Genomic DNA, 72,089 nt, shown 5'->3' on the forward strand with positions numbered 1-72,089 from the left:
TTTTGAGGCACTGCTGTACATTCAGAATAGAAGTGGAAAATCTTTTCCGTTTCCCTTTCATGGGAAAAAAAATCTGCTTTCTTTGAAGATTTTTAATGTTATCAAAATCTAGTTATACTTTCTCCACTTACAAGAACATGTAAGTGGGTGAAGGCTACAAAGAGTTCATTGCCGTGCCAGGAACAGCACGGGAAAGCCGTGGTTTGGTCAGGCCCGCTGAGGTTAAGTAAAGGCAGCATGTCTGCTATTGCTGACAGCAATGCTAATTATCTCTGTTTGGGTAGGGGCTCAGCAAGGATCCCAGCCAGCCCTTCTCCTGTGTAAGATAACACCGACAATAGAAGAGTGACTGCAGCTTTTGTCTGAAGAATCACTTGTGTGCTGCACAATCTCTTACTGAAGAGCCTACACCCAGCCATACAACGTATTCATCTACCAAGTGGGCAAAGCCTGCCAAATAGTTTATTGACTTGTGATATAAAGTGAGTTACCCCCTTTTCTGTGACTTTACAACCAAAATCACTTTAGTCAAAAGGTAATGGCGTTGAGCATAATGCATGATCTTTTTCCCACCATGTTTGACCTGGGTTTCCCGGTTTCAAATTGGTGTGTCCTCAAGAGTAGCTCCTTCGTTAGATGAAGCAGGTTTAAAACAATAAATACCAGTACATATGTTGCCTTATCTACATCTGACATTCTTGTTATTCCTCTACGTAAACATGATTTAACCTTGCCATCTTCTGTTTTCTTGAGGAGAAAATTACGGTCCATTTCTCCTTTGATCTGTCAGCCTGGAGCAGCTGGCAACTTGTCAGCACCCCTTCTGCAGACGGACATTTTACCACTGAGAGTAATACCCCAGCAATCTGTATGTACTCAGCCTTGACAAAATGACTGCGTAATCAGTAGCCAAGGAGTCACTTTTCTCACTGCTGTTGTGTATGAGCATTTTTGCGGATTCATACTTCACCTGCTTCCCATTATTGCAGGTTCTCTTAAGCAGTCCTCCTCATTTTAAAGGAACAAGTCCTTGAAGGTGAACAGCAATAGTCTTACAAGCAATAGAGATACTTCCCAGCTTTCAACAATGCCTGCTTAAGCATGTGCTTAAATTCAAGCAGTGTTCTCTCTGTGGCTCATGGAAGCCATGTGTGTGCTTTTGGAGGACTGAGATCAGTTGAGATGTATTGAGAAGTAGCTGTAAGTGGTGGACACGTTGGAAGCAAAGATCAGGAAAAACAAGGTGACATCCTGTCCTGCATAGCTAAGAATGTGGAAACATTCTTAACAGAACAAGAATGTATTTGCTGCATGCAAATCTTAATGAAACTGGTGATTTAAAATCACAACATTTTTTTAAATGTAGGTTTCCAAGTCTCATTAACTTCAAACAAGAGGATTCATATTCTATTTAACTAGACTTCACGTTGAGCCGCTTTTCATTTACAGTATATTCCTAAAGGTAGAAGCAGCAGGGAGATGAAATGACTTCATTTACTGGAATTACAGCTTCTTTTATATAAAACGTTAATCATTTTATATATGACAACCTTATGTGTAACGTTGCTAGAACACTCCTCATAAAACATTATTTTGTGAATGCACAGACTCTCCTACTGAGCACATAACAGCTTTCAGTGGATGTGCTAATCCAGTTTGAATATATGTAGTATTTAATCTTAATTATGATGCTGAAGTCTATACAATGTTAATTATTCATTTTGCATGTTCCTTGCACTTTATTGTAATTCATAATTTCCTTAATCAAAATGTAGCTTTTAATTATAACTGTAAAATTTGGATGAAACCTGCCCTGGTACGCATAAGCAGGCTTTTTTGTTTTGCTTAGGTTTTAGTGTAAAATGACAAGGGGAAATTTGCCAAACTGGTGAGAAAAGAGTGTTGAATGAACAACATTCAGCCAAGTGAGCAGGATCCCCCCCAGCCCTCAGCACGGCCCTCTGCGGCTGCTGGAATCAGCGCGGGCTCTGCTGCTGACATTTGCTAAATCGGAAATCTCAAGGCCTGAGAGTACAGGGTGATTTTTAATCTGGCGTTCTTGCCTCCTTTTCATCAGTACCGGAACGTGGTATGCTTCTGCGGGTAGTGTACTGCGTATTTCTTCAAAAAGCTTTCAAACAGGATAAGATGACTGCCGTAGTACACAGAAAAAATACTAAGTAGAATTAAAAGAAGCCATTACATCCTTAACAAAATGTATTAAAACAGATGAGAAAATAGAAGAAAATGGGTAGTGAGGGTTACTCTGAACAGAGATAAGGAGTAGAAAGTGTCTCTTTTTTAAAGTATGGCAGGAAACAATTAACTTAGAGTAACAATTTTAAACTACTGATGTTTTTTATATAGAATAGCCTTTAAATAACAGCTGAGTGTCAAGTTACAAATGCTGGGAATGCTGAAGGTGATAGATAGTGTCATATCTCAGCTGCAGCATTTAACTGGGTATTTATATGACACAGCAGAATAGTAAGTTCTAGCTTTTCTGGGGTTTGCTTCATTTTAAATGCATGTATTTTTAAGTGGCAAAGTACTCAAAAACGACTGAAGGGAGCACAGTATCATAAATGTGTGTACATTAGCAAGCAAGTCAGAGATGCAGGCCCTCTTTTCCTTTTCATTCTTTCTGGAGTCCTGGAGGAATAAACTCAGAAATACTTACTTAGGGTTCATATTATCATCCAGAGAAGACTAAAACATATATAGTGTCATAAAGGAAACCTCTGTGTGTTGGCAAGTATGTTCTTGCAAAAACCCTTGCCATGCCAAATTTACAACAAACTATTGATAAAAGTTACTTGTGAAATCACCAGGGAGGAAATCACATCTTTTTCGCCTGAAAGGTATATTGGCAAATATGAACTGCCAGACAAGCTTTGATATGAGCTGCAGCTGCAGCTCCTCATCTGTCTGGAATGTCATAGTTCAGTAGCTACACCTTTGGTCAGATGTGCTGTGGCAGATCCCAGATGACTCAGGGAATATATCCTTTCTCGTTAGTTATGTAGTCATGAAATGACCTTTAGAAGGGAAAATAAAAATTCTAATGGAAAAAAAATTAATCTCTGTCTTAGGATCTATTTTCCTCACTTAGGATTTGACACAGTTTTGGCTTACAGATAGAACTACTCATGTTCAAAATCCCTATATAGGCAAGATAACCTTGTTTATGAAGTTCTCTCCTCATCACCTGGGAGTTGCTGAGCCAGCCAACTCACATGTTAACATATTGCCAGTATTCAAGAATGAGCTACTTACAAAAGGGAGCAGGAGAGGCAGAGCACAGAGAGAAGTGTAGGAAATTGTTAGGCAGAAGGATTTGTTGTTTTCATGAGTAACAATTACAAGTGTCAGCCAGACAGACTGTCCTTCTTGTTGGGACTCACTTTTCTGTGAGATCTGTGCTGCAATAATCTAAAATTGGCTCGAACTTTATCACCTTAATAATGCTTTATCAGTGAGAGATCATTACCCAAGTCTCTTTGACCTGCATGTTGAGAGATATGTATTGTGTCTCCCTCCCCTATAACCATTTTACATTGCAGTTTTAGCCATTTGAAAGGTGGTACCTCACACGCAGTTGTAATGTATCATCTTGCAGAGATGATACATTAGTTCTTTGCTCAGTTGTGTCTTGTTTTTTTCCAAATGTTTCCATAAGAGACAAAAAGGTAACCCGTACTGAAGGGATATATGGCGGTTTATGGCTGGAACGTGCAATTTTAAAATCTCTTTTTCATCTTGATATTAATGGTTAATATTCTGCATTTTAAAGGCTTTTGCAAAAATATTGGTATTCCAGTGATGCTGCAGACTTTCATAAAGCTGTTGTGACACTTAAGAAATTAGCTGTGAATAAATCAAGGATCCTCTGGAATACACTGAGGAAGTGCAGAGCGACTGGACCTGTAGCTGTCATAAGCAAACAGCGATCACTGTCGTTATTTTTTTGGACAAGTTGATTTCATGCAGAGATTTTTGGTTTATGTGTTAAATCTGAAGTACCTGATCATAGAATGCTTTTTAAAGTTAATATAAAAGCTCAAAATAAGAGTTTTAATACATTTCACTCTTTTTCTGTGTTCTAGAAACCTTATTCTTTTTTTTGCCTTTAGAGTGTTTTTGGTCTAAGTATACAACCGCTCAAAATACATCCAGTGTAGAAGAGAAATTCTCTTTCCAGTTTCCAGTCACCTGTACAGGATTTATGCATGTTACAGTCCATTTTACTGACAAGATGATACAACCTAGACCAAAGAGTGTATTCCACTAATTTCCATCTTACTGGAAGTTTTGAAATCTTTTTATATGTCTTCTTTAGCACATAGTGCTACTATTCTACAATTCCCACAGCTGCTTAAGAGAGGCATTTAAAAAGCTTTTCAAAAATTTCTTTAACTAAACAGCTTCAAAGATACCTATTTAAACCATTTTGTTTCTTGTTTAAAATGTGATCTCTTTTCATTCCTTTCCCATTTTCATAAGCCATACTCTTCTAAGGTTTCACCCATAGCATAACTGAAGGTAGTAGCAAAATTCCAAGAACATTACAGCCCTTTCAAGCTTTTCCTAATGTTCTTTGAGTTCTCTTCTGTTTCCATTTTCATATTTTATTATTGTCATGGGCTATTTCCTTGCTCTCCAGTGTTTGTGTGATTCTTTGCTTCTCTTCTTTGGCTGTCTTCCATGGTCTCTAGCTCTTTGATGTTCAATGAATTCATCATCTTGTGAGTTTGTACAGAAAGGATATTGATGTGTATATATGATATCATAACAAGACTAAAGCCTGTTAAATGAGTTATAAATGAGTTACAAAATAAATATTTAGAATTTTATTTTAGAAAAGATTACTTTACATAATTTAAATATTAACACAGATTTTGCAGAAGCTGGTTGACCTGGTTTAGAAAACTATAGGGGAGTCGGCAAATCGAGAAGAATAATCAGTGGTAAATCATATTAATTTATTTTCGCAAATCATTTATGAATAGTCTTGGCTATTTTGATTTTTAGGTGTGTCAGATTATTAGCTGAAGGTTTTATGCAGATTATTGACACCTGTGGTCTGTTTGCAGATTTTACAGTATGATTATTTACTGTCATTACTTGTGACATATGATTTCACCTAAATCATATGATATTTCTCCTTTCTGTAATGGATTGTTGAAAAAAAAAGTGAAATAAAAATCATGTGGCTTTTGGTTGCTATTAATCTAAAAAATAAGATTCTTACTAACCATTTCCTAAATATTTAGGTCAAACTAAAAGTACTGGTACTAAATAATAGCTATGGCTGAATAGATCCATATTATATGGTATTGAACTGATTCTAACAGGAGATACCAGGACAATATTAGTTAACTATTTAATGTAAAACTGAAATTGTGTTTTAGAAGAAACAAATGCACCTTGTTTATCCCCTATTCAAAGAAGACTGAGATATCCAATTTTCTTTTAAAAAGAAATCCTTTTTAGGACAGCTGTCTGGCAGAACCTCACTACACTGACCTGACTGTGGTTCACTGACAAATCGCAGTGCCTTACATGAGGAAAGAATAAGTCCCAAATCCCCGAAAAGGATTATTTTAAAATCATATTCAAGTGATCTGTCATCTGAGACTAGCATTATCTAAGTTGCTATTGTTTTTTAACTTACAGTCATACTTGATAACCATATTTAAGCCTTTCAAATGCTATAAACTAAAGCTCAAGTGTTTAAAATACATTGGTAACAAATAAAATATGAGACCTACAAAAACTGGAGGGGTTTATGCCAAAATTTTTCATATGATTATCAGGGAAGTAGTATTTCCTTAATTAGTTTTTTTTAAACATTTAAAGATGTTTCTTTATTGATAAATACATATCTGTGTTCTGTTAAACAAATATGTAAAAACTATACAAAAATGATGTTGAGATAAACAACTGAAAGCAAAGATTGTATGACAAGGCTTCTATGGTCCATGCTGCGTTTTGTTTCAACAACTACAGGTTTTAGTCCTATGACTTTAAAAATACACAAAGTATTTGAGAAAAGATTGTGATGTATTTCAGTTGCTTTTTGTTAACTTTCATATTTCTACTTGTATTTAATCTTTAATGCTGAATGATTGACTGATACTGGAATTCTACATTAAAATCCTACATTCCTCGGAGATGTTGGCTCAGTTCTTGTTTGGAGCTGCCCCAGGAGATGCAGTTCAATATTACTATCTGCTGGAACCCTGAAATAACCTGATAACTTCTACTTTGTGGCTTCGTTTGTGCAGTGCAGCATCATGTTGCTACACAGAGACTTGAGTTTTTTCTGTACGGATTTGGAATCTGAGGCACCACCCAGTTTGAGAAAAGATGCATTGTAGAAGTGATATGCTCATTATCTTAGAAGGGCATTGGCAGTGCTGCAGAGGGGCATGGGCAACTGCTCGGCCAAGAAATCATAGAAATGGCAAGTATGAAAGCAAAATTGCTTTCTGCTTTTTCAAAAAAAAATTATAAAGATGATGCAGAGGGAAGAGGAATTGAAATACCCTCTCACTCCTCATGATGATAAGAGACTCTTGCAAATAGGCCAGGAGAAATACAGTGGCTATCATTGCAAACGATGTAAAAATGCCAGTCATGTTCAACACTATAGACTACTATCCAGCAGGTGGGACAAAGCCAGTTAGAAATTTGCTTAAAAGCCTTTTTCATAGGGATGTTTGACTTCCCGTTAAAGACTTCTTTGTCAGCTGAAGGGAATGATGAGATAATTCATGCTGTTTTACTGGTTCATAGTTGTCTCACTTTAAAGTATATTCACCATTAGAATAACATATATCCTTACAGTCGTATAATTCATATGTCTCTCCTCTACTACATATATAAATATACGTATATAACCATGTGTATAATTTGAGGTTAGGTGTCCCTGAGATGTATTCAACCAAATGCACACCTAAATTATGAATACCAGATCACTGATCTTGGTCAGACCAGTGCATCACACGTATGTACAAGGACAATCTCAGCATAGGTTATATGTATGCCTAATTATTTTGCTTATCCAGGTCTAAATTTTTTATCATGAAACATTTGATATGCTGAAAATATTTCTTATGACATAGCAATATAAATATTGAAATATACAATGTTCCCTAATTTACAAATATTGATTTTCTAAATAATTGTCATTTTTTAAGGCAATGGGTTTAAAAAAACCTAATGATTTTTTTGGTATTTGTACTTTCTTTGACTTTAAAGCAGGATATCCAGAGCAGTCGTGTGGAGGAATTTCATTTATCAGTGATTTAGTTTGCTTTCAGAACTGACTTTCCATTGTATTCAAATCTTTGATATTTCCATATCAAAACTATAGAACTACTCTGACAGAATATTTGTGTCAGAAGCCTAGCCCATCATTATTCCAATTGATTTTGTAAAATATTCCCTCTTTTATAATCGTTCCTACCTGTTCTTGAATTCAATACTACCTGGATTATTCACTAATACTTGCTTATGCATTGTGAGACTGAAGACTGTAAGGTTAAATTCAGCATGCACTCATGTAACAGAATTGTTATTTGCACTTGAAAATGAAGCACTTGGAAGTGCTACAGAAATATTGCTCTTTAATGATTCATCATATATTTAATAATAATCACTTTTTAAAAACATAAATTTCTGCTCTTATTTGTGAGCTTGCCAGAGCTGCAGGTGAACAGTCAAGGTTTACGGATTCTGCGCTGAGTATCACCAGTGTATCCCTTACTTGACTTGAAGCAGTTCAGCAATTTTTCTTAATTTCAATTTAACCAATGCTAGAAATTTTGCATTGTTAACATTTGCCTCATTATGGGATAGGAGTATTTGATGTAAAGGACTCAACATTCAGCCCGGTAATTGTGTTGGAGGGTTTACCTCAGACCAGTTTTGTTCTGTGACCTGAACGCCTGCCAGCACCACTTGAGGTACCTTCCCAGCGTACATTATCTGCTTTAGTTTCCACACATTCTGCAATTTCTCTGCAATGCAAACCAGAGCATGAAACCAGGGGTAGTCTGGAGACTGGTCTCAAAAGCAACTGAATCAAACTAACATGCTGACATCAACACTCACCAAATAAAAGACACTAATTAAATTGCTGCCGGTTGACCACATTTGAGGATGCTAGGAAGGTTCAAAATGAGCTCTGAACTCCTGAGTTTGTCCTGTGCTGAAAATACAAGACCTTCCTCCTCGTTAACAATGAATTGCAGAGTTAAAATTTGGCAGAAATTTTATTGGCACAAAAGGGAAATGCTTTCAAGGGGCAGACAACCAGAATGGATGCTGTAAACCAAAGAAGTGCTATTTCATCGTGGTGCGAGAATGCCTCTTAAATGTTCCTTTTATAAAAGGAATCCACAATAGACATAACCTAATGGATTTTTATTCCCAAATGAAGGACAGATCCGGTGACAATTGACAAGGGGCAAATCTCCTTGTGGCTTTGTTTGTAGCTAGGAATAACTTCAGATACCAGAAGGCAATTTCTACTGCTAGTTCTGCACACCTGGAACCATGGAACTCCATTGATGTGAGAGAATGCGGCTGTAGCACCTCTGTTCTCAAACAATTTGGGAAACTAATTGTTTCCTAGAAAAGAGAGATGAAAGATTTGAAAATAAATTAGGAGTCAGTTTTATTTCCAGTCTTTTTTTTTTTTGGTCAGGTCCAGGTACCTTTGTAAACAATTTAAAGAGTTCTTACTTGCATCGGCTTGTGCTCCGTAGGTATTTGCTTTTAACAATGCCTTGAACTTTAATAAGCTGGTACCCATAGCTTGTGCCATGTTGCTTCAAGAGATGAAGGCTTATGACTAAAATAGAAAAGAAGGTCATAGGATTTTAACTGCCAGCCAGAAGCAGAATTAGAGTTATGTTGGAATGGTTTCTGTTTTATTTTTTTTATTTAAAAGAAAATAATGGTTTACTTTAATTTCCTCAGCACTGTTCCTTTATTCCAGAACTTCCTTTACTTTTTTTTTTCTCTGTTTTCTTTGTTTGTTTTTCGAGGGAGGTGTGGGGTTCTGTAAGGATGTGCAAATCTGAAGACCATTAATGCACTGCATATTCTTTGAACTTCTACCTGGATTACAAAACACTGCCAGCTTCCACGTACCGAATGCAAAGTTACAGCCACATGCTCACTATGTCCTATTCAGTCTTGTTAGCAAAGATGTTTTGTTAACATTAATATGACCATTTAGATTTAATATCCTATTCAAAACAGCTGTCATTGCCTAGTTCTGAAATGCAGGAAAACCAGAGGCACAAGGCCACACTGACATCTGATTAAGCAGATGTAAATCCATAGACTCTGCAGTTTTTACCCACTTAAATGAAGGTCCAAATAAGTACTTGCATATTTATTGGAACTACTCCTGGTTTTAAGTGAGCCAAATTATCAAAACTTGGCTGAAATTGTTATGGAAATGTCTCTCTTAATATTTGGTTTGGGTTCTTTTTAGTAAGTTTGAGTTTGAATAACCTTTTCACTGTAATTAATCATTTCACATCCTACTGATAGTGAAAGATTGTGCAGGTACCTGAAAGTAGAAAATGCAGCAAAAAAAATAAAAGTTTAAAAATAATTTTGTGTGTGTTTTTTTTAAGTAGTATTTGGATTAAACTAACATTTGAAACAATATTTCTGAGATTATAGTGTGTGATTGCCTGTTTGGAGTAAACTATGTAGTAGAAGGATGTTGAAACATGCTATTAGCATCACACTTGCAAAATTATAATCTTATTCAGTGTTTGCTAATGAAATTGAACTAAATATTCAGGATGAGACCATCTGATGTTATACTTGCACTGGAATGAAAATTTGTCTTACTGTTAAGACTACTAATACTATTGATAGGTAAGAAATAGAGTAGTTACCTGGAACATATGGTTGGCATCATTAAAAAAAAAAGAGTCCTGTCTCCATGCCAAAAAGTTATTGAATACAGCTGTAAAGGACTTGTTAATTGTGGACATCCTCAAAAGAGCCAGCTGATCATTAAGTCTTTAGTGCCTTTTCCAGCTGCATTGCATGAGGGATATGTACTTAATATATTGGTGGGGCTGAGACTACTATTAGTTGAAGCAGAAACTTCTCAACCTGTGTGTTTTAAAATCTGTGTGTATGCAAAGCTCTGAACTTTCACATTTCTGACAGTTACTTTTCTCGCAGGGCTTGCTGTTCTTCTTAGCAGTAAGAAGCCACTACAGTATCTAATGCAAGCGCACGATGGGAGCCTGGGGTGAGTGTTTAATTTCGATGTTGTTAATGGAGTCCTTAGCCATTACTCTGTGAGCAATGCTTTGTGGACGATGGCTGTAACCTCTTTGGAAGAGGCAATGGCCCAATAGCTTTATCCAAAAGGCAGAATTAATTATACACTGCTTGATCCATATACTTATACAGGTTGTGCTCAAATTTTAAGAAAAGGTAACTGTCTCTATGGAAACACTGCTGGTTAGCTGAGAACATGCATTGATGAGTATTTTCTGAGGTGTAATATTTGCGCATGCTGATGAGTTAGATATGTTGAACTTTCATGTAGGTACTGATGTTATATATGAAAAATATAAGTTTGGGAGATTTGTCCAATGACAACTTATAACCCTTTTTTTCCCCCACAAACACATTTAAACTTCCCCACAAAAAAACAGTAGTATTTTTAGGAATATAGGAAGACTTAGATGAGCAATACCTAGAGCTACTACAAATTAAAGTGAAAAGTAAGGAGTTGTGTTTAAATCCGTAGAAAGAAATTATTCAATGTCTTTAATATTTTTTAGGAATGTTTTTGAAAATTAGGATTCTTATTTTTTTATGTAATCAAGATATGCATAATACACAGGTTAAGATCTTTAATTTAACATGGAAATGAACTAAAAAGAAGAGCATTTTACTCTCTCTGAATTTGTATTGCATAATTGCATTTTAATGAGTTAACTGCCTTTCACAGAGCTAAAATTAATTTGAAACTAATAATTGAACCCTTGCCACATGGTGTTCTCATTGTAGATTCAAAGCAAGACTCTATTACCTGCAAATTGTATTCTTGGTTTCAGTGGTGAAAGGATAATGCATACAGTAACATAAATTACAAATAGCTATGATATTTAAATAAACATATACAAAGTACCACTGTTTGATGCCTTCTATTTATGTTCCTGTTCCATCTCTGTTTCTAGAAACCAGAGTAATTGTGAATCAATTGGGGAACACTTTTAGGTAGCTATGCTAAATTTGGACTGTCCTGCTCCTAGAAGCAGAAAAAGACGTTGTCTCCTTATATGTATGTCATGTAGCCAGCCTTTATGTCTTTTGCAATTAAATGTGAAAAGGAATAACAAGATCCTTATCAGGAGGGTTTGGATAACAAATAAAAATTTGGTGCAGTCTCTCTTTCAAAGGACTGTGCTTATTCCTCTGCCAACAAGTTGGCTAAATTAGGACAATTATCAGGTATTGCAGGAGAGTTTAGATACAGCATGGCTCTTTGAGGTATATGCTGTGTACGATGTACTGTTCTCGGCTCTGGCTCAGGAGGTGCTAAGCAATGCACTCTGAGTCCATATTGTTCTTGGATTTCCTAAAGGCTTTAACAAAACTTATTTCAAAAGCTTTATAAGGAAACTGAGCAGCCAGGGCAGTAGAGGAAAGATCATAACTTGATAAGTAACTATTAAAAGGTAGGGAAGGCAAAGTAGGAGTAAATGGGCATTTCTTATGATGCAGTCCTTACAATACAATATTCTTACAATTGGTCAAGCTTACTAGCAGGCTTCTGCTGAGAGCTATGTTGTAATGTACATTCATAAAGAACCTGGAAGGGGGTCTGCAGTGAGGCAACAGTTTATGACTTCTTTCAGGCTAATAAGGGTGAGCACTAGCTCTGAAGATTTGAGTGGAAGGCCAATAAAATGGAGGTGAAATTCGGCATAACTTGCATGGTGCACATAGGAAGAAATACTTATTATTTTTATATATATACAGCATTGGCCTGCAAGCAGACAAAAAAATCCAATATCTTGCTCCAGAATCACAATAATAGGTAGTTCCATGGAAAAGCCAGGTTCAGCCATCCCCAGGAAAGCAGGGCTCCATCACGTGTAACAGTTGCTTGGGAAGACAAACACCATAACTTCAAACGTCCCCTGCTTCCTCCTTCTTCTAGCTTTTATTGCTGAGCACGATGTCATGTGGTATGGGATATCCCTTTGGTCAGTTGGGGTCAGCTGGCCCAGCTGTGTCCCCTCCCAACTTCTTGTGCACCCCCAGCCTACTCCCAGGTGTGGTGGTGTGAGAAGCAGAAAAGGCCTTGGCTCTGTGTAAGGAATATTGCTCAGCATATTGCTCATACTGTTCAGCAATAATGAAAACATCCCTGTATTGTCAATGCTGTTTCCAGTTCAAATCCAAAACAGCCCCGTACTAGCTACTATAAGAAAATGAACTCTATCTCAGCCAAAACCAGCATGCCTGAATAGGAGTAAAAATAATCAAATTAAGTGCTGGTTGACTATGATGAAAGGAATAAAGGATAAAACAAATAACATAGTATGCCTCAATAATCCAGGACCTGCCTACATCTCAATTACTGCATTAGTTCCCTGAACTTGGAAAGTGTGTACTGAAGATGAAAAAGCTGCAGAGGCAAGAAACAGGAATAAGTGTGGTCTGGAAGAGTTTCCATACAGAAGATGACTGATTAGGCTGAGACTCTTCAATTTGGAACACAGATGACTAAAAATCTGTGATGTTCTATGAAATGATAAGCTACTAGAAGAGAGTAGGTAGAGAACTGGCTCAGAACAAATGAGAGGTTCTTTGTGTAATGGATATAGGACTTGTATAAATCATTGCAAAAGAATGTTGCACTTCCTAAAATTTTAGAAGTATCTTGAAGGAACCTGGGATAGAGAAATGAAAGAAAAATCCATTGAGAATTGCTATATAGACAAAAGCCCATCCACCTCAGGAAGTCCTGCTGGTAACGAGTGTAAGGGGGAGGTGCCTGTTTGTCCTATTCTTAGGCAATCACTAGTGACCAGGATACTGGGCTACATAGACCTTTGGTCTTCCTCAGTATGTTTTTTTTTTTTCTGTTTCTCATACCTATGCAACTAGCTACTCAGAAAATGAAGTCTCATTTTCAGGAGATAAACTGCTTTTGTAGTACTGTTCGTTCTGGCATAAACATCTAGCATGTCTGAAGAGGTGTTAGACCTGTATAAGATGTCATTGAGGAATAGTAGGCTTGGAGCTGAGAAACATGTGTGCTGTTGTTGAAATGCTTTTCTGTATACTGTTATCTAAACTCTTAAATAATTTAAGAAGACCATCTAATAACATAATTAATTAATCAGACTTCCAAAGGAAAAGACATGAGTGGGGTTTTTCCATAGAGCTAGAGTTTGTGTACGTGGTTTGTGTTGTGTGATGGCATTATGGGGTCCCCTGCCAGGGTACATGAAGGCACCAGATTTGGTATCAGAGCATTGTGCACAGCAGATGTCATAGGGCCTTAAATGACAAAACAGTGCATTTGATGGGAAAGTAAGTATCTAAAAATTTGGTTGCTGTGCTCCTTTCACCAGGAGGCTCTTATGAGTGGCTCTTATGAGTGCTACTGCATTCATTATAGAGTGTATTTATAAAAGAAATACTTCATATGGTTCCAGTTTGACTTCTACAACCAGCTTTCATGAGCTAAGAGTTGACATAACCGCTACTGGTACTTCATTTTACAATTTCCTGGTCTTGCCTCACTCTCTGAGTCAACAAACTTTCATCTTGGCTTCGAGTCATCCACACACACGTAGGTTAAAAACTATGAAAATCTGGAAGATTTACTTCAGATGTGGGATTTACATTTGCTAGGTACAGGTGGAAGTGTACTAGTCTTTTGTAAAGTGCCATTGCTAATTAGTGGTGGTCATGTCATTAATTTCTTTTTGAGGAGACTTGTTTGTGATTTGGGGTTGGGATTTTGTGTTTGTTTGTATTGGTTTTTATATATTACTGCAAACTATGCTAAAGTCTTTTTTTAGAGCAAGCATCACAGAACAAATCTGGCAACATGGAGTCAGTTTGTGCTGATTCATTCTCTGCATTATTGCATCCAATGATGCTAAGTGGACAAAAAGGAAACATGAATAAGAATTATAAGATTGCATTGGCAGATGCTTATATTGAACATGTCTGATTAAATCTTGTATTAAAAGGCTTTCATGAGCTTTGATTTTTAGACTCAGTAGCACATCTCTATCTCTTTTATGAGATCTAAGTTATCCTAGTTACTAGTGGGTTTAGAAAAATGTAAGTTAAATTACAGAAATAATCATATGCCTCTGGTATTTATTTTTCTTATTACCAAACATATCACAAACACAGTAATAATATACAACAGGAACATAGATATTTCCTGATGTTCTTATCCCCACGTAGCTTGATTATTAACCTAATTGCCTGGCTACTTAGAATGTGGAGGGGAAAAAAGGGACTTGGGTCACAAAACCATAGTTTGAAGTCCTATATAAATAAGAAGGTTGCAGTTAACAATTCACACTTTCAATAGACTTCTGACTGTCTTGGGGTTATATAGCTAGCTCTGCTATGATGTATATAAGTACCTCTCAAATAATTAAAACAGTAAAAAAAGGTACAAACTCTCACTCCTCTTTTCCAGATAGTAGAAAAAATAAACTTGTCAGCTTGTAGGAACTTTGTATGTAGAGTTCAGCAGGCATGTTGTTTGTGTTTAAGAGAATGAATTATTTAGGGAAAGCTAATTTGAAGAGATGAGTTTTGAAATAAAAATGAAATATTAGTATTTCATTCCATCCTAGTTTTTGAAGTTCTCTTTGTTGCAGTTGTACACTTTCATGTGTAAATTGCTTTGATACTTTTGGGATAAGATTCATGTCAACCATTCAAAGCCATTTCAAAAAAGAATCTCAGATTTTGTGAAAGACAACTTGTCAGGCTACTAATGCCAACAAAACTTGGATTTGAATTACAGGATTTCTTTATCAACCAATTCACATTAATTAATAATTGGAAAATACTTTCATGTACCATGCATGCTTGAACAATTTATAAGCTTCATACTCATCAGCTAGATACATTCATAGTGATTTCATGTTTAGCACCTAGTTAAACAAAATGTTATGGAAATGAGCAACATCCTGAATATCAAACTTCTGGTTTGTTAACATTAAGCCAACACTAAAAGCACATGGATTTCTAGGGGGTTTCTGAGGTTCAGTGTCCGGTTTATGCCTTTGAAGGACCATGATCTTGTACTTTATCTTTCAAAGGGCAGATCCTTCCATGTGTAGCTATGTTTCAGAATTTGCTAGGGGAAGGAAAGCAGGCTCAGAATCTTGTTGATTTTGAATGGTGAAAGGATAAGTTATTTTGAGACAATCTTAAATATGTACACTAATGAGATACAAGAATTACAGCAAGTTCCCTTAATTATCAAGAAATACCCTGACCTGAAATAGTCACTTTTTTAGAAACAGGAGACTATTACATAAGGATTATATAAGCAAACATTTTTATTTTCATTTCCTTTGTATTCTTTAGTGACATTTTTGATGTAAAGATGACACTACTTTTCCTCCTTGCTCCTTTTTCTTACTGACAGTGATATGCTACTTTGTGGGAAACTCTTAGGGCCTCCAAAAAAGCTTAATAGCAATGCAGAAAACCTAATAAGGTTTTCTCCCTTCTTTCTTCTTTAATACTAACAAAAAATTATGTGAGACCAATTACAGTTTGACCTCTTCTCACACCCCAAGGAGAGCTTTTTGGCATGGTTGGTATCGATTTGGCCTTGAGCATCAGAAGAGAATTCTGAAAAACTTTCATAGCAGCACAGATATGCCTCTCCCCACACACACACAAATGTCATTCTGTGTTTTTTTTAGAGTATAGATATTGGTATGTAATAGGCATTAATGCCTAGAAGGTTAGTCTTTTGAAATATAGACATGGATCTATTCAGACTGCAATATGCATCAAATACAGTATGTATGACTGTTTAATATTTCATACTGGAGGGGGTATTTTGGCTGTTGTTTGGGAGTTGGTGTTTTTTTGATAAGACAAAAAAAAACTATATAATATAGTGTACCATTATTAAATTTCCCCGTATAGTTAGATTTGTGAGTGATATACCTGAACTTCCATCATTCCTACAGAAAAATCAGCAATTGCCTGTCTTGCTCATGTTGATATTGATATCGTTGCTCACCAAATACATGTAACACAAACATTACTGAATGTTATAAGCAAACACTTTCGGGGCCAGGATCCCACGGAATAAGACATGTAGTCCGTGCCAAATCCCAACACACATGCACATAACAAGAAAAGATAAGCTCTAACCCCTGGAAGATAGCTAGAAATCCAAATCACTTTAGGGCAAACTTCTCAACTGTCATTCATTGAGAGAGATGTCCCTCAGTTTGGAGCTAATTTACCTCTGGTCCGTGTACACTTGACGTTAGCTCACTGTGGCTATTGTAAATTTTTTATGGGAGGAAGAACTGAATCATGGAGCTGAGAAGTTCTAAAGCATTATTATTGGAAAAAGACATGATTAGTGCAACACTTAGAAATGTCTTGGTTTTATAAGCTTTTCTTGTTAGGTTACTTTCTCTCTTACAGCACTGGCAAAAATTTTTAAAAGTTTATAAATGGCAATAGATGTAAAGGCTGTTTACTCAATGAAGAATGTGTTTGAATTCTGACTGTGTTCTTGTAATGTTTTATTATGTGGGCCCATTTTATATTAATTTCCAGTAACTCTCCTTTCAGTTTCAAAATTGAAACTTAAAAAATTGTGGCAAAATGTAGTCTGAAGGCATGTTCTGAATATAATACTGTTGGTGTCAAATTCCTATCTATGTATGATTAGCAAACATTCAGTAAATGAGTTTTTCTTAATTGGTTTTCATCAAATTGATATATGGTTGTGTTAACTAATCTGTCATCTATTGCTAAGCAGTACTTCTGTTTTATTCAGTCTTTTCTAGTATATGTGAGCATGTATATACTTTTTTAAAGTTTTGAAAGGAAAATAACATATGGAAAAAAAGGGGGATTATGTTTGCATGGCACCAATTTAAATATTAATTCCTTTGTGCAAGAACATGGGTTCTGTGTGAAATTTCTGCCCCCCAATTTCTGATCCGACTTTTTCTGTACTAAGAAAATAAACATCTGCATCGTTATTTAGTAAATGCATAATTTGGCAACTCAGTGTGAAGGAGTACTGTGAATTTGTTTCAAGAAAAATATTGCTCTAAAAAGTTTCAGTCAATGAACAAGTTCACCTGCTTAAAAGTAACACGTAACTCCTAAGTACAGATGAACCGAATGTTGCTGTATGATATATGAGCATCCAAAGGCATAACTTTATCCTGCAACATTAGAATCTCTGACCTACAAGAACGGTTTCCCAACATCCAATGCTGGGAACACAGTATATAGTAGAAGTACTGGTGAAACTTGTCTAAAATGTCAAGACTCTCTAAGCTGCTTCTGGCTCCTTGGTCAGCAAAAACAAACATATATTTGTATGGCTGGGTTGAACTGGGGGACCTGAGCTCACTCGGCAGTGACCTTCACCAAATGGTATAGAGTAAGTACTCCGTGCATAGACTGCCTTCACTGGGTAAAGATATTTTGGGGATTTTACAGGCTCTGGGCATTTGCAGGCTCCTAGGAAATACAATATGCTGAAAATCCTAATATTGTTTGGGGGATCAGAAATTAATACAGTGATGGGGAACAGTCTATGTATTAATTGGAATTGTTAATGCGAACAGGTAGGCAATAATAGCATGCGAAAATTTTACAGTCTTTGGGACATACGTGTTGAAAGGAGCTACAGTCACAGATTGAAGGCGGTAACGATTCACAATTCTCTGTTTACCACAGTTAATTAAGTTAGATTCAGTTGTGATACTGTTTAACTGCAGCCCAGTCAGAAGAGTTCGTATTGGTCAAGTTAATAAAGGTCATTACTTTATTCTTTCCTTGACTTGCAAATAATGATTTGTAGCTGTAGTAACTCCCAGCAAAATCTGGAACTAATATAAAGGATGAGGAAAAAGGTTCTCACTAGATCAGCCACTAAACAATTTTCACACGCTAATGCTTATGTCCATATTGTACAAATTATTTTACTCATTTAAAAAAACACAATGCAGAGAACAAAGATCAAAGCAAGGAATGCTTGTATAAAAATAAAATCCTAAACAAATCAGTTTGCACCTGAGTTTAGTAATGGACATATATATGTCTAGTTTAGTAGTAGGCATATATATATATATAGATGTGTGTAGGTTTTTTTTGCTGACCAAGGAGCCAGAAGCAGCTTGGAGAGTCTTGAAATTTTAGATAAATTTCATCAGTATTTCTACAATGTATTTGGTTCGCATCATTGGATGTTGGGAAATATTTCTTGGGGAAAACTGACTTTTGGCTGAGGAATACAGCTTTATCAGAAATGCAGCATATCTGTTCCATATTATTATTGTCTTAATAGCTGTGACATCACCTGAAGTCACTCATCAGCTGCCCTAAATATTCCAAGAAATTAAATACCTTGTACTGTTTTTGTCATTTTTTTTTTTTAAAAAAAACATCATGTACCCCTTATAGCAAACATATGAAAGGAGGTGAAATAGTTCGTTTTAACAGACTGAAATGGAAGTCAGGTTACCAAGTCAGGTTCAGAACATCTCTCTCATGTTACTTTTTATTTCACCCTATTTTTTTCAACTGGAAGAATTAGGTATTGGAGTTTATCCAGATTTGCAGGGTAAAATAATTCTGGTCATCTTGAAATTTCTTCTCAATAACAATACTATCTTTCAGGACACATTACCCAGTTTTAATTATTTTCCTAATGCTTTTTACCTGACACCTTTTTTTTTCTAAATAAAAAGGGAATGTGTGGCAGAGTTCTGAGAACTGGTATAAGGACAAAGAGGTGAAGCAACTTGCTAGAATTAACAGCCAAGGATAAAATCAAGGGTAGGGTGCAAAAGCAGAACTTCATTCCATTTCTGACCACTTTGCACATCAGTGCAAAGAGCAATAAAAGCCATGAATGTAATTAAGGCCCAAATTTCTGTAGCAGGCATACAGTGAAAAAGCAACAAAGCTACCTGCATTAAAAAAAAAGGCAACAAAAAACCCCAACAGTAATCCCAAAACAACAAAATACCTCTCACATTTGGTAGGAGTCTCTTATAAGTTGTGGCTTAGGGTGAATTGTGTTATGGACAGACAGGGTAGAAATTCTAAAAGTGGAATACAGAGATTCCAGACGGGACTCAGAAAAGATAACTTAGGTCATACAAGCTGGTTATATGCAGTATTTTAAAAAGTGAGGCACGGCTTTTAGAGATGGTATCTTTCTATTTGGAGAAAACAGCAGTTTCTTGCTGTATGAGCTGCTCTTCAAATTGTTTAGCAAAGAAACGACGGTCTATGCCACACAAGTGGCAACTCTACAGTCTTAGGCTGGGGTCACCTACTGTCACCTGTATTTATTTGCTTCAAGAAAAATATTGCTCTGAAAAGTTTCAGTCAGTGAACAGGTTCACCTGCGTAAAAGTAATGCGTAACTCCAAAGTATAAATAAACTAAATGTTGCTGTGTGGTATATGAACATCCTAAGCATAACTTTATCCTGTAAACATTAGAATCTGCGACCTAGGTGCACTTTTCCCCAATAGATGGTTTCCCAACACCCAGTGTTAGAAACACAATATATGGTAAAAGTACTGATGATTACTCAGCGGTATTTATTCTTTTGTCTATAAAGGAAATTTTAAGTGTGATAAAGCTTTGTATTGATTTAGGACATCAATTTTTTTAACTTTTATTAAATTGTATTTTAATAATCTAAGAATAAAGAACTTCTTTTTTTCTTGTTTTCTGAAATGTAAGCTGTATTCACTGTCACCAGTATGTATTGTATTAGGGACCCCTGTTGGAATGAACTTTTCTATGTGCAAGAAAAAAGGGAGTAGTTTTTGTTTCTGAACACCTCATACAACTTGAGATGCCACAGAGTATCCAAGATATCTGCATAGGGCTGTCAGATACAAAACAGGATTAGCGCCTTCTGGAGAAGCAGCCAGAGACCAGGCACATAAAAATGAGCCGTTTGGCACACTCAGTTACCTAAAATGCTTAGTAACTGAATCCTGAATCTCTTCAAAAAAAGATGACCAATACTTAGCTATTCTGCAAGTAACCACAAAAATGCTTGAGGGTCTTGTGATAGCCTCTGTACTTGGTGGTTGCTGAAAAATAGTGGGCTAGAGCTTCATTTAGCTAGCTAATATAGGACACACAAACATACAATAAACTTAAATTTCCAATATAAATGAGTACTATTATTTGAACAGCACACTCTAACACTGGCAAAGAGCCATCATCCTCACAAAAATGTATCTGATGGTTTCCTCTATATAATGGTAGATAATGCTGTAAATATGTGTTCCTATATCAAAGGAAACACTTTATTTGCTTTGCTTTGTAGCATTATGAATGGCATTTAGTTTAAAGTTTTCTATATTTTGTAGCATTCACAAGTGATTAAATTTGCTCATTTTGCAGTGAGAGATGCTATCATGACAAAGTTATATACCTAAATGGCAGGTTTCTTCTCATATTGAGGTCTCAACAGGGATTTTTGGAAGGTAGTTCCAAAATATTCTGTTTCATGTAAGATACCATCATTTGTAATCACCATGTTGAGTTAATGTAATCAGAAGCAAAGGTCATTCACAGTATATTTTGTTTACTTGATGCAAATGGAGAAATTATTCATGTTGTAAGCCTTGTCATAGAGTTGACCTGCTGCAGAACCATGAAAAAGGTGCTGAAACACCATGGAAAGGCTGTAACCATCTTAGTGTCATCAACCTGTTCTTGGACTTGTTTTCATCCTTCACCGATTTCTGCCCCGCCCCCCCCCAGTATCAGTTATTCTTACGAAAGATGTTCTCTTTCCCTAGTGTCAGCCTTGGAAAGCTGTTCCTGAAAATGTGAGCATTTGAAAAACAAAAAAAAAAAAAAATAAAAAAAAGATTGTTGTTGTTAAACATAGGGGTGGGCAGGGGAGGTGGTGTTTCTTTTAGTCTTAGTTCTCATTACATGGGAGCTTTTATGCTGGCTTGCTCCTACTTTCTCCAAGACAATTTTCTAGCTGGAAAGCAGCCAAAGTCAAGGCAGAGAGCAGAATATAGACATATACGTATGTAAGTTTACTGGAGCAATTCCTGATATACATTGTAAAATGGAGAGCAGAACTAAGGCTACAACATATATAGGACATGCTTTCAGTAAGTATAAGGTATTCTTTAGCGCAGAGAACGATGACAAAATCAACCCTTCTTTGATGGATAACTTCCTATAGGCTCGGAGGAATTTCTAACAGTAGCTGAGTACCTGAATGGCCCCTTACTATGCTTGTAAATATTAACATATGCACCTCATAAACCCTGTTTGTCTGCTATTGAATATAATATCTGTGATTGATTTACGACAATTTCTAGATTCAGAGAAAGTGATACTGTGAACTCATCACTTCAAATTGATGCAGTAATAAAAATGGAAGGCAGTTGTGTTTTAAGGTATTACAACAGTCCTTTTCAGCAAAGGCTAATGTTTCAAAAGGCTCTGCTATTCTGTAGAGTCCTCGAATGCATGTTGGTCTTTCTGTACATTTCAACATCCAACAGGAAGACAATTACCTAATGATTACCCAGTGGTATTTATTTTTCTGTTTAAAAAGGAAGTTTTAAATGTGATAAAGTTTTGTATTGATTTAGTACATAAATATCTTTTTGTTTTTATTAAATAGTATTTCAATATTTTAAGAGTAAAGAACCCTTTTTTAGCATAGATGTGCTTGTTTGTTTTCTGAAAGGTTAAATATCTATAGCACTCTGAAAAATATATCACATTTCTATTAAGATATGCTGAATGAGTGTCTGTTCCCAAGCAACGCCCTTCCCTGGTGTTTGCATTAGTTTAGTCTGTTTCTAAGAGACAGTCATGCACATATTGATAGCAAGTACATGCATGACAAAATGTTTTCACTACTGTACTCACAGAATTTCATGTTTGATGTGATATGAAACAGCAGTTTTCATTAAGCATGTGATGCTTTCCTTTTCCCTTAAAGTCCTCTCCAAAGGAGGTCCACCTGGAGGTAAACTGCTGTTACGTGTATGTACACTATTATATACAGTGTCTTAATTCTCCTTCCTTCCTCTTCACAGCATCCATTCCATGCATCCTTTTGTCCTTCTGTTTTCATCAATAATGTATGTCCAAATTATTCATAAGGCCTGCTTATATAGACCGTTACATCCCCTTAAAGGCCTACAGAGTCTCCAAGGTTTATCTGTGCTGTGTTTGATTGAAGGAGGATTCACCTGTGCAGCTAAGGTTATTAATGAATAACACTTAGTTCTGGTGCAGTATACCTTGCTATATTCTGCTTAAACTGAAATTAAGAAATCCTGGAAGGTATCATGTTTGATTATTGCATTTTTGTTGAGTATTTTTATACTAAGTAATCAAAATACCTCAAAAATGTCTGCAAATAAAAGGTACAACTTTGGAATCGTGCATTTCAGTAATGACATTAAGTATACTTGCAGTTTTCTGCGACTACAGGAGTTCACCATTCTGAATTTGAAAGATTTGGGGTATGAGCATAGCAAGTTATTCATGTGCAGAGGTAATGAATACTAGCTCAGGTTCACAAGCAAAAAATATATTCTTCCATGTAGGATAGGAGCCTTAACAGGAGAGTCAAGGTTTATAGTGACTGCCACTGTGTTTCTTATGAAAGTGATGGTTTTAACATGCTCATAGCTTTACCACTTGAATGGTGGAGAACAATACTTCCTTAGCTGTAACCAGAAAAGACTAAGCTTAGAAGATAAGAAAACATAAATGAGCCTAGCTGCAAACAGATTTATCTCTTAAAGAGAAACTGGAGGCGTACAAACAGAGATGTTGGCTAAAAAGATCCATAAAAATAGTGTTTAGTATGCCCCACCTCCCTCAAGCAGTAAGAATTGTCCTGAGAAAGTGAAAGATGTTTTGCTAAGCTCTTATCTTTAAGTATTCAGAGTAAATATTTTTGCTGTGTTTCTTGTGTTAGGGTTGCCCATTATATAAATTAAAAAGTACATTCAAATAACGTTACGCCTTGCTAGAAGATAAAAATAAATATGGAGCAGAGAATATAATAGTAGTGATTCTGAAATCAAACAAAATCTGAATAGCCTGGAGATATCAGCTGCAAAGCCCAGCTCTATGTAGAGCAGCCCAGACTGAGGCAGAACGTAGCCTTTAAATGTTACCTCTGAGTTTATGCCAAGTTAACTAAACCAAAAGATCACAGTAACCCATCAGTACAGTGTAAAATGAAAAACCTTTTGGGTTTAAACAAAAAAAAAAATCAATGCAAAGTTCTGGTCTTTTTTTTTTTTTTTTTCTTTTCCCATTCTAGTAGCTGGCATCCCAGCTGTGCTGGTAGCCCACCTCTCTACCCACTTTCAGCTGGGTGGGGATAATTTTTTTCTAATCCTGAACACCCAAATGTTTGCTGTTGGCAGTTAAGGTGAAGTTCCACACTGCAGCACTGACTTCTCATGAACATAGACATACTTGTGCATCCTGTTACATTTAAAGCAGAGTGTCACCACCAAGACTTCAGAGGGCTGCAGGTTCATCTCTCGAGCTCTATCTGTACAAGCTGTTCCATATTTTTGCTGTCTATGATAACAGATTTTGAAGGACAATTTTCAGGAATGCATAATGCCTGCTTTTTCTCCTCTAGATAGTGACCTTTATTTGTAAAGTATTTCTTTCATACTGTTGATATTTTAATTACAAATCTGAATCCCTTGTGGGTGTCATACTATAAAGCAAAATTTTAGTTACTCGTGTTGACAGTATTAAGAAATAGCTAGGTTGAAAGTGCAGTCAAGGGATTTGAGCTCCTTTTTTTTCTGTTATTTTGCTTTCCTTTCTATGAAAATTATAACCCTGATTTTTCTATATTTCCCATTTTCTTCTGTAAAAGAAAAAACATAAATAGACTGGGGAGAGAGAATCATCCAATGGTTTCTCAGTTTTGGTTATTCATGCTTTATACTGGTATTTCTGTGTCGAGCCTTTGATTAAGTCTTAAGATGGAAAGGGACTGATTTAATTTCATACATAGGTGGTGGTTTTAAATTTGCTGAATCTGAACCTTGTAGCATGTGGTCCTCAACTCCTGTGCAGTCCTAATTGATACTTGACAGTCATTCACGGCAGGCAGGGTTCCTGGATCCACCCAGCTGCTGTTGATTTATTGCCTTGTTACAAGTGTAGGGCTTGGAAGAAGAGGAGGAGGAGAAGGGGATGGATACAGTTGTTTTTCTTTTGTTTTAACCTGAGTACTATATTATTTGGCTTCTTAGGACTAGATAATGGTTGATTTTTTTTTTGTTTGTTTGTTTGATGTGAAAAGTCCTTTTGTAGCAAAAAAAAATTAGAACTGAGTCAAACATGACTAAACCATTATTTACGAGTAAACAAATACTTATAAAGAGATATTTAATGACTCTTTTTAGACATAAATTTAATACATGACATGAAAATTAGGTATACAACTAAGAACTGAGTAAGAAGATGGGAAAAGCAGTGATACAAACAGGTATATTTGCACATACTGCTTCAAAACCATTTATAAAAATGGGAATATCGGCAACTACTGTCTTTAGCATCTTACTTGATGCTTTTCCTTGACACAGTAGAAAGAAGCTTTGCTCTCATAAACTTGGAGAGCCAAAGAGCAGGTCAAAATTAATGTAGACTCATTTCACATCAGAAATCAATCTCTTGCATTTATATATAAGTGTGAAATATTCAAATATTTCAAATGTACCTATGTAACTTAGCAACACAATGTCTGACTTTCATAAGTAGATAATTTTTTTAAGTTTTCCATTTTATGTAAGCTTAAGCATAAACATTAAAAAAGAGTATGCAATTTGGTGATTTAGAGGAAGAAGAAATATAGCACAGTTTTACAGACTTGTCAGAAGAACCCCTGACGTTTTCCTTTATACTTTGGTTTTTATGTGCTTTTAACTTCAGTGGGAATTATCTCCTTGATTTAATTTTTGACAAAAACAGGATATAAATAAAAGACCGGCTAAGGTAACTTCTTCAGTGTTATGCTATTTTATTTCTGTCACTTAAGATAGTTTCAGAATACACATTAAATGTTTCCTTTGATAAGAACTTCTTTTCTGCTAAAGGCATAAGGGTTCTGGCTAACTCCTGTTGTGTTTTTGCTGGATTGAATGTTCATTGCTTGCAAAAGAAAATGAATTTCCAGCTACCTTTCTGCATTTAAAGTTTATTTCTGCTTACTTCTTTTTTTCCCCTTGTGGAATTCATTGATATAGTTTCTGGGTTGATTTCAGTCATCTTCTCCCTCACCTTGTTTCCTTTTTCTTCCTTGATTGTTCCACAGACCCACATTTATCTAATGATGTCTGAACATGATACAGATTTTGATCTGCATGAAACTCAAATGCTTTGTTTTGCCAACTGAATTTCTTTTGCAGCTACATTGTTAAGAGCATGCTCATTTATGTCATTAGCATAACAGTCAGCAAATTAGTTCAGAAACTCTATCTATATGAACTAAACAATAGTGTATGCTTGGGAGCAAAACAATGTGCATGCAAGACAGCTGCTTCTTAAAAGAAGTGCAAATGCATGGCACTTCTCAGAAATGCAGGAATTGATTTTGCTGCAAAGCTTGAAATTTTCCTTTATGTCAGCCTGTCAGGTATGGATCTGAATGTCAGGTATGTAACAGGGAGAGATGAGTTCTGCTCTGTGGCTCCCCTCGCATAGTTTAGACTCATGCATGTATCATCCCTGGCCCTGTCCATTTTCCTAGTGGCATAGGGTAATAAATAAAAAATAAACTGAGGGATGGATTACTCTCCTGGTCTTTAAAGATGTTTTTCCTCTCTCAGGTTCACAAATTTTCCTGTTATTTCTCTATTCCATGTCACTTCCAAATACATCATGCCGCAGTTGTCCCAGTAATAGTGTGGGCACTGTACTGTTTCATATACTGTGTGCCAAATAATAACAAAAAAAGAGCTTTATGTTTCCAATCAACTCTCTATTAATAGTTTGAGAGATTTTATAATTACAGCTAACGTATTAACTGTATGTGCAAAGACTGACCTCTGAACTTTTTCTTCCCAAAGCCAATGAAACTGTCTTTTCCTCTCAATGAAAGTTGCTATGCAAAATGAGAGATCAAACACATTAATTTAAAAGGCACATAACATATCTGGACGAGAGGCCTATTTCACAATTAATTCACTATTAATATGAATGAGAAGTGCACACAGCTGTTTTCTCATATTTTTTGCAAAATATCTAACCACAGTTAGATACGTACTCAGAAACAAAGACTGCAATTTACACGGTAAAGCTGAAAAGAAGGAAATGTAGGGATTTACTGTGGAGTTACAGTAAGCCTGCTCACTTCAACAGGCTGGCGTGCTCTACCCTAAGGAAATGCAGAGTGTCACTCAAGAAGGGAGGACTGTTGGGAACACCAGAAGAAGGGCAGAACATTTTTGTAAATTCTAAAATAACATTTCAAGCCTTGCTTTTCCCTTCACGTTGGCATGGGTTAGTTGGCTGCTTTGCTGAGTAAAGGCAAGAAACCTACCCCTGCTCTCCTTCCTCTACTGTCTTGTAGGGTGGAGGAAATAGCAGCTTGGCATAAGGCAGCTGGACAAACTGTAGGCAGATTTCTTAAGGCACTAGGCATGGTTCATTATGAATCCTGACTATGCAGATCAAATTCCTACCAAATTCCTGGACTTTTCCTTTGACTTCATTAGGATTTAGCTTGAATCCTAGGTGAAAAGGATGTTTCAAGGGTGACAACTGTATTTAATAGCTTTGTCATTCAAATTTTACAACTAATGACCCTCGACAATACTTACAAAGTGTCTGGATACCTATTTACATGGACTTAGGCCTGTAGTCTAAGTACAGACGTGATATATGCTGTGTAATTGTTGGCAACTCAGAAGCTTTTGAAGAAGATGCTATTGGAGTAGCTTGCATTAAAAAAACATTATGACTTCCATGAAAGTTACTTTTATTCTAACTACTTGATGGTTTATATAGCAGGTATACGCTGCACAGGTTGGTATTTTTGGGGGGTGGGGTTTTTTGGCATTGTGAGAAAACACCTGTTGATCATGTAGCTCTGTAGGATAGTGTGTCTAATGGAATTAAATTTTTTACTCTTTCTCACTTATAGAGTTATCATTAGACGTGCGTGATAAGAAATTGCACTGCAGGACAGCCCTCATGAAAATTCATATATGTGGCAGGAGATTCACAGATAGCTATAAGCATAAATGATTTGAAAACAGCAGGCAAACTTCCCTTACAGCAATTTGCCAAAAAAAATTTGTTGAGAATGAATTCCTATTGGAGTTGTTTAAAGATGCTGAGAATTTATCAAGGATTTTCCTGATGTTGTCTTAAATCATGATTAATAAGGCCCCAGTTTTAAAAGAGCATACAAAATTTCTCATACAATCTAGGCAAGGCACTCATTAGTAAATGAAAATGAGAAAAGAAATACACATGTATCCTTTCTCATAATTCCGACATTACCACTTTGGATAGAACCCAAGTGAATACAATACTGATGCAAATGGTTTTAGCTTTGTTGCCAGGTGAAAAAAATCGGCTTGAAATCAGATTAAGTATTTATTTGTCCTGAGACAAAAAAAGTCCCTTAGTTTTGAACAAATATTTGTCAGTGACTGATAAAACCTCAACTGAGTCCCCCAAGGTGCATTTCTGCATGTGATACGTGCAGAGAGACCAACCTCTAACTGTTTATTTAAATGTGGAATCAGCTGTGTCTGGTTTGTGATGCTAATGCAGACCTGTCTTTGAGCCAGCACGTAAGTATAGTTAAATGCTGAAGGGGCAAAGCAACACTTTCCACATAGCAAGATCTCCCAGTTAAGTTTTGTTATAAATGGCAAAAAATATCTGCCTGTCTGATGAAAATTACAGGAAAATCACAAATAACTAGCCCAAAACAAATTAAAATTACTGGATGAATTGATGAAGAAATAGGATTATCATAAAAATGACAGCAGAATCTTAAGTTAAATGAAAGTATCAACAGATATTAATGCTTTTATATAATGAAAATACCAGCACAAATCAAAGCATTTAACTAAACTTAGTTAATGGATTAGTTCTGTCACTGATGTCAAAAATAGGATCAGATTACCTGTTGTGTATTTAATATATAGTGACATGTTTCTTGGAGAAAAAAAAAAAAATGAAAATTGAGTCCTTACTGCCTTCAAGATTTTGAATATGATGCAAGTACAGCAATGTGTACGTTTTAACGACTTACACAGCAGTAAAGGTGTCAAACCTCACAAACCTATCAACAACAAAACATGTCTTCACAATGATGAGAGAATTCAGTCTCCAGTTCCAGATGAGATTTTAAGCTCTGGCTGAAGGAACATAAATTTTGAATGACAAATCAAAGAAAGCAATGTTTAGAACAAAAGAGGAAATCATAGGTAAGCATATAGGCTATAGAGAAAAGCCACATTCTAATGAAACAGAACACATACGATTGAAGAGGGCAGGTAAAGGAAGATTACAACAGAAGAGGGGAGCAGGTCGAATACAATGAGTTACGTGAGACCTTGAGAAAAGAGATCAGAGAGGACATTAAAAAATAGAGTGTCAACATCATATGGGGTGCTCTCAAATGAGAGAACTACAAGAGGATAAGAAGCTTTTGATGTGGAGGTACCAGCAGATGTTCTTTGTGAAAGACAATGATTACACAGTGTGCAAAGAGAGATTGAAATGGAGCCCCACAGAGTGCTGAAGAATGTCACCAGTGACTTTATGCATATAGCGCTAGAAATACTCAGTGCAAGCACCATAGCCTTCTTTCATTAGAAATAAGAGATGTGAGGAATAGCTTCCTTTTTCTTCTCCTCTCCCTGCTTCCTCTTGCCACTGTATAGGATATTAAAAGAAACAGAGTTAAGTCAGCCCATACACAAAAGCTGGAAAAGTAGCACTTCAAAACGCCTCAAAGTAACACAAAGGACTGGCAAAATACAGTCCTCAACATACATCAGAATTTGTTAGAGACAGTAACATAGGTCACTTTGAAAGAGATGCAGATGTGTTGCATAAGCAAAATAAGTTTCACAGGAAGGGCAGTTCTTGTGGTTGCCAGCTTCACAGCTTCATCGAGGACATTTTCAAAGCAAATAAGAGGAACATGATCGTAAGTGTTGAATTACAGGTGTAAGGTGTATTATAAAAGGGGTTTTGTCGATATCTCCTAGTACAGTCGAGAGCAGTAAATAACTGCTCTGTCTCTAGCATTTATGACTCAATGTAGACAGGTAAGTGCTCTGTGTTCTACAACATGATTACTGGGTGCAGTTCCAAAAGGAAAAAGAATCAATTACTAAGCTTAAAAAAATGAAGTATTTCAAAGGCAGCTACCATGTGGCACCCAGGTATCAGAATACCACTTAAATATAGTATTTTTAGTGACTTTCTCAAACCTTTATGAGAGTAGTGGTCTCTGATAATTGGAAGTAAGCTTGGGTTGATACATACTCAGAATTTTCTTAAGATAATTTTTTCTTGGCTTCATTGTCACCAGTGTATTCTACAGTCATTCTCAGTTTCTGGATCTCATGCTTTATCTTCTGGTCTTTCTCTTGGTGAAAAAGTTAGTTTGCACGTCTTCATTTTTTTTCGATCGGCACTTATGTGCGTTTATGTATGAGACAGGAAGAGGCTTCCTTTGTATTTACGATTAATTTTAATTAATTAGAAATGAAACATTGTACACTAGAGAATCCCCATTGGATTCTGTGAGGAAACCTTTTCAAACACAGGGAACTTAATGTGAAAATGGTTGTGAAATGGTTTTCAGTCAAGGAAAGAGCACTTCACCTCCTCATGGGGAAGATTCTCTTCATCTTGCCTGGTAGGTGACACCTGGCTGACATCTATGGATTGTGATTTAATTCTGTCTTCACGTGCTCTAAAACAAGCTGATCAAGAAAAGTGTTTTTCAGTACTGACTGTAGTACTGTTATGCCCTGTGCGCTAAGCTAAGCAATTACGTAGTTAGTCATGTGTTGGCAGAGGGCAATTCTGCTATATTTCACTATTGATCATTAAGTCACTCTCAGCACTGAGTGCCTTCCAGTTATACAACCTGACTGATACGTGCCATGTGTGGTTCATGCTCTCTCTTCCATCTTCCCGAGGTGGGAAAAGGATATAGTTCGTCTTGTCTTGTCATAGGTATAAAGCATCCTTCCATCCAGCTATCTCAAAATATTTTACAGATTTCATAATACTATTTACCTGTTATGGGGAGGGGGGAGAGGCAGCGAGGTCATGTGAATTGTCTGATCCTACAGTTAGCAGCTCAGTGGCAATTTTGAGAAGACAGGTTAATTCATTTGCAGCCTTCTGCTATAGCCACTGACCAATGACATTCGTATATCTCTGACTTTGGCTGCCCTTGCAAAGAGATTTCCTGAAACACCCACTATTGTTTTAGCACTAATAGCAGCTACAGAAGAAATCTTTTCTGGATGTGCAATTGATATGTAACAGAGGGACACCACCTAGCAGTGGCTCCTCCAAGTAACTTTACTTGTAATGTTTCTTCAGAATCTTACATTGCATCGACTTGTATGTTTATAAGAAAATTCACGCTGAAGTTGCAAATATATCTCATGTAGATGAGAGGAAGGTTGCAATTAAATTTATTAAATTATTAAATCTTTGTGCATAAGCTTGATAACCCCATTATGTAGCCTAAAATGTCTGGAGGTAATCTCCATCGTGTAGTTTAGTACAGGTGTATAACTCAGTATGGGATTGGCTACTTCTTGTTCATAGAGTTCAATTTGTCTCTGGCAAGGTGAACTTTCACATGAGATTTCTGTTGTTTACTGCTTTCAAGCAGATTCAAAGTTCTATACTGCAACAGCAGGCTTTTCTGGGGAATATATTTCAGCATTTTGGAATAATCACAGCAAAAGAAAAATAGATGTGTAAGCAAAGGAATCTCTGAGTATCAAAAAAAAAATTGTCAGAATTTGCTTCACACTCACAGTGAACGATTTGCTTGGTTCCAGCTAAGCTAGGCTTATTTTCTCAGACTTACTTGTATTATCTGCTCAGAAAGTAATCAAGTTTCTGCCCTGAATGTTTCAGACAGTTCAGCTAAGTTGTTTATACTCATTTAAATTTTGTGTCAGGTCGCATGTCATGAAATGTAATAAAATTTAACATAAGTGACAGAAAACACCACATGGTGCTTAAAATTTAAAGCATAATACATTCATTTTACTATCTGATACTTACAATCAATTTTGATACTGCAATAATTTGGAAATGCAGATGTGAAGGAGGGAGGGAGATAATTATGAAATACTGGGTATTCACATGGGTTTACTCAGTTCTTTCCCCATAGTTATAATTTCTTTTGTAAGTACAAGAAGTTAGTTTAGCATCTTGTCATTAATGCCAGTTACTATTTTCTTATTAATATTCATTTGCGCTGTGATATTTATATTAATGTTGTAAGTTTAATTAAAAAATAGATAAATAGTTGGAACTCAAAACTGTAATGAAATACTTATTTCTTTGGCTTTTGCCAGATCTATGTTCTGAAACAACACCTTGTGACCTGTAAATGTGAAGTTTGCAAATAATCCAGTTAGGGAAACAGGACTGGAAATAGGACTGTGATGGAGATGTGGGTACCATGGGACAGCAGTCTTTTCCTCAAAATGTGATACAGAGTATATGTAGCAGTTAATTACGGGGAGTACTACAACCTTGCTGCTACTCTGGGTATTTTACAGTAGAACGAAGAAGGGTAACCAGATGTGTGAATATTTTACACGAGTTGAGCTGGATTATACACACTCAAGGAACAAGTGTAAGAAGGGCAATGAAGAAGAGACCTAAGATTCCTCTTGTGGAAACTATCAAGGCACTTAATTAGTGAGGCTATGTTTATCTTGTCATCAAACATGTGATGTGTTTGGCAGCCCCAAGTACATGCTAGAGGCCTAGATGATGATCGTATGCTGATAGACTTTCCCCAATGGACATCTCCAGGCTTTTTCTACATGCCTCATTTACTTTAATTACCCTTTTAATGTCGCCTACCCATAGCTAAGACTGGGATTTTCTGCATAGGACTGAATGGAAAGAAATAGGCTAGCTCGGAGATACAAAAGGGACAGAAGTAATTTTTTTCTTTTAAATCAAGAAAAATACAATCAGCAATCAGTTGAAAGAATAACAAGACTCTCAAATCTTTACAGAAATAGAAAAATAAGAGAAATCAAAGCAGTGTGATAATCAAGTTCTTAAAGTTTTGTCTCTTTCACCATACTATTTTTTTTCTTTAATATTCTGATGGACTTGCAGTGGTTCGCAGTCTGATGGATTTCAAACAGTGATTCTTCAACCCAATTTCCTGTTCTGGAGTTGTTTCTTCTCTGCTCTTATGATATGGTTCCATATCAATTTGATCAATCATTACTGTTCTGTTTTGATAAGAATATATTAAAACTTAATTGTCAAGATGACCCAAACTACCTATCACAACTGTAGAACAGTAGTTCTGCATGTCTAAGATGTGGATAATATAAAAACTTACAACATCAAAAATGAATGTCCTTAGTGAATGAATTTAATGATCTTCCTTCACTGTAGTCACAAACACAGTAAAATTTGCCAGTGATGCAGGTTTTATGAAATCTACCAGTTTTCCTACCAATATTGTTAGTCCAGGCCAAAATTCTTTATTATCACTGGTAAACAGCCTCTTCTTACCTCCTCTAGGCATTTGCCATCACTGCATCATAATTACTGCATCACTCAATGCTAATTAATTTGTTTATCTGCTGGCATGGACCATAAACTTAAGTTGTCATTAACTCTCGTGTTGCCATCCTTTCAAAAGAATCCTATTCCCCCAAGTCTTTATGTCTCCATGTGTCTTTGCAATATGATCATCTGTCAAACTTTAGATATAAAGGCTAAGCAAATGCAATGTTCAGAGTTCAGTATGTATCATAACAAGAAGTAAAAGCAATAATTATGTTCATATAAAATGCTGCCTAAAAGGAAGGTTTTAATAGAAGTGGAATGAAATAAAATAATGGAGTTGGGCGTGTTTTAAGGAATCTCTAACAAGAACTTTTCCAAGAAGCTGTTAGTTATCAACGGCTATAAAAGGTAACTGTAAGACATAAGTATGACACACATCTAAAAAGGCTTTCAGCAACAAAAGCTGTCTCTACTAAGCATTGATATAAACCTCATTTAGGTTATGTGCTCAGTGTTGGTCACTTATGTAATAAAATTTTTAAAAAAAAAAAAAAAAAGAAAGAAAAAAGAAGCCAGACCACATGAGAAGGGCTGCCAATGATTACACCAATGAAAGTCTGAACACTTCTTCAGATAAAAGACTAGTAAATTGAAAGCTGAAATTGGAATATGAGTATTCCTTAAAAAAATAGAAGAAAAGAATTATGGAACACCCTTCCAAGCCGAAACTGGAAAAAGAAACCCCAGTTGTTTCAGAACAGAACTTGATAATTTTGTGTGAGACTGTATGGGTGGGAGTGAACCTGGCCTTAGAAATGTAAGTTTGTGATGCAATGATTTGAACGTTCAATATGTATTTTGAAAAGAATTGCTTCTTTGAGAAGAAGAACCTTGATCATTGTGCTCTGTTAATTTTATGGAGGGTTTTGATCTTTTTCTGACCTTGTGAGACTAAATTGAGCTGGGTTGTGGGTAGGGTATAGTACTGCTTCTCACCATGCAACGAAATTTCCCATGTATTTGGTGGGGATGTTGTGTTCAAATGTTTACCAGTCAGGAGTGAATTTTCTCTTTTGTTAGGTTGACAGGGACTGCTATTGGGAAGTCTTACAGAAGCTTTTACCTGGGATAATTTGGCCACTCCGCACAATTAAGAAGCTGATAGTTTACTTGACTTCTATAACTGTCTTCCAGCACCACGTGGTGTTTTTGAGACTTTCAGAGGCTTTCAGTTTGTTGTTCTAGCATACCTGGGACTACTTTACAGTAAGTGCAGGTGGGGAGAGGGGAACAGGAATGGTTTGAGAACAGCAGGAAAAACATTAAGTCCATTTTGTGCGACCAGGAAACAGCAGGTTTGCCAGTGGTAATATGATACAGTCAGTCTCATGTTCCCAATCATGTTTATATTTTGAGAAAGAGCAAGAAAAGCATAACAAAGCATGATCAAATTACACAGGGTCAAATGTGAAAGTAGCAAACCAATGGCAGAATGAAGTCTTACAGAGGGTGTGAATTTTATGAGAAATCATGGTAAATGTCCTAATGCTTTTCAGCTCAAAGCCCTCAGAATTTACACTCCAATTTTTTTTGTGTTTTTTTTTCCTGATTAATTAAACAATTAACTTTCATTTGAAAATGTGCTTGGAAAGTTGTTATTTTACAACAACTATTTTAATATTGGATTATCTTTCTGCCTGTCTTGATTATGGGTGTTCAGTTCAGTTTTATGTTTGGTTTAATGTTAAAATATGTTCAGAAATCATTTAAAGGACCTGTGTCAAGAAGCAAAATATCCACTAGTTTGAAAGGGCAACGTGCTTACTATTGACAAGAGTAACATGCATGTTCACTGTAACACCACAATGTATAATCCATTCTGCACAGAAGTTAGAAGCCAGTCTTTGGAAGCTTTCTTTAATTTTTGTTTTAAACATAGGCTATGAAAAGTCACAAGAAGGTTCAAGTGCTGTTAGTTGGTAAAACAGCTTGTCATACTATACTCAGAGCAGCTTTAGTACAGCAGCTGCCTTAAGTCAGAGCTGGCACACAACTATCAGCACAGGATCCCCATGGCTTCCACAGAAAATCAATGGCACACAGCACCAATGGGAGTCTTTAATAATCCTTGCTCTCAAAAGCTGCTGTTTCTAACCACTGGACTTTGAAGTTTATCAAACTGAGAAGTTTCCAGAAGATTATTTAAAGCCATTCCATTTCTGAATAAGGATTTTTTTTATGTTATTTTTGTTAGGGAAGTTTATGAAAATTGTTCATCTTGATTCTTGCTTAAATGATGTTTGAATTTATATTAGTATGTCTTTTCCAATGTTTGTGATCAAGTAGCAGGCTTAAAGGTATTTTGTGACTCAGTACAAATAGTTTAATTTGATGTAAAAAGCATGGAATTTATTTGGTTTATAGCACAAAGTTAATTGAATACTAGCTTTGAAAAACTGAATCGCATTGTAGCAAAGAGCTGCCAATGAGTGTTAAAAAGCTGAGCAAATAATGCAATTTTTCTTTGAATGGTTTTCTGAAGTTTTAAACCAGTTGTTGTCTCCTATATTCATATCCCTGTGCAAGTTTTCTGGTTGAAGTTCATTCCTCTGCACAAGAGCACAAGATTTGTGCATGATGCAATTCCTAAAAATGTTATTTTAATTTGGTCCCAATCTCTTTAGGGGATCCTGTATCCTTCTCTGTGCAGTAACTAAAATATACTGTTCCTCTCTTGACTGACAAGTAGTCACTTGACAACTTTATACTGTTTTTAATAAGAGAGATCTATCCTCCATGTTTGTAACTGAATAGTAAGCAAGAGTATGTCATTTCTTACAGAGGTGTTTGCCAACACATACTTTTAGAATCAGTGAATAATTTTGAGGTTGAATTTTTGTGTCAATTTTAGTATATTTGGGTATTTAATCCTCTAAAATATCTCGACTCAAGTTTCAAAGCTTTTATAGTAGTTTCCTAATATGCCAAGTAAACAATTTGTGATAAATTTTAGTTTGCTTTATTTTGGTTTGTGGACCTTTTTAGGGGGATGTTGTGTACGATCAGCCAGGAACATTATATTTCTATGCATCTCTTGTAATATGTGATGTGACCCAACCATTCAAGGCTTGAAGTATATCCAGTTTTTAACATTGGTTTGTGGAAGAATTTATAATCAGTTTTAATGAAGTCCTAAACAATTTTCTCAGTAAAACTGAAGTACAGAAATCATAGTGAGAAAATAGTGCCACCATCATCCTATGTCAGCCTCTTTTTTCCTGAGAGATGAAACCTTCAGATAAACCTGAAACTTCCCTCTTACCAATATCTTCTGTTTCCCTAGAAGAAATATGGATTAGTCCATTTTCAAGGTAATAGAAAGGAAGCAAAATTAAGTTACAAAAGGTTGTGTAGGAAGTCTGATACATAGCTGGGAACAGGACTTTGAAGACTGAGGTACGACTCATGTTTAATCCAGTAGACCACATTGCCTAGTGCAAATTGCTTAAAATATCTTTACTTAGCTAGACCAACTGTAAAATCCAGCTAATAAAGCTTAACCACCCTTGTAAAGTGCTTTGAGGTCTACATCTGAAGAAGCACTGTGTGAATAAAAGCAGACTGGTGTGGGTTGTTTTTTTTTTTTCTTCCCTTGATGGGTAAGTAGGAAGGAAGATCTGAGTGATTTATTTGGGAAATGCTGTGACCCAGGGAGTAGTTACTGACTATGAAGCTGGAAGATGTGGGATTTTATCTTGAGTCTGATGCTTTGGAGTGTTTTGTACTGGGAGGAGAGCTGTCCTGACTGCATATGTAGATATTTTAAGTGATGAAGCTGTGCATTTTTTTAGTTATGAGTGAACAGAATAGCAGCTCTACAGCTATGATTATGAGTTTGTTTAGCATTACTCATTCCTTCAGGAATTAATACTCTCTGTTATAGATTTCCAAAGTTTTTCCTTCATTTAGTACAGAAGAGAAATTGAAATAAATCGAACTTTTAAAACTGGAAAGCTTCACTTTCTCAGAAAGCATTGTTTAAAAGCAAGTTAACGTTGCTGCCTACCAGTAAGGATAGTTCCTCACCTGTCACATCATGCACAACGGCTGAGCACTTAAACCAAGCAAAAGAATAATGAGCATCTCCATAAATTGTACGCTAAGCACACAATGAATTATTCCTATTAAATACCAATTATTACATGTTCATCATACACAGGAAAGTTACCTGAAAGAATGCTCTTTATTTTGGGTCAGGTGTTATGCAATGCATTGTGATAAATAGTATTTTATTTAGACTGCTAAGGGAAAAAAAATCCCTGAAACAGATACTGAAAATCTAGTTAATCTTCAGGTAAGCACTTACCTCAAATTTAAAAATACATTTCTTTCACATTAATGAAAATGTTTCGTTTCGTCTCCTCATATCTGTTTATACTCTTCCATTTACTCCATTACAATAAGCACAACTTATCCATGTGCATCAGAATACCACCTTCAGCTCTCAGCATGTTGCTTAAAGAAAGCAGTGAATGGTAGTATGTTAATAAGAAAAAGTGTTATTTATTTCTTTTTACAACTGTGTAAGCAAATTATATACAGGACCACTGGAAATAGAGGTTAGAGTGTTGGTAAGCTTTTAAGAATGTTAAGATGTGACACTTGTAGTATCTGTAATAACAGAAAACAGGAATTTTCTGGGGTTTTTTTTAGTTCCAGTTTGTGAATGTTAGTCATAGATTTTTGCCTCTTCATTTCTAACTGTATTGGGCTTGCATAAAGAAAGGGCTTGTACGGAAATTTCAGCAACTAAAAGCCCAAGAGAACAATACTTTTTGCCTACTTTGCAATAGAGCACACAGTTTATAATATGCATATCTGCTTAGGCAGATCCTTGTACACTGATCTAATTGAAAATCTTGATCTGCCTCTAAATTAAATATCAGCAAAGCAGTAATTGTACCACTGAATTCAGTAAAATTTCTGTAACCAGACTTGAGCACCGTAACATTTTAAAGCTGTGCTAAGCTTTAAGTAGTGTGTGACATTCAGAATAATTTAGAAAGAAGTATCACTTGTCATTCATTAGATAAAAGAGATTTAGGCAACCTTACAAAAAAGATTGATTCCTATGTTTCTTCTGTCAAAGATAAGTATTTACCAAGCAAACATTACGGAAAATGCCCATGTAATTTTTTTTTTTTTTTGGTACCTCTGTATGCATACATGGCTAAAAGGCCTCTTGGATAAAGAAGTCTTACTATATTTTATGTAGCTGTTTGGGGAAAAGTAAGGTTCTGTTTCCAGTTAGTGTGTCTTTAGTGTATATGGAGTCATTGAAAATCTATGCACAATATCTCAGTCTTCTGTTCTGAGTCATTAAAGGCAGCTTATAGCTATTGAGCTTCATTGCTGACCCCATATTTATAATAAAATAGGAAAAAAAATTTGATTGCTACTTGTTAATTGACATTGGTTCACAGTCCTGATGCTGCATGTCACTGACTGCAGTTTCAGTCTCTTACATTAGAAGCTACTACATACTTTGCAATGCAAGCACTCTTCCAAGCAGTTCAGTTAGTATGCCTTCATAGACAATCTCTAATAATTCGCAGGAAGCTCGGGGAATGCTGATAGCATCCCAATTAGCTACCAAACAGTCCAGGATCCCAGTCGTTGGACATCCATAAAGTTGTTCAAATGGTAGATGAAGTTGATTTGTCAAATACTGGTTTTGTAATCACTAAATTATTTGTAGTTGCTCAGGTCCTGTTACTTGGTGAACTGTAGTGCTAGTGAAATACTGATGAAAATTACTCCCCAGATGGCAATATTATTATTGATTTGATGCATTATTCAGAAAGGGGACATTGGCATGGCTGTCTGAATGGTTCTCTCATGCAGTGGAGTGTTCCCATTCTTAATGCTTTCATTTACTTTAGTTTCCATTTCTCAGGGTTTTTGTTCAATTCTTCAGTGCCTCACACCACTAGTTAAAGTGCAAGGAAACTCTTCTAGTGTTCAACAGGCAATTTTCATTCCTTGGATAAATGGCAAAACAACATTTTCTTCCCTTGTGGGCCAGTATCCACTAAAACTGGTTTTAGTTTATAAACTGTATTAGTTATTCTGGGGAATTTTGTATTTGTGTTTCCGGTGCCTCTTCTGGCCAGAGAAATTCCTCACTGAAAATCTTCCTTTGTCCTTGATGTTTCTCTTAAAGTGTCATGGCTTGACCACACGTCTTCTTTCTCGCTCGCTTGTTCCATTTTGGATTAGTTCTCTCATTAACATGCCTAAGGAAGTGCCTCTTGAGATTTGTTGCTTTGGAGGCTTTTACCAAACTGAAAGGCAGGTGCATGATATCTGCTTTAAAGGATCAGTATGACATCAGTACACTCTTTTGGAGATAGAAAAACAAAATTAATAAAAGAAAGCCTGATTTGTTAAATAGCCTACGGACTGTTGTCCCTTAAGGACGGGTTTTATATGACAATAATGTAGTCTTTACATCTCAGAATTGATCCAGGACTTCGTATATCTCATCCTGAAGAATATGTGGACTTCCGATCAGGTAACTGACACCAATAGCCCGTTAACTACAGAGACTACATCTTCACTGACTCTTAAGAGAACTAGTGTCTTTAGGTTCTGATGTAGACCTGGCTGTACTCCTAAGATGAAGTGGCATGAATCTCTTACTCTTTGAGATGTTTCACTGGCTTAAAACTGATTAGTTTTCTGCCCATCTTCCCCAGTTACGAAAAATCTGATAGTCATGTGACTTGTCACAGTGTAAACTCAGTTCTGTTACTTAAAATTGATGTATCTTTAAACAACCCTGTCATTTAAGAGTTATCCTGTGCCTACAGATGGTACTGTAAAGAAACTGAATGCTGAACATGGTTGTGTAGACAGTATCTTCTCCTTACTCCATTTCCTTAATCCTTCCATTCTAATTATGAAATATAATCCTATTTTAATCTGCCTTTCCAGTTTTACAGGCATATTTCCATGTACAGTGTGTATTGTATCAGTTAATATTTTATCACCATTAAATGAGACTTGGTCTTTTATCTTAAAAAAGGTAAAACTAGATATAGAATTGCAAACAATATTGGAAACTATTATTCTAAATGTTGCTGAAAGTGTGGAACCATTTGCCACTTCTTTTTTAAGAGTAAAAACACATGAAAGTAATTGTTCTGCTTTGTGGAACAGTGATAGGAGAAAAAGATTGTGCTTGGCAGATATTTTGTGCTATCCATTGCTTTATGTCACAATTTTAAGTCACTGAATAGGACGATTGTAGCTACTACTGCCCTCTTTAAAGATAAACCCTTTCACAATAATTTTGCTGTAATACAGCATTGTCAGGAAATGCAATATGCTTTACCTTCATGAGAAAACCTCTCTAATTGGAATCGTTGGACCTTGACTTACTTGTCACAGCTATATTCAGGGTGAGGATGAAATCTTTGAGAAGTCTGATCATGAAAATTAGACCATGGCTCCTCTGAATAAAAACATTATAAGAGGACACATTTATATGCAAGATCTTTCTGCTTGAATCTTTTTTTTTTTTTCCTTCTAATACGTGAGGTGAACAGTGGGCGAGGCAGGGAGGAAGAGAGACAGACTTGATGGCATTTGAACAGTCTGACTTGTTACAATTTAGTAATTAAAATACAGAAAAAAATAAACAACTACTGTTTCTTGTGCTGGAAGAGTTAATACAAATCTCAGTCTTAAACTTGGGAACAGGTGGGGGAATTGCAGCTAAAGCCATTGAGCTTAATGAGAATTAGTCATGCATTCTGATTGTTCAGATATTGGATGAGGGACCTGCAAGGCAAGTGCTTTTCCTAAGCTCCTAAAGTCTGGATAATAAATAGAAACAAATAATCTTCTAGTGATTAGTAGACATGTATATAGCGAGTTCATAACACAAAAACAAGACAGTTACATTGCAGTGTAACAAAGCCATAGCTGAGGCACCCTCTTCTCTATTTAATATTGTTATTGCTATTATTATTATTATTTAGGAATACTGGGAGCTGATTGTTAATGTTTTCCTAAAATATGAATTAATAAAAAGAAAGTAGCTCAACAGTAAGTGTGTGGGTTACACAGTGTTGTGGGTAAGAAAGCACAGTTGGTGGAGGTGAGCACAGGAAATGGGGGAAGGCTCAGAGTCAGCTTTGCGTGCTTCAGAGGTGTCCTCTAGGCTGGCGCACAGGCAAAGTAGTGAGTGTTGAAAGATAAAAAACACATACTATGTTGAACTAATAGCACAAACAAATTATGGTACCTGTGGTATGCAGATCTACTGAAGATGGTGGAAAACTCCCCGAAATTAGCTGGGCAATTATTTTACATACTGCTATTCCCAGAAAAAAAAATTCATTTGATCTGAAATGATCTTTAGATTATCTTCCTATGATTATTGGCTTGAATAACTCTCATCAAAAGTTTTGGAAGCATTGAGCAGCCAACTTTTTATGTTGGGCTAAGGCTCTTGATTCAGATTTTTAATTACTGACAGACTTTTTCCAGTAACTTGTGAATATCCAACTCTAAGAATTTTAATATCTTTAATCGTTATAATGTAAAACAATAAGATCCTTATTTTATAAGGATGTATTTCCTCGGTTTCTAGGAGACTTAGGTGACTGGTTAGTGCAAAGCTAAATAAAATACTTGCTGTGATATAATGGGTTTATATTACATCGTGCTCAGAAGGGTGGCCTCAGAAGACCAGCTCTCAATGAAAAAAGAATAAGTGTTATCTCTTTTAAAAAGGCGCTGTATTATACACTGCTAGCCTTGCCACTTTTGCTTGCGTGCAGTGGAGATCACTAGAAAGTGAGCATTGACTCTCTAGGGAATGACTAAAAGGTCTGGCTCTAAAAGGGTTGTTTAGGCTACCAAATTATTATTATGGAATTAAAGAGTAGTGGTAAATGAGGAAGAAATAAATTATTAAAACTCAAACCAAAATGCATGGCTTGTTACTTGTTGAAAGTGTACCTGAAACATTTGTTGCTGCACTATGTAACTCTCATTCTTAAGCAGAAGTTTTATGACAGAGCTAAGGAAATGGAAAAACATAAAATCAGAAAGAAATTACTAGAGATTAAATAGTTTTTATTGCCAAATCAGCAATACACACAGCTAATGGAAAATATTTTCTACAGACAGATGGGATAGTCAGCTATCCCAGGAGCATAAGTATGAAGTATCTGTTAAGATTCTTTTTTTATACATTTGCATATAAATATAAACATCATTAGTAGGGGCTAATTGCCCTGTAGGAACTAAAATGTGAGCATTAGCATCTTCAGGGTTGCTGGGTTGTTTTTTTTTTATTTTTTATTTTTAATGTATCTATCACCCATCATGTTTGGTACTGCATGACTGCAACAGATAATTACTACCATTAAGAATCTCAATCACAAAATCAAAACCATTTGGAATGGATTCCAGGGCCACCCAGCACAATAAGTAACCATAGAAAATGACTATATTAGTTGTTTTCCTCATGCATATTCATAAGGGCACTTGATTTGACTTTCATAGTAGGGGGCTTGTAAAAGCTCATCCACAGATTAGCCCCTACAGAAGACTGAACATCAGAAGTAAGAAGATATCATACATCATAATCTTTCTAAAAAGCAATGCATAATGCAAAGAATTACGTATTGTAGCTCCTCAAAAGACAAATAGTTTTTGTAAAAAAAAAAACATTATTTAGCTTTTTCAGTTGTCCTATTGATAGAAAAGGTCAAGGATTTATGCTGTACAAGGGGTAGTTAATATGCCACATTGCTGGTCAAAGAGCAGTTGCATAATCTGTGATGAATACCCCTGACTTGTATATAATACTTGGGAGTCTAAGATGTATGACAAAGACTGGTATTAGCACAGTGGTGTCAGTTAAAAAAACTACTTACATTTCAAATATTTCTGTGCTATTTCACATTTCAGAACTTAGATGATGCTTGATTTCAATCCTTAAGCTCGGACAAGACCTTGTTGACATTTAAAAAAACCCCAACCAACCAAACCAAAAACCCATGTTCATGACATTCAGCTGTTTGTTGTTGCAGAACAGATGTGTGAAATTATGAATTAGAAATAGTAAAAAGAAATCTTCTAGAAATCTTTCCATTTTAAAAAACATACAAAACCAATAGTATCTAAAAATGAAGTGCTTATTGTTGAAGTACAACAGCTGCATAACATAACGCTTAGCAGGCTTTCTCCCTCCTGTGACCTACCCAATGTGGATGCAGAGCAGGGATCTGGGAGCCACCGATCATTGGCTGGAGTGGATTTCCAGACAGTTGTGACTGCTTTTGCTGTCTGTTTGCTTCATCTGTCCATTTTCCAACTCATCTGTCTTTCTCTGCTTCTCTGTCTGGTTTCTTATTTTTCTGTTCACTACTTCTGGCACTTTCTTCCCCGTCAAATGATGAATACTTTCTGATATGGTTTCTTAGAAAATAGCATTAGGGTTGAAGAACTGGGTGCCTGCCAGGAATATCCTGCTTATCTAACTTTGGCCTGCATTGTTATTTTCATACATATCATCATCTTCACATAACAGTTGGTCAGTGCTATATGGAGAATTCTTTTCCTACCTTCCAGTACTGCTTGACACAGTGGGACCTAATCTGAAGAAAGGGGAACTTTGTGGCTTAAATACATGTGCCAAGTCAGGGAGCCCTTCCAGCAGTAGCCTAACTCATCTGTAGTAAAGTAATTTCCTCAGTGTCAGCTGCAGGAAACTACATGAGAGCGACACCCGCTGAAAAGCTGGGAGAACCAGCTATGGGAGGTTATTTTAAAAAAATCTAGCTCTAATTTTTTTCAGGCAAAACTCAGCAGCTTTACGTCAAGTTTGTGAAGAGTTTCAAGATTACCAAAGCCGTGTTTTCTGGCATATTTGCTATTCATTAGAAATCACCTAGCTCTATTTAAAAGCTTGCAGTAGCCACCAAGCTAATAGGAATTCACATACTAGAGATATTGTTGGATTTGTTTTAGCTTTTCCAGCTTCAGTTCCAGCAGCAATGGATTCTCAGGGACATCATGTTACAAAAGACTGAAGATGATATAATGGAGCTAGTATGACATAACACACACTTCTAAATTTCTACCCTTACTTTTCTTGTCTGTTGTTGTCTCTCCTTGCATTTATTCATGCATTCATGTAACAGATTTTAATGTCATTGGGGGGAGGAAAAGATTTTCTGTCCCTTTGTAAATCACCATGCATTCTTATGTTGCTAAATAAGACATTAACATATAGCCATGTTAATGTCAGTGGCTCTTATTTGATCACCAGTGGGGCTGAGGAGAGGGCCAGGACTAAAGCACATACCTCAGCTGACAGAATCACAACCAATGCCTTTTTATACTGAAAGCAAAATCAGTACCTTCTCAGCTGGATATATACCTTGGACCAGATAGATCCATTTGCTCATTGCTTCACTTGCTATCCAGAACAAAGCTCTGAAGAGGGCTGCCTGCATAAGACACAAATGTAATTGCAAAACATGACTACAAACCCTGTGTAGGGAGTCCAGCCCACTAAGACTATTTCTGTATGAACAAATGAAAAAAAAAAAACCAAAACAACAACATGATTAGTAGATGTGATGAACTGTTTATGTTAAAGGATATTGTTCTCACAACATGAGAAGCCCCTCATGAAAATTTCTAGTGGAAATCTGCAGTTCTAACTATAAGTGGTATTGAGCTCTGTAGCAGCCTCTGCGACTGGCATAGTAGATAGCACTGAAGATGGAGCATAACATGTTTATGGAAGTGTTTATAAGGTGTATTTCTCTGCAGCAGCAAGGGGCTGAATTACTGATTGGGAAGAGCACTCTGTCTTCAAGCACTGTGAGACTAATTCCTGTGGCAGCATAAAGCTTCTGTCTTCAGTAGAATAGTATGAGGGGGGAAGTCCTTCAGTTCTGTCCACTGCAGTAATTGGCATAAGACACTCCTGGTCTCCTGATAGTTTGAAGTTCAAAGAAATTTCAGGATTAATTGGATGTGCTTCACCCGTTCATGAGTTTGAGTGTATGCCACATGAAATATCTTGCATCCAACTATATGTAGAGCCTCTGTTCTGTGGAGGGGCACCAAGTAATGTGACTTTAAAACAGATTTTCCAGATTGTTCATAAAGTTGTGGTATGCCGTGGTTAAAAACAAACTGCAGTCAATAGGTAAATGTATCTTCTACTCGGAACTTTTAATTAATCTGTGTCCAAATCAATTCTTTTTGTAAGGTATAGCTAATGGATTCTTTGTTTAATAAACTCATCAGACCTCCCTTTTTGTGAGCATGTGTGAGAAACCAACTGTTTTACATGCAGTTGTGTTTGAAACAGGAGTGTCTACTTAGAGCTCTTACTTACTATTCCTTTTAGTGAACGTAGTAAAATACAGCCTTAAAGAAAGGCAATTCAACCCTTATTTGACTATCATCCTTATAATTATTTCCACTATTGTTATCGTAAGAAAATAGTATTCAAGCATGTGGCAGCTGTGTGGGGAAAAATACGGGAAAGGAAGTGGGGAAAAAATATTATAAGGTAGTTAAAGCACTATCAATAGCCATAGGTTTAAAAACTATATCTTAAATATGTTAATTTTATAATATAAAAGCACTTCAAAACATCCTGCCATTTCAGTGTCCTCTAATTGACAGAACATCATCACAGAATAGGAAACAATTAGCAAACTGATGTTCATACTGTGTTGAGGCTTGCAATGCTCCAGTGTGCTGTAGTGACTTCTGGCTCAGTCATGCAATGTGTGAATCTTCAGCTCTATGGAGTTTAAACTAAAATGGAAGGCAGATACATTCAAGAAACAAAATATGAATGTCATTTCGGATTATTTATGTGCCAGGTAGAAACTGAAATATGTTTAAGTGTACACATGAAAAGGTTAACAATTCTCCATTAGTCACTGAGAAGTGCACTGTATGCTTAATCCAGATTTTCTCAAGATGATCATTTAGCATAAAAGTTGTGGGTAACAGAACAACTAGATAAGTTCTTTTCACTTTGTATTTTGAAATTATTGCTTAATCTGATTCCAGAAATTTGCAGTTGTAATTTTACCATAGCAGTTTGACAAGTCAATCCTATAAAAAATTTATTTGTTCCAAAATTTGGACAAAAGGGCATGTTTACAAGACTGTCTCAAAAATTCCAAACTATTTGAATTTTGGTAACATCAAAACACTTCAGTTAGACTTCTATATTAGAACACACAATACAGCATATACCACTATTGTTATGTATAGTGACTATTCAATATTTTAAAATATTGATGTAATGTAGTAAATTTTTTTTTTCATTTCTGTAGTTTTGGTCATTAGTACTATATTCCTAAAAAATACTTTGTTCCAATAATGCAGTTTTTGTGGAAAACTATTCCATTGAAAAATTGTGGCTATGCTTATTCTCGGGGTTATCTCATTCTCAGTGCCATCTAGTCTCATCATTTTGTCATGTGAAAGTGCAGAGACATAGCACATAGAATCATGTACCTCTTCAAGTCACAGCAAATTGATCAAATTCTTGCCCTACCAGAACTCTAAGTGGATTAGGGAAAGTGGATTAGGTGGTCAGAAATTACTTTTTTAAAGTGCTCACGCATTGCATTTTGCAGATGTCAAAGTAACTATTTAGTCTGGAAATTGTTTGCTTGAAAAAATGAAATGTGAATGAGAGTTAATAGAAGATGGTCTTAGTGTATGGTTGGGAGGGAAAAGGATATTCCACCTTCTTTTCCTGATGCCCCCTATGCTCCAGCCTCAGCATGGTCTCCCAGGGGTACTGTAGCTCAGCAGAAAAATCACTATCAATACTGCACGCTAAAATCTAGGCTAAGAGCTTTAATGAAGAAAAGGCTTAGTTATTGCTGGAGAATTTCCAGAGAGATGTGGTGAATTAATACAGTTATTACAGTTGTGGTCTGCTTAAACTCTTGCTGCATGATCCATATTCTGGGTTGCCAGATGTTACGAAGTTTACTTACTTATTATATTTCAAGTATTTCTTCACCAGTCCTCTATATTGCAAAGGTTTTGAATTTGAGAATTTTGTTTAGTTGGTTTCTTTGTTAACAAAGCTGTTCGTTGGTAATAGTCAGACTTGTAACCCCCCATTAAAAATGGATGGAATTTTGGAGGTAGACATGTGTCATTCTGCTGACTTCAATGCAAAACTTGAAAATCTCGTTGAAATATCTGGTGAAAGGATTAACGAATCAGTGAGACTTAGATACTTATGTAACAACTGAGCACCTAAATGCTGTTTTGGTGTGGGGCCTATCACAGTAAGTTAATGAGGACTGCACATGAACTAAAATAAAGCAGGAAAAAATAATGTTCCCTTTCTAATATAAATTGTATGAATCCTATGAATTCAGTAAGTTGAATTCACAGGAGGTTGCATGATATTTCCTGGCTGGTTTAGGTTCTGTTATGTGTTCAACAAAATTAGTTTTGTTTAGCTGTGCACAACTTCCCTTTGTCCACCTTAAAATTACTGTAAAAATTCTAGATCTCCCGATTTTCAAAATATGCTCTGAGTGAAAATTCTGTATCTTGGGAATCAGGAAGGGACAGTTATCCTCTGGAAAAAGTCATCCCACCTGCCAAGATGAATTTATTATCATAATGCTTGCAAAGATGAGTTTATTCCATATTTCTTCTTTGGCTCTCTTTACTGAGAGAGATATCCCAATTCATTGATATTGAAGTTGTGCAAGTTACAAAATTTAGCCCTTAAGTGAATCTTGGTGAAGTGGGTTTAATTCAATTCAAAGAAGTTTGTGTCCGGTGGTATAGTACAGCTCTTTATAGCATTTAAGGTTTCTCATGCTTAGAGAAAAGCAACTCTCAATTTAAGATATCTTGAATTAAGATTACTCCGTATCAGAATATGTACGGCTCAGCATTTGTATATTTTTCCATGTCAGAGAGACACAGAAGAAATACTGTGGACATGGAACTACCTCCAGTAAAATGGCAAGGGATTTAATGCAAAGAACCTTCTAATTTCAATAGATAGCTGCTATTGCCTAAGAAAACAGTTAAATAGCAGTACCTTTTCTTTTTCTAAGTCTTCAGTCTTATAATTTAAATTATACAAGAAAATGTTAGTTCTTTGTATCATTGTTCATTTAAATGCAGGACATGGACTTGAAGCAGAAAAGATAGAGGGATATGTGAAAGCGAGTCTGAACTTCTGAATTACATTAGAGAGGTTTAAATTCTTCTTTGAAGGATGAAGACAGAAGCAGACTTAGGTCTGTAAGATTTGCCACAGGAAATCATCAGCGAAATTAATAAGTAATTTGAGAATGAGTGAATGGAATAGTAGAATTTAAGACAGGCATTAGCTGGTTAGCATAGGTTAGACTTTCTTTAGAAATTGTAATGAAACTTCTTTTCAGGTCATGCCATAATGTGACCTTTTCATGGTGCTGATGTAAATCTAAGATTAATACACAGAGAACATAGCCCAGTACAAAAGCACGGACTGAATGTGCTTGGCCTTCCCACCCCAAGCTCTGTGGATTTCTTTACTGTTTTGGATAAACTCCAAGGTTTATCACTTACCTTGGAGAAAGCAACAGCAGTAAGATTAGCACAACAGAAAAACTTGTGATTGTTGTGTTTTATCATTTCTTCTCATTTAAGGTAATTCTTACTCTATTTAAGCTATCAAAGGATCTGGCAATTACAGAAGAGTCTTGCCTAACAGGAAATCTTCTGGGTTTTCTCAGCTGAGCATTTCCCAGCTTTGAGACAATTTCAACTATTACAGAAGTAGGAGGAGAAGCTCACTAGCAGGACAGTTGTCTTCGTGGGGCAATGGGAGTGTTGGAGCGCACTGTCAGCAGCAAGTGCACAGCGCCAGGCTGCTGCGGTACCTCCTGCAGGGGCCTTGCCCCGGCTCCCGCCTTGTCCCATGAGTAACCACCAGCCTCAGCTGTACAAGATGAAAACTAAACTCTGCAAAGAATCTGAACCAAATAAATTGCAAAACATATTTCATATGCAAATGAATTCCAATCCATTTCAAAATTAAATTCAATCAAATTACTTCTTTCAATATTCCATACTTGTCACTTGCTGTCTCCCTATGTCTACTACATTTTACAGCCTGAACGGGTGACTATAAACAGGAACAGAGCTTCAATACGTCAGTGAGGCTGGATGTCGGTATCAAGATGGCTCTTTACCAATTCCTACTCAAGCCTTTAAATCAAAACATATTTTTGGTAATTTTCATGAGTGCTTTCTTTACAGTAAGATTCTTGTATTTGGAAAAACCCCCACTAATTTTATATGAAACTAAATAGAAATAGTTTCTACAAAGCAAATTTGAAGTTTGTATTTGAGTAAATATTTCCTGGTACTTGTTTGGGTATTTTACTCAGTGTTATGTAATAAATTTCAAAAATCCAATGAAGGGAAATTTTCCCATAGCTTAGGTTTAAAGGCCTGACATTAAATTATTGTCAGATTAATAATTTTTTTCATTACCAAGATCTTATAGGTTCATGCTTACAAATATGCAAAGATATGTATACATAGTTATTGATTCGAGGGCAGTCAGCTCATAGTAACCTGACATTTAGTATTTTTAACCTGTGACCGTGGTGCAAACAGGTTTAATTATATAAAATGGCTATACTCATTTCAAGGTAAATTATGGAAAAAAAGATGACAATCTCGATGCACTGAGCAAAAATGAAAAGCATATTAATAAGGAAAGTGAAATCAAATCTTATTTTGAACATTTGTTATATATAATTTTAATCAGTCAAAGAATCAGGCTGATATGTTTTAACATACTTAAATTGATGAATAGTTTCCATGGAGGGTGCATTGTCAAATACCTTTTTGCCAGTCAGAAGGCTGGTTGCCCTCGCTATAATTCACGCTATTTGTAAACCAGGCTAATTACAGTACTCTGTTCAAAATAATAGCACCCTCTAGTGTGAAAGGATAGAGTAAAACCTCTAGTAATACAAATTGCATTACAATTTTCTGTGAGTTATAGCTCTTCCACAGTATTTTATAATATTCTTTAAATACTTTCTAAAACAAACATCCTTTTATTTTTGAAATATTTTTTTTGGATACATAAATTGCTTCCCATGAGTTTATCAGGAAGTCATTAGAAAGTAATATTAATATTACTTAATATTTAGTATTTTAACTGATGGTTTCCATTAGATATTTGCAAATGAAAATGTGTCACACTGAACCTTATACATTTAAATTCCTGTGGTTTACTTTTCTTCATTCTTAAAATATATATTTTTAATTACGCAGGAACTAAATAGTAACATGCAATTTTTTAATTCATTTAATAGTAAAACCTTGTATTCTTTCCAAATTTGTAAGAGCTATCTCTTGAAGTGTAATGAGTAACATGAATTGAAAACAGTGGCTTATTTATTTACTTTAGACTTTCTTTGTTTTGGGCGGGCTTAATAGTGAGTCCAGATATGAGTTTCTTTTATACTCCTCTTGTAATATAGAAACACCTTCATAAAAATGAAAATGATGCCCAGAGTGTGGAGCTCAGGTCCTCAAAATGAGAAATACATAAAAGGGTTGCTTTTGTCTCCCTAAAACTCCCTTGAAAGCTCCGCTCTTGTTTACATGTTGGACCCTTGTACAGTGTGAAACTTCATCTGCAACCAGGAATGATAAAACACAACTATATATGTCCTTTTAAATGTTTTGGGTTGGTTTTTTTTTCCCCTAGTGCATGGAGGTTTATCTAATCTTCTGTAATATGGGCAGTTTCACCACTGAGATGGTTGTCCTAATACTTGACATGAGTTACTTTCATGTAATGAGTGACATATACAACATTTTCAGTAATGACATTTCCAAATATTTTGTCACTTTTTTGAAAGGAAAAGGAACTTGTGCATAAAAATACCAAAAAACGCTGAACTGGATTGGCTCTTCTGCATTCAAGGCAGGATTTTCTCAGTCATTAACTTTTCTTTCACAAATGGAATGCAACAAAATAGAGGTGCACATGTATGAACACACGTGCCTTTATTCTGTGCTGTTGAAGTCTTTGTTGTGACTGGTGCTACTAGTTCTTTTATGGTAGTAGGAAACATTAAGACCTGATATTACAGCTTTTATATCTACTTCCATTTCTGTGCCTATATTAAAGTTTAGCTCTTTGTGTATGTATGACTGAAATGAAAGTTCAAACCAGTGACTCACTGTCATGGAATAGGTTACTGGATTATTAATATTTTAAGATTTTCCTTTGGCAAATATGAAAGCAATTGTAGCTAAGTATAGGACTTAGAAGAAATAAACTGCTTCTGAATACAAGTAAGGTAATTGTTGTCTGATCCAGTAGCATTATTTTGAGTGTTACATAGCAAAGGAGGGAATAATATTTCTCATATTCTAATAGGACCTTTTTCTATATGAGTCACATTTGATAAAACTCTCTTTGAGAAAAAGATAAAGTCCATCTTTAATAATAATGATTTGCATATTCCTATTATGACAGCTGCATTATTCTGAAAGGTGTGCTGTGCTATTTCTATGGCTTCTGGAAACAAAAAAAGGTGAATATCAGACTAAAAAAAAATCAGAACAAGTGTTCTCAGCATGTAATTAGGCTATGCATATCCTGAACGTTGTTCTTGTGACTGCTTTTATAATTTTTACATAGTTATTTCAGAAAGGTTAAAAATTATGCATGCAGTCTTTATTATATTACACACATAATTTGGAAAAAAGCATTTCTCTGCACTAAAAATAATAAATTAAAGAAATAGATTCATTGTGTTGAGAAAAATTTATTTCTTGAGTCTCAAATAATTTAATTCCTTTTTATTCTATGGAAAAAGTAATTTTCTCCTAGGGGGAAATTATTGCTTAACTACTGTTATGTATTCACTGGCAGTCTTAGCCACTCAGCCAAAGATAGTTCTAAAAAGGAAGTAGAGAAAGCTGATTGAAGCGAAATCCTTAAACTAAATATGAAAAATAGAAGACTTAAGGCTTTATATGTTTCTTTCACAAAGAATCTGTAATGTTCCTGGGACTAGAAAACTATTTAAAATAAAACTGCGGTGACTTTATCATTGTCCCGTCATGATTACTTTAATGTACGATCATTTAGATGTTTATTCCTGTGAGTACCTTAACTTATTTCCAGGATGGGATGCACTTTTTAAAAAAAAAAAAAAAAAAAAAAAAGTTATTCTGGGCAGGAATGAGGAAATCCATCTTAAAATATTTTTGCCCATTATTTATTTTGCTTTTGTTATTGTAAGATTAGGTTAATAACTGGAGGATGGAGGGGACTGCTAAACTGGCTTTAAGTAGAAACAATTTTCATAGCTGTCACTGTTGACATGCTTGGATAGCAGCATTAGCAGTCATTATAAGCTTATAATAACCACCCACTCATGCAGCTGAGGCTGGTGCTAAAAACTGGTGATGAAGATGGCATTTAAGTAGCCCACTAAGCATTGTACCAGTCAGGTGCAGAAATGTGAATGGTAGATGGAACTTTTCAAGTCATTAACTGCTAGCCTCATTGTATTTCCATTAGGATGTACAGTAAAATTGTATTGCATGTACATGCATAGGACCTATGGATTATTACTCAAATACTTCAGTTGGGTCCTGGTGCAGATTATCGGTCTCTCCCTCATTCTCTGCATCAGCACGTACGAGATGAGATTCCTTTCCATCTGTACAGGCTATCTGAGGATGTGGGTTACTGGAGAAAGCATTCTCAAGCATCGGTATTTAACATGGGCGTTTAAGCAATGCTTATGTGTAATACTGATGGGACCTATATGAGCTGTATACATGAGCAGTATCTTTAGTACAGAAACTGTAACTATCCAGGCTAGAAAACTAGACAAAGTAAAAGAAGAGTAACTGGGATGTTTGTATATTAATACATGGAATGTATCGAGGATAGGAAAGTAGTATATCATGAGAATTCATGGTATAAAAATTAATACTAATTGTATGACACAAAACCAGTGGAGTAATAGTGTTGGAATATAGGTAACAGGATATTCTTTGCAGAGAAGATGGAAATAAAAGGTGAGATAGAAGCACTAAGGATTTATCAACCTTACACACTGCCATAACATGCATGAAAAGTGAGCCAAGCTATTTTTAAGATTAATAGACTCTGAAGGGTCCAAAAAAAAGTTGATAGAAGCAAAGAAACTAACTGGTTTGGAACCTGGTATGTTTATGAACAGGATTATATGTTATAGCTTGTGCTTGGTGATCCAGTTCTGTGTTTCTGTATGTATAGTAATAAAAATCTGTTTGGATTTGGATTTTTTCAGTTTCTTTCCAAGAAAAATCATGACATTTCATTGCTTATGTATTACCTGCAAAAGCAAGTTGTACATAGCAGCTGTTACTGTAGGTATTGATCTTGCTTGAGATAGGAATAAGCTGGACCTAATAAGCCAATTTTTTGATCTCTATATTAAAGAAGAATCTAATTTTTTAAGTTGTTAGTAGTATACCAGTTCCCAAAGTAAACTCTTCTTCTCCAGTCCTGTTCATTGCTGAAGAGGCTCCCTGGATAAACAGGCTTCATCCTGTCATGAAATCATAATATGCAGTATGACATTATATTTTGTTGTCATGGAAGCAGTTGCAGTGATATTCTTGATTCTGATGTGAATCTTAACAAGTCTTTTACCAGGCATCAAGTTTCAATCTGAGGGGCAGGTTCTTGCTTGTGTTATGCCTTCCCCTTCAGAAAGCCTGTCAGTCATTGATTACTGGGTCGCATGCCTGATATAAACCAGCAATCCCACTAACCTTCACAGCTTTACAACCTTTCTATTCTCATCACAATGCTCAAGTGACTAGGTAAGTCAGTTACGGAAGCTTCTGGCATTAGCACAGGACAACACAGGGGTTTTGTGGCCAGGCATATGTCAGGGAATAATCTTGCATGTTGGGCTACAGAGAAACTGTGGCAAAATCTTGAGTTTGTGGGATTGGGAAGAGACTGGTTTACACATTCTTATTGTTGGCATCTACAAAACAGAGGTGTTGCACATATCACAAAAATTGGATTTGCTTTCCATTATAGGCACTACTGAATCTTTGCTCTTCTCATTCTACTGGGTTTATCACAGAGCTATGGCTGCACCTTAGCAATACAGTAAATGACAAGACATTCCACTCAACTCCCAGTACTCAGTGCCAATTTGTAGTTTTCTCTTGGTTTGGTTATATGAAGAAATCTACCAGGAAAGATAATTCTTTAAAATCTCTGCTTCTCCAAATGTTTCTCTTTATTACCCAGTGCATGTTACTTTGAATTTCATATGGCTATATGACTGCAACTGGGAAACCAGGGTTCATTGTCCTTTTCTCATGGCTGTTAAACCATTCTGTTCAGAAGAATAGCATGAATACACTCCTGTTCACACAGGTTATTAGTGTTATTTGGATGTGTGTCAATTCCAAGCTTTGGCTATGTCTTATTGACTGCCCTGGCTAACCTCATCCTGTCAATCTGCTCCCAGCACCAACACAGAGCTGTTCTTGGCAGATGGCACAGAGCACGACTGTGAGAATGCAGTACTGTCATATCCCCCTGCTGACCCTCTACACTAGTATGAGTTCTGCTTAAATAATGGAAACTAACGTAGATTTGTCTCCCAATTTATTTTATTGTTTAGTCCAGAAAGCTATTGAGATATCAAGGTATTTCAGTCTTTAACATGCAGCCGGAGAAACCACTAGAATATTTGGTTCGCACACTGCTTCAGTGGAGCATTAAAAATTGGTTTAGAGGGCTAGATAAATTCTGTTTTAGAGACCACATTTAACAGGTCTGAATCCCACTGAAGTCCTGAAAGCCTGTGCCTGCCAACAGACGATGTTAGACCAGGAAGGCTGGTAGACTTTAGGCCAGGTGAATGTAAGCTGTTCCATTAGAGAGCTGTGTCATTCGTCATTGTGATCTTGGCAGAGATGCCGTTGTGTATTTTACTACTTGAGAAGATGAAACCTAGAAACATTTATTTATATTTTTGTGGTTTTGACTGTCAAAATGCTCTGGCAATACGGGAGGAATTATTACCATTTTGGGTTTTGTTTCTAGTTTGAGGAAATGTAAACATTTTGCATATTGAAGGAAATACATAAATAGAAAATGGAAAGAGATTTTGATATCACTTTCAGATAAGGGCAATTCCAGCTGTTATTAAAAAAAAATTCAGCAGAGCACTTAAGCATATGTTCAAGTCCTTTTAAAGGCAGCAGGCATTGCACATGTGTTCTATTCATTTACGTCCTGATTTCACAAATTAATGTCTGTATAATGCTGTGTGAAAGTAGAATCCTAGGCCAGGTCTAAACTACAAATTTCTCCTAACATCAAAAGGCGAATCAGTACAGTGAAAAGGTTTATACTGGCCGTGCTGGCAAAAGCACCACCGAGTACATAGTTACACTAGCAAAACTGAGCTTTACCCACGAGAGCGTATTTCATCAAGAAGGGATGTTTTCACTTTCTGAGTGTGGCTTACCGAAGAATAATAATTCCTGCCAGGAGTGTCTGGGCAGGATGGCATACCCTTGTCGCTATGCTACCAAATACTACAGCTCTAGTCTCTCTACTGTTGTAGTCCCGCTGAAGGCTTCACAAATTGGATTCGTTGACACTTAGGTTTCCCTCTGGTGATCTGTAAAGAAGGAATTTTATCTACCTGTGCAATGATCTTTTCAAGACCGCATGCCACTGCTTGTTCTTGACACTCATATTATGGGGACTGATATACAATCTTTTTTCTGTTGATGAATTTTCTTCCTCTAAGACCATGCACTGAAGCTCTAACTTCAGTAGAAAACACATTTTCTATTAAGCTGAAAGCAGATGAAAATTGGAGTTGCAATATAGGATGCCATTTCTGTAACCAAATTATATTGTGGTTAGCTCCACTGTGTGATAACACTTAAGCGTAATGGTTGCCGCTAATTGTAGGGGAGTGTAACCTTCATCTTAGAAATAACTTGCTGAAAGAAAAGTTAACGTTTTATTCCTTAGGGGATGTATATTGGCATTGTCATCCCTCTTGACTCCAAGGGCGTTCAACACCCTGTCTCTCACATGTCTAGGTTATTAATTCTATTTATTGTTCCCAGTATTAAGTTTCTCTAACACATATTTTGCCTCTCTTTGGGGTCTGAAGAATGGGTGTTGTGCATAAAAGTGTGTCTGTTTTTCCAGGGAAATCAGTTTGTCTAATGAAAGATGTTATTTCTTTTTACAACTCTTTCTGCACTTAAACCATCATAGCTACAACGACATGGCAACTACAATTACTTTAGTGCAAGGATGTAGTCACAGTGCTTTATTGAAAAGCTTCTGTGCATTTAGGAAATGTAAGCTGCTTAGTATTTTTCTGTTTCAGACCAAACCTGAAATAGTTATATTACTCATAAAATTAAATTTAACAGTTAAGGGTGCAGAAAGCAACACTGCATCAAAGGCAGTGAATTTTAACTACATATTCTTCTTGTATTAATGGACAACTACCACAGTGCTTTAAGCATTCTATGCTTTCCCGCGCTTTGAAGTTCAAGCTAAAAAACTTCCTAATGTATTGTGCCTCTTTTTCAGTCTATACAAAACAGCGTTAGATTCTCTGTTAGGAATGTGATAATAACCAGAAAATAGCAGCTCTACAACCATGTATTAAGCTCACATGACAGTCTAAATGCATTCAATTATTTTTCATGAACACTGTCGTTAAAATGGGACGCAGAGTGAGGCTATATTTCCCACAATTACGAAGTCATATCAAAAGTTACTTGATGTTCACACTGTTATCTCATAATATTATATTAAGTGGAGGAATTGCTTGAATGTACTGTCGTGAAAGCATAACAACCACAAAAGTAGCCCAAAAGTTAAAGCTTCATATGATCAACATTACCAATACCAATGACAGCTCACTAAAATGTAATCATGCTGTTTCTAAGGGCAGGTTCTTTTTTTTTTCCCCTCACCATTTTAGACTTCTACAAAATGAAATAATAATTCATGTCGTCCACAGACTAAACAGACTTATCAGGAATAAGACATACTAAATGAATATAGGGCTCCAACCTCGAATCTTTAAAACAGCATATGAGAATATTGTGGCTTAAGTATTTAATATAACAGCAGCATTTGAACATTTTGAATCCATGTCATCCTTTTGGTATTAAGAGTTGCACTGATGTAATAGGAGATGTTCCAGGAGTATAAAGGCACTGCATCTACTGGGAAGTACAAAAGCAGATAAACTGCACCCTTAAGAGGTAATGAAACACATACTAGGGCAGAATAAATATGCTTTGGAAAGGGTACAGCGTAGACTTCCCCCTTTCTCATTCTCCCATTCGTCTTCCTACAGTGCCTCTTTGTGAAGGAGAAAAAAAAAAAAAAAAAAGAAATTTTTTTTTTAAAACTGTTTTTCTTTTTACAGCATAGAAGTTTTGTGGGAAAAACAAAGCACAGAAAGAGATACAGTGACAACAGCCAAAGGCATTTTGTGCTGCATTTAGCAATGGTGTATACTTTTTAAAAAAAAAAAAAAAAGTTGTGGAGTGAATGTTAAAAGCTTTCATTAAATAGGTGATCCTTCTATCATGGCTTTGTTTCTTTGCCTGGCACCTTCCTCAGAGTCTTCTCAGACATATGATCATCTTATAACAGTAAAATAAGGAGTCTGTCACAGCTCCACGGGGTCTTTGAGAAGACCCATAGTCTGAAAGCTCAAACTGAACACTGTTCCTCTCGTAACTTCCTCATTCCCAAATGTCATAGCTAATTTTCATTAACCCATTAAGGCCTTTCCTTGTATAATAGAACTTTCTGGTACTGGATTCATTCTCAAAGTATCTTGTGGTCGCTGCTAACATCCTCTCGCTGTTCTCCCACACGGTTCAGCAAACAATGAAACTATGTGCCTGATGGATTAGTAGTCTTGTCAGTATATTCAGCCCTTCAAGTGTACATACTCAGCCATCCTAATCTGCATATTCATTCTTTTCAACATGCTCTATATCTCTTTGTCAGGGACACACATATGCATTGTTTCTCTGATATATTAGTCAAGTATAATTATCAGCAATAAAAATGGTTGTAGGGAGTAGCTCTTATGGAAATAATTTGATTGTCGTGGTATCCATTTTGAACTATTTGGACTCCTAATTTAGTTATACATAATCATGCAAATAGTTTATTGCTGGCAATTGATAACAGACTTTTGTGTCATAAGAGAGCCTTCAGGTTTCTTTAATTTTTATTATGGGTACAACTAAAACAGGCTAAAAATTTATTTTAATTTCTTAAATGAAATTATAGTACCCATCTACTCAGAACTGCCTAAAGAACTTGATCACATCAGCAGCATTACCTGTGATTTTTAGGCTAGGGTATGTATCTAGCAGGGTAGAAATCAAAAATAATGCAGAATAACAAATACGATACTAAGGAAGAGAAGAACCTGAGCTACAGGGTGAAAGCTTAATAAAGAGACATCACTAACCTGAAACCCAGTGACTCAAAAAAACTAGTAGTAGTCTCAGGCTGTGCCCTTGATTAGCCTATTGTAGTAGTTTTACAATTCTATAGATTTATATACTGTTGCTTTCCTGAACTGTTTATTGAAAATATTATTTTTATAAATATTAATGATTTTGTTCATTAAAAAAATATGTAGGATTTCTGGAAATGCATAAATAAATTGAAAGAAGAGGTTCAATGTCAAGGAATAAAAATTTTGTATTTAATTTGGAAAAACTGGATTTCATTTCTCTTTTAATATGACTAGTCGGTGTTTTAGCAATCACAATAAAAGCACTAGAGAAGAAAGAGAAGTAGACAAAAAAGTTAAAGGAAAAACATTATTATTGCTAGTTGTACCTCTGTACACTTATTCAGCTAAGGCATGTACTTGTAAGATGTATTTTTTTTGACCAAAAATGCAAACCCCACAAACTACACGTAGTTTTCACCGATGCTTGGTCTAAAAGGGAACTCTCAATTTCATAGCTCTCTGTCAAATTAAAGCCCAATTTTATGAAACATACATATTTAACTTTATGTGTACCTATAATGATAAATGAGATTGCATCCTAAATTTTGAATTAAGGAAAGATTTTATTCAGAAATTTTGGTTCTTCATCTCTCTGTATTGCTGTTTTAACTCCATTACCATGGAAAGAATCAGTCATAGAAATTCTTATGCATAATCAAAATGAATCTTGAGAAAATTAAATCCAAAAGGCATTTGGTTGAGAAATCATAAGACGGGTGCTTCAAATAGGATCTGGAATCTGGACGCTTCCAAAAGTTAGAAAGACTAAAATATCTTGTTAAATGCACTGTAAAGTTTAAAAACCATGATGACAATTCTTTGTCTTTATGCTAAATCATAACTTCCTATTTTTTTGATGCTACATAGGTATCAAATTTTCAAAATAGATAGACTTATCCTTGCTGAGTTCTTAACTTATGTGACCTTGTTAACATAGGTCTTTGGCTTCAGGAAACCAACAGACTTTAGAACAGTTGCATACATGTGTTAAAAAAAACATGCTAAAAGGATTGAAATAATTGATAAAGACCTGAATATACATTATAAGTATTCTCATAAAAATACCATTCATGGATTGTGTTGAGGTTGTGAATCATAAAGTTGACAACAATAAGGCCAAATTTGTGCCAGAAAAAACAAAGTGCGCTGTTCCACCCATTCACTTCCATTTGAACGGGGGCCAGAAGGGATAGGTGGGCTGAGTTTTAATAGTTGTTATCTCCAAGGAATAGACAAATGTTTTGTGACGCCCCTGGATTACCATTGCCTTGATCCCAAGAGAAGCCCAGGCATTTTTCAGAAGAGAATAGCACTCCTTCACCAACTTGAGATAAACCTCAGGCATCACTGAGAATGTGATGCTTCAGTCATCCTTCCCCTACACTTCCTTTTCCTGTCCTATCTCATACATCTGCTTTCCTAGCATCCTCTTTTTTAATGCCCTATTTTATAAAAAGTCTGATTTAGCTGGTCAAAACTGTTTACTTTCATAGTCTCTTTTGGCCAGACGGGAAGGTATAAACCGTGTTACAAACAGTCCTGAGCTAGTATGCATTTGCCATTCTCAAGGACCTGACAAGACCTAGTGGTCTGCCTGTCTTTCCCCAACAGTTTGTCAGGAAATGAGAGACAGGTCTAAATATATAAGCTGTTGTCTTGTTGTTCCTTTTCTCATCCCTATTGTATTGTTTTTCTGGTTTTGACATCAGTGAAAGATGGCTCTACCCCACGTTTACATAATTATAAAGCTATTTGGATATACTTTATTGATTTCTAGGTGCATATTCAAGACAAGGGCGGAGCAGACTTGAAATAAGGAAATCTAAAAAAATACTAACATACGTGTTTTTAGCAGATATATTACCATAATGCCATTAGTTTCAAGAGTTAAATGTGTTTAGCTGATGATTCCCCTCTCTCCCCCTCCATTTTATGACTGTCATAAATGCAATGCATTGCTGCTTAGAATCAATAATTTGATTTGATACGTTTCATGTATCATGAAACTTTTAATAACGTGAGAGATTTAACTACAACAGATGAATTCAAGCTCTTTTCCTTAAGTACAAGAAATGAAGACTGACAGGAGATAATGGTATAAAACAGGAACATGATAACCGGGCATCATAAGATCACGTGAGTTTTTTTTGCTGCTAAGAACAGGAAGATGGAACCAGTGCTAAGCCTTCAAAAGACCAAGGCTTCAAAAGAAAACAACTAATTTATTTTGATGGTGTCTAAAATGTAAGAAAGACACGAGCAGTATGCTCTTCAAAGAGTGGCAGGATTTGACTGGTCTGATAAAGATCCTTTCAGATGTGATTTCTATGAAGGAGCTGTGAGAAGTTTATGGCTTACTGTCTAACAGATGAATCGTCCATTGGAATACTAGATGATTTTCAATATCATGAATCCTGGTGATACGAAAACAAGAATAGCAAACCTTTAGGTTGAAAAGATTCCAAATTCATATTCAGCCTGAGAAGGGTCCAGGATTTTACCTATTAATTCTAATTCCATATTTTCTAAAGCAAGCAGAAAACAACAACATGAAAATTGTTTGTCTTACTAAACATACGCTAGTATGGAAGGCCAATTAAATAAGCCCTGGAGACCTGGGCTTTTGTGTTAGGTTAGTAACTGAATGCTATGTGTAAGAGTAGTTCAGAAACCAGAGAAGATTCTGATCAGGATATGTATTCTTCGTCCATGAGGATGCATGGTTCTCAGAGGAAAAATATGTTAAAATAAGATGTGAGCAGGAAAAAAGTTCAGAGAGACTGTTTCATTATTATTTCTATGCTAACAATATACACATTCTCATTACAAGTACTAGACAGTATTGTGGATTATTTAGAATCTATCTATCACCAATACATGTCTAATACATGAAATATGGGAAATTTTGTGCAGCCACTGGTGAACTGCAGTCTGCGCTTTTTACAACCTCACTGGAAATGAAAGTATCTTATAGCAGGGGAGAGTCTCTATACAGTGTCAAAAACTATGTTTTAAATGCTAAACATTCTTAAGCATTACCCAGGTAACATTAAAATCCCCCCAGACACTCAAAAAAAAAAAAAAAAAAAGTGAAAAAACAGGATTTATTTTTTAGTGTGGATTTTCACATAGAAAAGGTCTGGGGGTTTGTTTGTGTAGCTGATTGGTTTTTAACTAAGCATCAGTTCCTTCCTAATGGTATTTCTGCTCAGGAAGTCTTTATTGTTATTCATGCACTCCCAAAGTTTAAAAAAACCCAAACAACCCCAAACAAAAAACTCCAGACAACAGAAAACACAAAATATAATATCTTGACCAAGACACAGAGAAGGTTACCAACCAGCTGGCATTAATTGTTTGCTAAACCCTGTTGCCTCAAACAATATTTCTGTAGGGTGTTGAGTGAAGTGAAAACAGTCATACAGCGCCCGTCACTGCAGCATGCTAGTTCTACACTGTTATTAATACTTTTATTATTACAACAGCCTGTGGGATAGGGAAGTCTGTACTTGGATCTCCAGAACTGGCCTATCCTCTTTCAAACTGTTGTGCTAACGTAGTTATCTTAGAAATTAAGATTTTATACCATGGGTAGTAGAAGTTTATGAGCAAACACCACTGGTACTTTCAGTATGCATGTAATAATGGGAATATGGAAAATCATTGTCTGTAATAAATAAGGTTAGGTTTGAGGACTCTACAATGCTGCAAGCTTGCTAGTGTGATAAAGAGGTATTAAGGAATTAACTGCCATTGTATTTAGAAAAATATTGGGGATATATGAAGAATTAAAAATGGTACTGTAGTAGGTCTTCCTGAAAGCATGTATGTTGGAAGGAACTCATATGGTCTGCCTTGTGTGTGCATGTTTTTTAGATAAAGGGAAAATGCAAAATCTGGTATTTTAACCAATAGTAAAAAACCCACCCAAACCAAAACAAACCTGTTCACAGTATATCTTTAGCATAGATAAGCATTAAACCAGACAGTACAATTTAATGATCTTACTTCTCAATCTGATTTCTGTGGGGCACTTCTGGAATCCCTAATCAGCATTGCCAGGTGAGATTCCTTGTGGGAAGAGAGCTCTAGCTGTGCTCATGAGAGGGCCTCAAACCAATCTCCAGGAGTATTCATACCACAGGGCATATCTCCACATTTACACAGTAGGTTTATGTTGAAATTAGGAGAAGGCATGAGGTCTGGGCTGAATAAGACTCCAAACACAGCCTTTTCTGAGTGGAGACGGTAATTGACTGTCAATATAGAGTGCATTAAAATAAATTTTTCTTAATCTTCATGTAAATCTAACTAGTCACTGGTAAACTTTGATCTCTTATAGAGGATTTTCATAATTTTGTCATCTGCAGTGTATTTGTCTTTGAAAATATAGTAAGACCTTCAGCTCAGAATAAGACAAACTGCAGAAAGTGAAAGCTGTCAGCTCAACTAAAATGTAGATGGTAAACAAAGAAAAATACAGATGCAAACCAGGAATGTGTACATTTTTTAAAAGTTTACTTTTGTTATTTCAGTTGGCATTTTACTGAATGTCACTGAGAGTGAATAAACAAGCTAATGAGGTTTTGGCTAAATCTCTGCAAACAAGTTGTGAATTCCAAAAAAATTGCTGATCCCTTAATCCCTGACTTCCTATTTTGTGACTGTTCAATTGTCCCCTGGTTTGCAGTGATGCATTCATTCAACATGTGATCAGCATCAAGGGCATGAAATTCCCACTAACCATTTTTGTGGCACTTCACCTCTTTCCAGTTTGAACTTGGAATCTCCTCCGTGCACAGACTGCTAATGAGGAAATCCTTGCTTATGAATTCAATGCAGAATGAGAGACATTTTTTTTCCTTTGCATAATGTCTGCTTTGAAGTCAGGCAGTCCAAGAAAGTGATTGATCTCACCCAAGTTCATAACTCTTTCAAAGTACTGCCAATATCATTAAATTTTAATTAACCCTTTGAGCTCCTTCTATGATGTAAAGATGAGGAGACATCAAAGACTTGTATGTTAGAGCAGTAGTGAAATCTTTTGAGCTGGCTTAGCCTTATTGAAAAAATCTAAGCTGCAAAATATTCCAGTTCTGTAATCAGCTCAATTCTAGTTATTGCCTGTGCTCTGTGTTGGAAGAGGCAAAGCAATTGTTACATCCTCAGCCTGGGCTATTTATATACTGTCATACTGAGCCCATCTTCCTGTAAATGTTCTTCCTCCTACTCGAAAAAGTAGTCCATCTTAAAGCAAATGAATAGGATATAATACCTTATTCTTTCTCTGTTCATTTATGCTTGCTTTAGATATTGTTATCCTGGTTAGTTGTTTTAGAAAAATGCACTGTAGGATTTCATAGGAATTAAACAAATAATCATCCATTTAAAAAAAAAATTCTAGGCTTCATATTTTAAAATTCATCCAATGCAATTCCTTTTCTTGACGGGGCATTTTCAGTTAAAAGCAAGCTTCATATACTTCTAACTACATAGCCACTTTCTTACAGCAATTGGATGGGGACCTGCAGAAAGCTTTCAGAGGGGCTGTGTTTTCAGGGCAAAGCTCAGTTTTGCCTCTATGCTGTGAAATTATTTATACTACTGTGAAGTAGGTTTGAGAGTATTCTGAACCAACTGTACATCACAGTAAAGAAATCCACAGAGCAGCAATAAGTAGTCTATGCTTCTCAGGACAAAAGGAAAGACCTGGATGGAGGAGCACTCTGCTCTGTTAACATCAGAAAGGGCTGTTTGGGGTGCAGAGAGCAAGGTGAGCAAGAGGGGAAAGAAGAGAAGGAAATACTCCCCAAATTCTTCAAAGTAGGCAAAAGGGAAGGTCAGGAAATGGTTGCCTTCTGCTGGATACATCAGCCTTTGATCTAATTTCCTGCTGATTCTATTAAGGAAATTGGTGGTGAGAAGACAAGAAGGTCTATTCTTCCTTACTCGTCCTGCCATTAATAGTGATTGTGATAGAATGAACTTTTTGATACACAAAGAAAATAAAATACTAGTCAAAGCAAGCCACTTCTGAATTAAGAAAAAGGCATTAATCTTCATGATTCATGGAGAAATGGGTATGTTTGTCTGTGGGTTGGAGGATATTTTGTCAGTCTAGGGAATTTCCAAAGAGGATCACTTGCCACTGTAATGAGGTAGTTTGCTTGACAACATTGTGTATTACATTTACATTTCACCTTTAACGTGAATGTGGGTTAAATGTGAAATGCCACATTCACATTTAATACAATATATATCTATGTAAAAAAGAAAGTTGATAACCCCAGCATGTTTTTTTCTTGTCTATTCCTGGCATATCCACTACATGTTGAATTCAGAGAGCAAATTCTAAGCTGTGGAAGGGCTTTTACTGCTTTCAGTTACATCTGCCATTACAGGTGAATTGGTACCTTCTGGATGGATGACACAGGCCTTTCTGTTGCTCTCAAACAGCAAAAATGAAATTAAGGCAACTGTTGCAGTGTTACTCCACTTCAAGAGCAGGAGGCTTAATTTAGCTTGATCAAGATAGAACTGATTAAACCAGTATATTAGCAGCAGGGATGAAAGTTTTCCACAGGATTGTTTAGCTGGGACAAAACTTTAAACATTCCTCTATCACTTTCTAAGGTGATAAGAATGTAGGTAATGAAGGGATTACTAAAATTACTTTTTCCACCTGTCATCCTTGAATCTGTTTTAGGATTATAGAAATGAACAGCATTGAATCTGTTTTGTGATGCATGAATAAAAGTAAAGTTGTGACATCTGGTAAATATGGAGTGAAAACAGACATATGGAAATGAAGGATTTGTAAGGAAGTGTCTCCTTCAAGAGTCAAAATTTTCTGAGTCATCATAATGGCCTATATGTGTGTGTGTGTGTGTCCCCATTCATGTATGTGGGTGAAACAGCATTTGTCATTTACTGCTTAGCACAATTTTAAAATTCCACAGCAAAACCTATCTTTCCAACTGTTCTCCATTTATAGTTAATTTTATTGCATAAACATGTACAATGATTATGTAACATGTAAAATAATGTTATTAAATTAAAAGGGGGCGATCAGACAAAGAATAGAAGGCTTTCCAAAACAGAATGTGAGTGTAGAGACAGAGGCAGTTGGAGCGTTTCTTTTCTAGGCTTTGATGAAAAACTTTCCGTGCTATACAAAGAGGTGGGTGTTGGTGAGTGTATATGTATGAACGATCTGGGAAATTAGAGCATTTGTTTAAATCTGCATGATTACTTGCTAATGTTGATTTATAATTTTTTTTTTCCTAGTTGTAGCTTGTATCATACTTATTTCAATAGAGGAGAGAAAAACGAAATAGCTGAGACCAGTACTTGGTGATATACCTGTAATATACCGGTCATAGTTCTATGATAACTAATGCTAAGTTTATTTAATAATAGCTAACCAATATTGAGTGTAATACATACTAAAGAAAAGCACATGTTACAGAAGTAGAAAAACTTTGGTTTCCTTTTGTTTGAATAGGCATGTAAACGTACACTGGAATACGTGAATACATTTGCAGATTATTGTGACAAACCTGTTGATATATTTTAAAATCATACTAATGTTTTAAACACTTCAGGGGTGGGAGTCGAGTGGATGGTGGGAGACTCTTCTCAGTGGTGCCCAGTGACAGGACAAGGGGCAATGGGCACAAACTGAAACATGGAAGTTCCATGTGAATATGAGGAGGAACTTCTTTACTTTGAGGGTGCCAGAGCACTAAAACAGGCTGCCCAGAGAGGCTGTGGAGTCTCCTTCATGGGAGATATTCGAAACCTGCCTGGACGTGACCCTGTGCAACGTGCTCTAGGGGAACCTGCTTTGGCAAGGGGTTGGACTAGATGATCTCCAGAGGTCCCTTCCAAGATTTGTTCCTAATAATAGTTTCATTCTGCATCGGAAGTCCTTTTTGACTACTTTCAAGGGCCATCAATGGATTCATTGTTGCAATGAACAATTCCAACATTATACAAAAGCTTTGAGACTCACTGTACCTCAAAGTAGAACTATGATAATCAAAGACCACTGTTCAGTGATGAATTGGCAAGATGCAGGATAAGTAAGGGATAAAAAAGTTGGTTTTGCCTAGGCCAGGGTGATATCTCTCCACTTTTAGTAAGTGTGTGTGTCTGTGGGGTCTTCATAGTCCATCTTTGTCTGTTACGTATTTCCTGACACAGAAAGAGCCAGCAAATGTATTTGAGACCAGTAGATAAAGCTGCAACATATTAAAGAGGGTATTCAGCTTTTCAGTACTATGGATCCTGTATACCTAGTTTCCTAAGCACTTTTCTTAGAAAAGGTACCCGAATGTCAGTAACTGACACCAAAAGAGCTTAAGTAACACTTGTTGTCAGTTAAAAGCATTATTAGAATGGAAGACGATAGAAATAAGAGACCTGGTATACCAGAAATGGCTTCTTTTTATTTTCTTTCATTGATTTTATTTCATAAAATGAGTTTAGCACTCATTAAAGATGGTGGTTTGACAAGCTGGGATGCTTGCCTTTTTTTGGGGGGTTGGGGTTAGGGTTTTTTTGCTGTTCATTTGTTTGGGTTTTTTTAACCAGCAAGCTCCCTGCTAGCCTTCCTCAGTGCATCAATGCTGATGTGGCTAGGTAAGCTAAAATAGTAGCATAATCTGTTATTCCATCACATACATACTCACATACAGTACTTTAATTATTTATTCTGGGTTTGTAATTGCATTTTATATTTTTCTGACTTCAAGAAACTTCCTGACCCTTAAGAAATTAGTGCGTGACTTTGTGAGATGTTTTTGGATTTAGAAGGCTACAGCCTTCTAGATAACAGGAAAACATTATGACGATGGGGTCTATGTGTAAATAAGAGCTGGTTTAATTCATTCTTATGGAGTACTTCAACAGAAAAGACTGAATGCAGGTAGACTCTATTTTGAAAACCATTTTGCCCTTGAGAAGGTGTAGAGACTTCAAAAAGGACTGGAAGTAAGCAGACCTCATTACAGTAATATGAATTACACTTATATCAGATTGGCTGGAAAACAAATAGCTGTGTGTGCATTTTGCTGCTGTTGTGCATTTCAATGATCATTTGCTGCATATTGTAACTGAACTGCTACAAAGCAATTTGTGTATAGTCCCAACTAATCATGAATCCTAAATCTAGCTAATGGCAGTATTAGTCACACAATTCCAAACTTCATGTATTAAGAGGCATTACTGGATATAGAGGAATATTTATGTTATTAAAATGATCAAATGACATGTCAGTCACTGGAGAACTAACCATCAAAGTTGTGCAGTTCAGTTTTGTTCCACGTTCACCCCTATTTTTCCTAAAGAGATTTGTATTTGATTTAAGGTAATTAAGTACATCAATAATAGCTTAAATACAAGTCCCAGCTTTGCTGCCTATGACTGCAAGGACTATGAATATGTCACGTCCTCTAAATTCGGCAAGTTTGGTAAGTATTCATTTGGCAATAAAAATGTGAAATTTGAAGTGTTATAACACTTTTTGTGGAGGTGTCCCTCTGTTTGTACTTTGACTTCTGACCACCATCGCTCTCAAAGTGGTTTTCCCAGACTCCAAGGGAGCATTAGCTACCACATCAAAGTTTCTTTCCTATTACGTAAACAAAATATCAAAATTGAAGCAGTCACACGAAGCTGCAGCTGCACAAGGCTCTTTCCTTTGGATCCATTAATATTTTATAAAAACCCCAACAAAACACAACAATCTTTTTCAACCTTGCCTGTCTGTTACTCCCAGAAGGTCCTGCCTCAGGGCATCTTGGCCCTTGTAACAGCCATATTCCCCGTTGCCTGTTTTGTAAGGTGCTTCGCACAGACAGGCTAATTTGGTTACAATCCTGTCTTTAAGGCTACCTTGCCTATGGAAATCTTTCCTGCAGTTTTGTCTAAGTAATGTTCTTCCTTTTTATATTGTATCTGTTGTTTATTGTTCCTCTGTTTCACCAAGAGGTGAAAAACCTGCATTTTGATGGCAGGTTTAATGATCCTTTGATGTAGCAGAGCTGTAGTTAGAGTTTGCAAAGCAGTTACTTTAAATCTCAGTTTGAAACGTCATATTAATAGTATTATAATTCATGTTTAACTGAAAGACATAACAGAAACATAAGATAAATTTAAAGACAATTATTTTAAATGAATTACTGATTATGTGTAACTGTCAGCCTAGTTTCCTGAAAATGTCAGAAAACTAAAGTAAGTTTAAAGAAAGAAAAAAGAAATCTGAACTTATAGCATGACATTTTCTTTTTTTTTTTTTTTTTTTTCTGGAATAGAGAAATAGCAAAATCAAAATGTGAAAATGAAGAATGATAAGAGTTCTGTATAAATATTTCACAAGTTACATAAACAGTTGCTAGATGGGCAATCTGCTCATGTTTTATGCCTTGTAATATATTTTTGTTAGGTTATTTCTAACCAATAGAAGGAAAATGAGAATAGGAAAAATTACAGAGGGCTAATTCATCTGCTACTAAAAGTCCATTGCAATCCCCAGAGTTGTATTATGAAAGTTATCCCTTAGTTAAAGGGATAATACTAAAGATCAATTATTCAGTATTAGAATAGCATGATTACTAGGCAGCTCTATCAGCCCTGCAGGGGCAAAAATACTGCTGCTTCTTGTTACAAATGCAATATAGTGTGGATTAAATTGGCATAACAAGCATTAGGAAAATCACTGTACTTTCACCATAAATATGCTGTGTCATAAAACACAGCTAACACTGAAGCACACAGCTAAATATTCTCCCTGGACTACTTATTTTCTTTTTAAAACATTGTGTCAAAGCAATCTTTGTCTTATTTGCAGCTGCTCACAAATGTGAGTAAATATGATGATTTGTGTATAATATGATATAATATAAAAATTAGAAACATTCCCTGGATATTCTGTCCATTATCCATGTGGTGCTCAGGAGTCTGATCGACAGGTATTTGTGCCTCTTGCTCACAGTGACTTCAGGGTGAGTGCAGGGCATGCACGGACTGCAGGATCAGACTAATAGTGCTGATAACTGTCAAAAACTTACAGCAGAGCGACGGAAGGCAAACTCTTACTGCCTGCTTACTGAGCACTGAATTGCTAATGAATAGTATTTGAGACTAATTTTTTTTTCTGTGGACAAAATGAATCTTCAGAGTTAATTTGTACTGTATATAGCTATGAAGTGGCATGACTGCGTGGTTTATTCAAATATATATTTTGCATTTCTCATCTGTTTACAATTTATTGTTTTTATAAAAACCCACAAAGAGAGGGGTATTGAGCTTGAGACGCCTGTTGCTGCGGAGCACACAAAGTTGCATATTTAATTGACAAGGCACCTAGCCACCCACTGGAGAGGGTCGTTCGTGTGGGAAGGGGAGAATAAATCAGCTTGACATTTCGTGCCCTGAGCTGATACCTAGGTAAGGGACAGAAGTTAATTTCAGGTGAATCTTCACAGTATTTTAATGTTGTTCTGAAGCATTATAGAGGTCAACACATTGTAACAGAAATGTCAGTGTTGTTTTATATAATTTGTAAAATTTTTGCAAATGAATAATTTTTTTTTTCTCTAGAGCTGAATGCGCGTTTAAAGAGTTCACCACTTAGAGACGGTCAAGGGGAAAAAAGGCAGTTAGCTAAAATGCAAGCATTTCTAAAAGGCAGCTTCTCTTCTGGCATTGCTAGCTTCAAATGATGCATCCACTGAGAGCAGCAGCTTAGTTTGATGTAGCCAGTTTCATAAAAGCTGATTTGGGATTTAGACTTCAAGTATGTCTTCAAAAATTGAATATAAAACAAAAAATAAAGAACAATTCTGAGGGTTTACTACAAAGAATTTTTTTGGATGTGGTCCTATTTTATTTCTCACATGAAAAGCACCTACAGTTTTTTTGAAAGTATTATTTAAAGAATATAGATCCAGCTGACTATGTGATGTTAAAGGTTGGGATTCCAATAACTAGATATGTTCCTTAGACTGTCAAAAGCTCAGCCTCTGACCTTTTACTTTTTCAACTCATTACAGATATTTATTTATTTATTGTAGATTGCCTAGATTAGCTTTGTTTGTTGCATCTTGTCAAGGTGTGCTACACAGAACTCAGAGGAAGTCAAACAAAAACCATGGTAGTACACATCAGTACTCTTGTCCTTGGCCATTCCAATTTAAGGGGGCATTGCTGAATTCCCATGTCATAGCAGGCTGGATGTTTTGATTATACTGATACATACACACACACACACACACACATATATATATATATATTAATTTCTTCACTAGAGCAAATGTTATAGTTATGATGGAAAATTCCTTAAAATCTTTTCCAAAAATCAACAGTTCCAATTACACTTAGCTAATATTTGGGATGGGTTATTTAACAAACTGAGGTACCTGCTTAAATGACACTTTCACCATCGGTAAGCTCAACATTTATCCTATTTACTTTTAGGTACAAACACAGTCAGCTTACTCTGCTGGAAAACATTATACTGGTCTATACGGAAAAAGCAAAGTTATATGCAAAGCATTCTCCAGTTTTTCATAATTACAGTAGCTGCTTATCCAAAGGGCAAACTGTCCACAAAAGATTCAGATCAAATACTCTCTCTTCCAATTGACATTTACCTTTATATTTTAGCAACTATGCTATTTCCATATGATACATTTTTATATGACAGACACACAAGAAAATACCATCTCTGCACTGCAATAAAAATATGTTTTTGTGAGCCACTGACATTCTCCTGGCTTAGAAGCACCTTAACAGAGAGGAGACCAAAACAAAACAGTTGAATTCTGAGAATCTAAAGATCTGCACCACTTGCATCCATAACTAACTTTTATCCAATTATTTTCCCCACAAAATAAAATCGTTGTGTGCATGTCTGTCTTTGTAAAGTTGTCTGTTTAAGAGCCAGCAAGTAGGAAACATTAAAATAAAAAGCAGTTATTCATTAAAAAATTTTAATAGCCAATTTATTTAAAGATAGGAATAAACTAACATATGAACATAAACAGTTCTAACAAATATCTGGCAGGCTTCAATTGAATAGCATTTCCTCCAGCTGTGCTAGCCTATCACATATCAAAAAGAGTCTCAAGAAAGGCTTCAGTATTATTTATGGGGTTTTGTATATTTTAAGTCATCAGCTGACACATAAAACAACATTGGATGTATCTTGCTTTCAGATTCAGCTCTTTGGCTTTCAGTATGCCGTATTTATAAGGTTTCTGATTTTTGGCTTCTAATTTGTCTAACAGGAACTGTAAAATGAAAACCAGCTCACTGAGGTGGTTGTTA

This window comes from Nyctibius grandis, chromosome 22 (genome assembly GCF_013368605.1).
Source record: "Nyctibius grandis isolate bNycGra1 chromosome 22, bNycGra1.pri, whole genome shotgun sequence".
Taxonomy (NCBI): Eukaryota; Metazoa; Chordata; class Aves; order Nyctibiiformes; family Nyctibiidae; genus Nyctibius; species Nyctibius grandis.